The sequence below is a fragment of the Neofelis nebulosa genome, chromosome 10 (assembly GCF_028018385.1).
Source record: "Neofelis nebulosa isolate mNeoNeb1 chromosome 10, mNeoNeb1.pri, whole genome shotgun sequence".
In the NCBI taxonomy this organism is placed as follows: domain Eukaryota; kingdom Metazoa; phylum Chordata; class Mammalia; order Carnivora; family Felidae; genus Neofelis; species Neofelis nebulosa.
The window spans coordinates 42754568-42826656 of NC_080791.1; the positions used below are offsets into that span (position 1 = coordinate 42754568).

At 35.9% G+C, this 72089-nt stretch overlaps 1 long non-coding RNA gene, 1 other non-coding gene and 1 pseudogene across 2 annotated transcripts; all 3 read right to left on the reverse strand.

Moving 5' to 3' along the window:
* Window positions 1–26396: 26396 nt before the first annotated feature.
* On the reverse strand, window positions 26397–26500 carry LOC131488954 (small nucleolar RNA SNORA72; annotated as a pseudogene).
* A 117-nt stretch (window positions 26501–26617) lies between these two features.
* LOC131488953 (small nucleolar RNA SNORA72) lies at window positions 26618–26751 on the reverse strand. The gene has a single exon (XR_009250331.1). It is a non-coding gene; the product is annotated as a small nucleolar RNA SNORA72 (small nucleolar RNA).
* Window positions 26752–30295: 3544 nt separating this feature from the next.
* LOC131488568 (uncharacterized) lies at window positions 30296–40103 on the reverse strand. Its single transcript, XR_009250253.1, has 2 exons — window positions 40021–40103; window positions 30296–31423 (listed from the first exon to the last, which is right to left on the reverse strand). It is a non-coding gene; the product is annotated as an uncharacterized LOC131488568 (long non-coding RNA).
* Window positions 40104–72089: the final 31986 nt, after the last annotated feature.

Below are 72089 nucleotides of genomic sequence, written 5' to 3' on the forward strand. Positions count from 1 at the left end.
TAAACTTAAAAAAAAAAATAATAGACAGGGGCGCCTGGGTGGCTCAGTCGGTTGAGCGTCTGACTTCGGCTGAGGTCATGATCTCGCGGTCTGTGAGTTTGCATAGGGCTCCGTGCTGACAGCTCAGAGCCTGGAGCCTGCTTCGGATTCTGTGTCTTCCTCTCTCTCTGCCCCTCCCTTGTTCATGCTCTCTCTCTGTCTCAAAAATAAATAAAACATTAAAAAAAATAATAGACAATATCTAATTACAGTAGATAATTGAAAACGTAGCAATACACACATCTTTTGGGAGACAGAAAGAGTGGGCAAGAGACCACAGTGTTTTTTAGAAGACTTTTAGTATTATTTGAATTCTTTAAATATGTATATATATTATTTAATAAAACTAAAAGACAAAAACAGCAAAGGGGATCATAAAGAATTTTGGTTAATTACATTACAAGTCAATGTGACGAAAAAGATGTTTCTCCCAGTGACACATGTCAGCATTACAGACATTTAAATCAGTCTTCTAATGATTTTTTATACTTCCAATAACTTGTACTCTCTACTTAGGAAACACAAAATTGTGTGAAAAGACTTACTGATGTATACAAATTGGAGCTAGGGAGCAAACATATGATATGTGAGTTCCTCGTTTATGATTAAAATCTTTAAAACTCCCATTTAGAATTTTTAGAATTTTTAATTATGAGAAGAAATATGCAACATTTTTTAAATCCCTCTGTTTTCCTGGAGTATAATTTATACTTAGCCAAATGCATAGACCATAACTGAAGTTAACAGTTTTGAAAATGCATACATTCATAGCAAGTTATAGAACATTTAAATCACAAGAGAAACTTTCTTCATGTCCCTACCCAGTCAATGATCTGACAAACACTATTAAGATATATCCATCATAGATTAATTTTATCTGTTCTAGAATTTTAAAAGGATGAAATAATAACAAGTACTCTTGTATGTGGATTATTTGGCTCATTATTGTTTGACATGTTCACCCATGTTGTTGGACATAACAGTAGTTCATCTCATCTTGTTGATGAATACTATTTTTTTTTTATGACTACACCTCAGTGTTATCCATTCTCTTATTGTTGGCCTATGGATTATTTCCAGTTTCTGACTATTTTGAATCAAATTTCTGTGAAAATTTGTGTCCGTGTTTTTTGGACATATATTTTCATTTACCAAAAGAAAATGAACATGAAAGGAATTCCCGGATTGAGAAACAGATGTAAGTATGACTTTATAAGAAAGTGCCAGTGTTTTTCCAAATTGGCTTACACCTACCCATCGATGTATAAGAATTTCAGTTGTTATCAATCACATTCTTGGCAATATTTGGTAATGTCAGGGTTTCATTCTATTTTGTCTTAGCAATAAATGTGTAATATCTCACTGATTTTAATTTGAATTTCCCCCAATGACTAATGAATACTTTTTCATGGCTTTATTGCCATTCATATGAAGTACTTTGTTAAGTATATGGTCGAACATTTATCCATTTTTTAAAAATAGTTTTCATTTTTGACATTTAGGAGGTTTTTTTTTTCCTCAGTCCTAGTCCAGTGTCATATGGATGTATTGAGAACATTTTTTTCAATCTGTAGTTTGCCTATTCATTTTTTAAACAATGACTTTTATGACAATGTTTATTTTGTATGATGTCTAATATATTATTTTTTTATGGCTAGTGTTTTCCTTGTTCTGTTTAAGAAATGTTTGCATACTGCAAAGCCCAAAAGATAATATCTTATGATTCTTCTGGAAACTTTATAATTTTAGCCTCCTAGGTTATGTCTATGATCCACCTCATATTAATATTTATATAACGTGTGTGATAGGGTTGAGGTTATCAAATACATGGTATTCCAGAGCATTTTATAGAATCCTTTGTTAAAAAGATTTAAATTTATCTCTAAGAATTTTACGTGTTTTGCTGCTATTTTAACTATATAATTTTTACTGCCTTATCCAATTATAATTAACATATTAAAACTATGCATAGAGGTGCCTGGGTGGCTCAGATAAGCATCAGATTCTTGATTTCGGCTCAGGTCATTATCTCATGATTAGTGAGTTCAAGCTCCACATTGGGCTCCATGCTGACAGTGTGGAGCCTGCTTGGGATTCTTTCTCCCTCCCTCTCTCTCTGCCCCTCCCCTCAAAAATAAATAAATAAACTAAAAAAAAAAAATTAAAACTATACATAATTAAGATGTCAAATTTGGTAGGTTTTGATACACATATTCACCTGTGAAAATATTACACAGCCAAGTTAATTAATATATTGGGGTACCTGGGTGGCTCAGTCACTTGAGCATCTAACTCTTGATATTAGCTCAGGTCATGATATGACAGTTTGTGAATTCAAGCCTGTGTTGGGATCTGCACTGAGAGCACACAGCCTCCTTGGGAGTCTCTCTCTCCCCCTTCCCCACCACCAAAATAAGCAAACATTTTTTTTAAAAGTTAATTAATATATCTATAAAACCCACTTTCCTTGTACACCTTGGAAATCTGTTTCTCTTACCCATTTAATGTCACTGCCATGCCTCCTGGAGACCATCGATCTTCTCTCTTTTACCATAGATTAATTTGATAATTTTTAGAAATTATTATACATGTAATCATCAATGTGTATTCCACTCAGTACAATTATTTTGAGCCTCATGCATTTTGTTATTCATATCAGTAGTTTACTTTTTATTGCTGACCATTTTCCATTGTATGAATATACCATAGTTTATCAATTCACCAGCTGATATGCATTTGCAATGTCTATAGTTTTTGTCTATTATAAGTAAACCTGCAATGTACATTAATTTAAAAGTCATTGCTTGGATATATACTTTCATTTTTCTTGGGTGAATAGCTATGAGTAGGATGCCTAGGCTGGATCATAGAATAGATACATGTTTAAGTCTTTAAGAAAGTCCCAGTTTGTGAAAGTGATTTTACATTTTACATTCTTACCAGCATTGTATGAGAGTTCTTGTTAATGCAAATCCTTTACAACGCTTGATGTGGTTAATCCTTTTAATTTTAGCTCTTCTAATAGATACATAATGGCATCTCATTGTTTTCCTAATTTTCATTTCCTTGGTGACTGTATATATTTAACATATTTTAATGTGCTTATTTACTATCCTTATTATATCTCTACATCTTCTATGTCTCTTCCCTTTGTCGGTCTTAAATCCAATCCACCTTGTCTAATAACTGCAGCTTTAAATATCTTAAAGTCAAGAATTTTAAGTCTTCAAAATTATTCTTCATTTGCAATATTATTTTGGCAATTTACATTGCCCTTTACATTTTCATACTTAAAAAACACCTATTATTGGGAGGCGACAGAGTGGCTCAGTCAGTTAAGCATCCAACTTCAGCTCAGGTCATTATCTTGTGGTTCATGGGCTTGAGCCCTGGGTCAGGTTCTGTGCTGACAGCACAGAGCCTGCTTGGAATTCTCCCTCTCCCTTTCTCTCTGCCCCTCCTTGAGTCATGCTTTCTCTTTCTCTCAAAATAAATAAAAGTAAAAAAAAAATATTATTGGATTTTGATTGGCATTATTTTGAAACTATCAGTTTGGAGAGAATTGACATCACTACAATATTGAGTCTTCTGACCCCTAAACTTGGTATATCTCTGTATTTATTTAGGTCTTCTTTAATATCTCTTAAAAATGACTGTTTCATTCAGCCTACAGGTCATGTATCTCTTGACAGAGGTGTACCTAAAAATCTCATATTTTTCATATTACTGTAAATGGCATTGATTGTTTATTTCTGAACTACTGATTGTTAAGTGATGCTACTTGTAGAAAAACATTTGAATTTGTAATAATCTTGCATTTTATAATCTACGTAAATGCACTTACTTAGTTTCCATAGGATTTTCTACATAGATAATCATGGGATCTTCCTTTTTTTTCTTTTTTTTTAAAGTTTTTATTTATTTATTTTGAGAGAGAGAGAGAGAGAGAGTAGGAGTGAGCAGGGGAGAGGCAGAGAGAGAAATCCAAGTAGGCTCCATGCTGTCAGCACAGAGCCTGAGGCAGGGCTTGATCTCCTGATGTGTGAGATCATGACCTGAAAGGAGATGGAGAGTTGAACCCTTAACCTACTAAGCCACCAATGCACCCCTGATCATGGCATCTGCTAACAAAGATAGTTTTACTTTTCCTTTCCAACCTAGGTACTTTTTTTCTCTTGCTGCCTTATTATACCAGTTAAAATCTCTAATATGAAAGCAGATATCTTTGACATCTTCTTTATCTTTGAAGGAAACATGCTGTCAGCTGTAGGTTTTTCAAGGGTTTCCTTTATCAAGTTGAGAAAGTTTCTTTACCTTTCTAGTTTGCTGTCTTTTTATCAGAATTAGATGTTAGAGTTTATCAAATGTTTTTTTTCCTACATATATTGAGATAATCTTTTTCCTCAGTTTAATAATACATGAATTGTATTGATTAGTTTTCATATTAATCAAATCTTGCATTCTTATGAAAAATCTCACTAGTTTATTTATTGTTTATATACAGAATTGAATTTACTGAATATGTTAAGAATTTTGCATCTATGTTCATAAAGGATATGAGTCTGTAGGTTTCTTTTTTTAATTATCTGTTTTGTAATGCTGGCTGCATAGAATCAGTGGAAAATATTCCCTTATTTTTAATTTTCTAGTAGAACTTTCAGAATTTTTAAAAATATTTGGCAGAAATGAACATAGACTCTGTCTAGAACTTTAACTTCATTAGTAGTTATAGAGTTGTTTAGGTTATCTATTTCTTCCTGAGTGAATTCGTTAGTATCTCTCCAGTGATTTGTCTATTTTATCTAGGTTGCTAAAATTATTGGCAAAAAGCTACCATATTCTTCCCTGTGATATATGTATAGCACATATTCATCCTAACCACCTTATCATCTCTTTGATTTACTCTGTTTCACAGGTTTTTTTTCCTGGTCTTATTTCTCTTATTTCCCTTCCTTTATTTAATGTAGGTAGTGTTAGATTTTGTGAAACATTTTTTCTGCATTAACTTAAATTCTCTTAATGTGTTTCTCTCCTTTATTCTGTTGAAAGATTAAATTAATATTTGAATGTTGAATAAAATTTGCAGTTCTGAGATGAATCCCACTTGTTAGACTCAAAAAGTTAATATTTTAAAATAATTTTTGTATTTATGTTCACCACATATAATGGTCTATATTTTTCTCTTCTTGTAATATTTTTGTCTGATTTTAGTATTAGGGTATTGCTGGTTTCATAAAATCAGCTTTTATACTATTATTTGAAGTATTTTTTAAGACTGATATTATTTTATTCCTTAAGTGTTTTAGCTAATTCACCAGTGAAGCAATCTGGCTTTGATTTTTTTCTTTTTTTTTTTTTTTTTTGTATGAATGTAAGAAGGTCATTTATATTGAATTTAATTGCATTAATAGATATATGGCTGTTCAGCTCTACAATTTCCTCGAGTCAGTTTTGCTACCATGTACCTTTTAAGGAATGTGCCCATTTAATTAAATTGTCAAAAAATTTTGGTATAACTTTGTTCATAGTATTACTTTGTTGTTCAGGTAATACCTATTTGATCTGTAGTGGTGCCCCCTCTTTAATATTTGCTGATAGATGTCCCTTCATTTATTCCTGATTTGTAATTTAGAATATTCATTCCCTCTCTCTCTTTCTCTCCCCTTTATCAATCAGGGAATTTCTCACTATTGTTGATCTTTAAAAAAAAAAAAAAAGTTTTTTTTTTCCCTCTGTTGTACTTTGTTTACTCATTGTTTTTCTGTTTTACTACTTTATAGTCCTATGACTTTCATTTTAAGATTCACCTTTACTGCCTCCTTCATTTTAGGTGCTTTGGGTTAATAAGTTCATTTCTACTTTTTATAGATGGTAGAGTAGATGCTGATTTTCAGGCTTCCCTCTGTTCTATTATAAGCATTTAAAGCTTTGGATTTACCTATAAGCACTATTTAAGCTGTATTTTAATATTATGGTATGTTGTCTTTAAATTATCATTCTATTAAAAATATATTCTAATTACATCTGTGATTCCTTCATTGGCTCATGGGTTATGCAGAAATGTGCTGCTTAATTTCAAAATATGTGATTTTTCCCATTATGTTTTTGTCATTGTCTACTGATTTTGCTATGGTCATGTGTGAATTCAATCCTTTGAAATATATAGATTTATTTTATGTCCCAGTGTGTGGTCTGTTTTGGTGGGTTATCCATGTGAACTTGAAAATAATGTGTATTTTTCAGTTTTTACTTTATAATTTTCCATAAATGTTGATTATACTAAGTGTGCTTTGTTTAAATCTTCTATATTATTACTAATTTTTATTTACTTGTTTTGTTTCTTTATTTATTGAGGGAGGACTATTAAAATTTGTAACTAAGGATCCAATAATGTCTCTCTTTAGTTTTGTTTTATTTTTATACATATAGATATTCTTTTATTAACCAGATACTTTTAAAGGATTGTTATGTATTCTTTTTTAAAGTATGTTTAATTATTTTAAGAGAGAGAGAGTGTGTGTAATCACATGTGCATAAGCAGGGAAGAGGCAAAGAGAGAGGGAGGGAGAGAATCCTAAGCAGGCTCTATGCTCAGCATGGAGACCGATGAGGGGCTCAATCTCATGATGTGAAATCATGACCTGAGTGGAAATCAAGAGTCAGACACTTAACTGCCTGGAGCCACCCAGGTGCCTCTGGATTGTTACGTATTCTCAATTTATTGACCCTTCATCCTAATGCCCTCCTTATCTCTGGAAATAATTTGTGCCTTAAAATCTCTTTTTTGAAAATAATGTAGCCATTCCAGATTTCTCAGAATGAGAACTTTCATAGAATATTATTTTTTATCATTTTGCTTTTTAGCCATCTATATCTTCATAATTAAAATTTTTCTGCTTTAAGAAGTAGTTACATCTTCTTATTAATCAGTATGAAAATCTGTCTTTTAATGTATGTGTTTAGCTTATTTAATGCTTTCAACTGTATTACTTTAGTATTATTGAGTGTAAATTCATTTTATTGTTTTTATTTATTCTTTGTGCCAACTCTTCTTAATTCTTTCATTTGTTTCTGCCTTCTTTTGGATTACTCATTTTTAAGACTGTGTTTTTAGGTCAATTTTTAGGCTCACAGCAAAGTGGAGGGGAAGGTACAAAGATTTCCCTTATATTCACTGTCCCCACACATGTATAGCTTCCTACGTTATCAACATCCCCCCTCAGAGAAGTACATCAGTTACAACTGATAAGCCTATTGACATATCATGATCACCTAAAGTCCATAGTTTACAACAGGGTTCATTCTTGGAGTTGTGTACTCCATGGGTTTCAACAAATGTATAATGAGATGTATCCATCATTAACATATCATACAGAGCATTTTCAATAGCCCTTTTATTTTTTAGCATTCTATTTTATGTCATCTATTTGCTTTTCAGTTTTACTTTCTTATTTTTTAATGTTTTCTGGAATTGCTATATCGTCCTTAACTTATTAAAGTATATATTGAATGAACATTGTGTCATCATGTATAATTAAAACATTGAAAACAGAGGTCTTCCATTTACTCTGTCCATTCTTTATGCTATATTTTCAGACACTACTATACACGTTATAAATATTCTCACAGCATATTGTCATTTATTTTTTCTTTATTCGATTGCCTTTTGTTTTTAGTGTTTATTTATTTTTGAGAGAGAGAGAGTGCATACTCTTAGGACCAGGGGAAGGGTGGGGGGCAGGCACCAAGGTTCTGAAGAGCACTCTGTGCTGACTGCAGAGAGCCCAATGTGGGGCTCGAACTCATGAACCATGAGATCATGACTTGAGCCGAAGTCGGGCACTTAACCCACTGAGCAACCCAGGTGCCCCTAGTTAATTGTGTTTTATCAAAATAAGACAGGAAAAATGATTTTACATTTTCACACATTCTATTCTATTACAAGTTATTCATGCTTGTAGGTCTGCATTTCTTCCTGATTGCAGTTAGTTTGATATTTGTTCTGGCAGTGAATTTGGTGATCGGTTTGATCCTCCAAGGATTGTTTTCAGACTTCGTTAAAGCATATATGCAATAGTACTATAGCTAAGCCATGGCCTTTTTGAGCTATCAGCTTGCTTTACTGAAATCCCTACATTCTGCTTCTGAGAAGTCTCTAAGGAGTGAGTAACCTCCAGAATATATGCTTATCTCAAAGATTCCCAGTAGCTATTCTTTGCTGAGCCTCAAATATTTTCACTTAAGTATATGCAGTTTAGTATTCTGACAAAATCTCCATGTGGACTTTATCCTACTTCTCTGAGCCTCTTGTTCTTTTCTAAAACCTTGACCCACAAATACCACCTACCTCAGTAGCCCTGAGCTTCAATTGACTGTTGATACCTGTTTTGGTTCACAATTTTGTGCCATAACTTAGAAAGTGTCCTCGGGCACGTCAGGTTGAAATTGAAACTCACTTTGTGTTTCCTTTCGATCAAAAATTACAGCTTTCTGTTTTTTAAACCATTTTAATTTTTTTCCAGTTTATTTTTTTTAATGTTTATTTATTTTGAGAGAGAGGGAAAGAGACAGTGTGTGTGCACAAGTGTGTGCATAAGCAGGAGAGGGGCTGAGAGAGGGAGAGAGAATCCAAGCAGACTCTGTGTTGTCAGCACAGTGAGATCATGACCTGAGCCAAATTCAAGATTCAGATGCTCAACTGACTAAGCCACCCAGGTGCCCCTTTCTTACCAAAGCCAATGGCCAAGAAAGAATTCTTGAGACATTTTTGGTGCAAAAAGGGGGTTTTATTAAAGTGCAAGGACAGGACCCATTGGCAGAAAGAGCTGTGCTGGGGTTGTGACAGGGTAACTGATCATACACCTTCAAGTTGGGAGGAGGTTAGGGATAGCCTAAGTCTCTAAGGAATTTTGGAAGTAAGGTTTCCAGGACCTTGAGAGGACTAGCTATTATTGTTAGGAAAAGGTCATTTGTTACTGCCTAGTAAAACCTCAATCATGAGACCCTTCAGATGTGTATCAGGGAGCCATATGCTTGGAGTATGATTGCTAACATATATCTTGGGGGGTAGAGATAAAGCAAGTTTCCAAAGGAATTTTTATACATTAAAGGAGAATTACAGGATCCTGGGGTGTCAGGATAATGTTAAGCTAAGATTCCCTTTTGCCCTTAGCAAAGTGTCATCATCGAGGTAGCTGAGCTCGGGAATCTGCCTGTCTCAAAGACTTGTCAATGGGCTGTAGGCAGTAAGGAAACTTATTATATTTTTCTTCTGCCTTTGTTTCCCACATCAAAATTCATATGGGTTTTCTATCTTCACTTTGCATTGTGACCCACTAATCCTTGTTTTCACAATTTATTTCATTCTATACACACTTCCTGTGTGTCCATGCTTTATCTTTCTGTGTAATGCAGGACCGCTATTCACCTTGTGTAAGTAAAACATAAAATATTTCCACAAAAACCAGTCTTCAGGAACGCCTGGGTGGCACAGTCCGTTAAGTGTCCGACTTCGGCTCAGGTCTTGATCTCGCGGTTCCGAGTTCCAGCCCTACCTCAGGCACTGTGCTGACTGCTCAGAGCCTGGAACCTGCTTCAGATTCTGTGTCTCCCTCTCTCTCTGCCCCTCCCTCACTAGTTCTCTTTCTCTCTCTCTCAAAAGTAACTAAAAACATTAAAAAAAAATTTTTTTTTTTCAACGTTTATTTATTTTTGGGACAGAGAGAGACAGAGCATGAACGGGGGAGGGACAGAGAGAGAGGGAGACACAGAATCGGAAACAGGCTCCAGGCTCCGAGCCATCAGCCCAGAGCCCGACGCGGGGCTCGAACTCACGGACCGCGAGATCGTGACCTGGCTGAAGTCGGACGCTTAACCGACTGCGCCACCCAGGCGCCCCTAAAAAAAATTTTTTTAAAGCCAGCCTTCATCTCTAAGAATGATGTAACTAATAATTTATGCACATATTTGAATAATCAAGGCCAAACAGTCTTGCTAAATTTTAAAAGCTTGTAAAGCAAGGAGAGAGACATAATGTTTCAATTCTACTTTAATTTAATTTATTTACTTTTAGAGCCTGGTGGCCTTTATTACATTCAAATTAGCTTTTAATATAGAGCATTGTAATGGATGGAACTCATTATAATTTGCCTTTATTTTTAAAAAAAAAGGATACTTCTCTTGCAGATATACTGAAACAGATATCCTGTTATTCATATGCTAAATTCTGCAATTTGATCTATTTAAACATGAAAGATCCAATGGGACTTGAATGACCTGTAATTCTCCTTTAATTTTAAGTGGAGGCATGCTTCAGTAGTACAGTGAGTGGCCCAATCCTTAAAGATCTAGAATCTAAAATGTATTAGTGTATTTAGAAGTGATCAATTACTCTTTGGCGTGCTTATAATACTTGAATTCACATAAGATTGATCTATCAGTCAGGATACAACTCATTAACTTATTATGAAAGATAGTAGGTAGAGGATTGCCTTTATCCTATATTTCTCTATCCTACATCCTGATACACATACATCAAAAGAAATTGCCTTCTCTGTAACATGTTTTCCTAGGCTAGCTATAGTCCTTCACTGATAAATGTGTCCTTTAACTTGGTTAATATCATCGATGAAACTATAATTCAAGAAAATATTCCAAGCAATCTAGTATAAATTTTGTCTCCAATTAATGCTAGGTATTTATTTAAATTATTTAACGCCAAGAAGAATTTTTTTAAGTTTGTTTTTATTTATTTTGAGAGAGAGAGGGATACAGAAACTCAAGCAGGCTCTGTGCTCTCAGTGCAGAGCCCAATGCAGGGCATGAACTCAAGAACCAGGACCCGAGCCAAAATCAAGAGTTGGATGCTTAACTGACTGAGCCACCCAGGTGCCCCTCCAAGAAGAATTTTTTAAATCTTCTCTCCAAGTTCTTGGATTTAACCATCTTCCTTGATAATCCCAATATGCTACCAACTGCCCAAGTTAAAAAATCATCAGTGTAAGAACTTTGCCATGATGACTAAAATTGAGGTCTTTTACATGAAAAGCTATATTAGTGTTCAATATTGTGACATTACAGGAAGGGAACTTGACTAAAAACTGAAAGTAAGGTATAAATCAATTACTTCAAAAAGTTTTGCAAACACTCAAGGCTCATAGCTACAAATGCCAAAGAAAGAGCATTCTTTTCACTTGTACATTATGGAAATCAGTGTTGCTTGTGAACTGGATTTTCTTAGTCAAATTCTAAGATCCCAACAAGACTTGAATCACAGCTAAAAAATGATCATATTTTACTATTACAAATATTTCTCAGGGCACCTGGGTGACTCAGTTAAACGTTGGACTCTTGATTTCTGGACTCGTGATCTCATGGTTCTGTATGTGGGATCCAGCCCTGCATTGGAATCTGTGCTGATAGCACGGAGCCTGCTTAGGATTCTCTCTTTCCCTCTGTCTCTGCCCCCCAGCCCTGGGTGCCCACTTGCGCTCACTCTCTCTCTCTCTCTCAATAAATTTAAAAAAAACTAAAAAAACAAATAAACAAACAAAAAAAAAACTATATCTCAGCCACATACACATGAATACATATGCCCTTCAAAACAAATTATAAAAAGAAAAAAAAGTATTTTAAAGGTAAACATAAAGCACTAAAACCCAAAGGTAAAGATATTAGGACAATTTCTATGCATTACAAGGGGAATATAGTTTTAAAAACATGAAATATTATGTGTACGCATATTTTCTATTTAAAGGAACATCATAGAAATCCTGACAGAACTGTAGCAGAATAATAGTGTCCTAAAACAAAAAGAGTGCTTGTGTATTTTCACTATTACAGGCTGGTAGACCTGTATGAGATGAAATAGACTGAAACATGACAAATGCAAACACTAGCCCTAAAAACAGGATGTAAGAGCTTTTGGTCTAATTTACGGGTCCAGAGTAAATCTTGCTGTTTTTATGGCTTTAATGTAAATCCAAAGCGCAGAGCAAAAATATTTATTTTCCAACCTGAATAGAGTTTGATATAACTTACTGGATTTTAAGGCATAAGGAAATAATGGCTATGTCACTGTTGAGCTCTTAGCTTAAAAGAAATGAAGAAAGGGAAAGCTTACACAATCCCTTTAAAGAGCTCTCCGTATGAAAGCTTTGGATAGTCGAAATTATTTGCTAATGAATTTATTTATAAATGAATCAATTTCAAGGGTAAGATACTTTGCAATTCACAATAGTCATCAGAAAGTTCTCTAAATTACCTGTATGACATTTGATCTAATTGCCAAATATACTGAATATCCCCTTCTAAATTTAATTTTTAACTTAGTATTGTGAGCTACTTAAGTCTTCTCAGTATATTCATTCATTCATTCATTCAACAGATAATTGTTGAACCTCTTTTCTGTGTCAGGCAGAATCCTTGTCCCCCCAGGGAACTTTCAGTCAACCATGAAACAACTTGGGTGGTTTTCTTGTCTTCATAAAGCTTTCATACTACCTGGAGAGACTGATACTATCCAAAGGATTTTACACAACATTTTAAATTTCAGCTTAATATTTTCCGATAAAGGAAAGTCCGTAGTTCTATGAGAGTGCCTAATAGGAAATCTGGAATTATACTTTTCTATCTCAGTAAATGTACAACTCTTTCAAATTCAGAGAAGTGATCTGAAAATTATGCTTATTTTATAAGGAACTTCTGATGATTTGTACCACTGTCCTTGTTTATTTGCAAGTTCATGTTAATTAGCAGAGTGAACAGCACAGAGAAATCAAACAATCTAAAGTTCAGTAGGACAATACTTATGAAGTGTTTCCTGTTTGCCCACTATGTGCTAGGCATCATTGGATGCTCTAAAAAATGTATAAATACATAAGGTAGTAACAGAACAGGTGACAGCCAGAGTGATTCAGGAAATGGGAGAGGTATAAATAAGAGATGGAATGGGTGCCTGGTTTCATTTAATTGTTCCAGAATGAGAATATTTTGATTATGTTTATAGGTTGAATGGAAAGAACCAATAAAGAGAAACATATTGAAGATTTCGGAGAAAGATTATATACTTCATGGAGTATTTGTGATTTCATATAGCAAAATGCAATGCAAAAGCAGAGGGATTCTTCCTAAATTCCTATTTCTTCCATAAGTTCCTACAAGAAACAAACCATCTAATATATTACAAAAATTAGCCCAGGGACCACCCAGAGTGATGAGGGTTCCAAACAAGAATACATTTTTTCTTTTGTTGTTTATCTCTGTTTAAATATTTTTATTTCAAAGTTATGGTAATAATTGCTTCAAAATATGCAACAAATACTGATATGCATAATGTAAAATGTGGAACCCCTCTCAAGCATACTCTTAGAGTTAACCTAAGCTAATGTTTGTTTCCAAACCTTCCTCCTAAACATAAACTTTGAAGTATAAAATAACAATATAAGTCAACAAGTTTTGTTACTTGCACAGTGAGTTTCAAGAAAACTCTGAGGCTACAGAAGACACTGATTATGGCTGAGTTTTGAGTACCAACCAAATCAATGGGTTTTCCCATGCAAACAGAAGTAGAAAAAAAAAAAAAGACAGCATAAGTTAATGAGAGAGTATTGCATGAATCACTGGGACCCTGAATTCCAGTCCCAGCTCTGCCATTGATTTTCTGTATGACCTTTGGTGAGTCACATATTCTTCTTGGTCTCTATTTCCTCTTTTTCAAAATGAGTGGGATTTGCTGGGTGCTCAGTATGGTCATTCTCAGCATTCATGATTGATAGATTTTTAGAAATTTTATTACTTCAAGTTGAAATGTTGGGTTAAAGCTTTCAAAGGTTTGGGCATTATTGGAAATAGTACTTTCAAAGGTCGTGATCTTAGATGATGAATATCTTAATGACATTTGCCCTAGATGGTGAGTCAAAGGAACTAAACATAACAATGGTGTATATTTTAAATTCAATTTCACTAGCATTTTACTGTAAATGATATCTCTATATAAAACAAAACTCTGTCATTGGCTATAAAACATTTAAATATAAGACATTTATAAAACATTTGATGTAATGTATCCTCAAAAGATTTCTAATATCATAAAATAGTTTGTATAATCTATTTTAATTACCGTTAATAAATTATGCCAAAAGAATTCCTCTCCCCCTTAAAAATTACCAAAAATATGTTGGAGTGTTATTATAAGGCATTCTAAATCACATTTTTGTAAAACACTAATATCACAAAAAGTTACATTAAAAATGTTTAAAGCATAAAACACTTAACTGATCTTTTCTCTTTGTAACTACCTGATTTATCAGTTTAGACATAGTTCCAAAATGATAATTTATTCAATCATTCATTTAATAAACATTTATAAAGTGCCAATTAAAACATTTAACTTAGACTCACCTTTCTAATTTGATTGATTTTTATGGAAATACATTTCATAGAGGACTTATGATATAAAGAGATGTTCTTGCTCTCTTGGCTGACTTATACAAGGAATTAAAGTAATCAATTAGAGAAATAAAGGTATTCTTTGAAAAATTAGATGCAAAAATTACCAAACTATTATTTTTAAAATATGCTTACTATTATAATGAAGTTACATTTGTTTGATACTCACAAACTTCCTGCTAATTATCATAGACTCATAATTAGCACTTATAATGTCAACTATGTTGTAAAATATGTGAATGTACTAGATTGTAAAACATCTGTAATGAAATTCAACAAATATTTATTGAGCATTTATCATGTGCCCATTAGTATTGTAAAACATCTGTAATGAAATTCAACAAATATTTATTGAGCATTTATCATGTGCCCATTAGTATTCAAAAAGATAGTGATATAAAGATGAAACGTGTGTGAATATGTATGTATATGTGCTTTAACAAGTTCATAATCTTTGGGTTTTTTTTAGTTTTTTAATGTTTATTTTTGAGAGAAAATGACAGACAGAGACAGCATGAGTGGGGAGGAGCAGAGATGGGGACACAGAATCCAAAGCAAGCTCCAGGCTCTGAGCTGCCATCACAGAGCCTAACACGGGGCTCAAACCCACAGACCAGGAGATCATGACCTGAACCGAAGTCGGATGTTTCACTGACTGAGCCACTCAGGTGCCTGTGGCAAGTTCACAATCTTTAAATGGGAGAGGTCAACAAAAACATCATGATATCATGAGATGGATGCTATAAGAAGTATAAACTCTTTGGGAGCATAATGAAGGAAGTAATTAATTCTAATGAAAAGAAATGGCTTTATAGCATGGGTATCCTTTAGAACCAGCTCCTGAGCTGGTTCCTTTTCAGTACAACTTCACTGAATACAGGTGATGAGATATAAGAGTATCCTGGGAAAGGAGAATTATATATAATTACTGGGAAGAATGAAGATCATTTCATGTTTAGGAAATTGCAAGTAGCCTAATCAGACTTGTGCATAGAGTTTAATGTCTTAGGAAAAAGAAACCGGGGCAATAATCGGGGTCCAATTGTGAAGTGTCCTGAGTGCCATATCAAGATATTTTGACTATCTTATTTTAATTGAAGTGAATGTTTTCAAAACTGACTGTGATTAAGAATTACTTCTAGAGCTGCTCTGCTGTCCCCAACCAAGATCAAATGGAGGGGAATCACTGAGGGTAAACTCATAACCTAATATAATTTTCAGCTCCCTAAGATATTTTGATGGATATTAAAGTTTGAAAACTGTAAGAGAAAGGGGGCTTTAGGCTTGCAGGAAGGAAATTATATGATCAGCTTTTAATTTAGAAAGATAATTATTGCCCCTGATGGAAATCAAGAGAGACAAATTAGGAAGTGACTGTGTTATCCATGTGTGGACATTGAGTTTTAGAGGAAAAGAAAACCAAGACATTTCCTGCTTTCATGAAGCTTACATCTTAATGGAAGAGTCAATAATAAACTATTTTGTACACTATGTGCAACTGAAGATCAAAGTGCATTATTTAAATAAATAAATGAATTTATCTTGTATACTTTTTAAAATATATTTAGAGAGCATGAGTGAGGGAGACGGGCAGAGAGGGAGAGAGAATCTTAAGTAACTTCCACACTCAGTGTGAAACTGGACATGGGGCTCAATCCCATGACCTTGAAATCATGACCTGAGCCAAAATCAAAAGTTGGATGCTCAACCAACTGAACCACCCAGGCACCCCTATCTTGTATAATTTTTAAAAATTATTTTATTTTGAGGCGCCTGGGTGCCTCAGTTGGTTGGGCGACTGACATCGTCTCAGGTCACGATCTCACAGTTCATGAGTTCGAGCCCCACGTCGGGCTCTGTGCTGACAGCTCAGAGCCTGGAGCCTGTTTCAGATTCTGTGTCTCCCCCTCTCTCTACCCCTCCCCTGCTCATGCTCTGTGCCTCTCTGTCTCTCAATAATAAATAAACGTTAAATTAAAAAAAAAAATTATTTTGCTTTACCTAAAACCAGTGTTTGACAAATCCGGATGTGTATCAGTAGCAACAGGGGATCTTATTGAAAACACAGGCATCAGAAGGTACAATGGAGTTTGAGGTCCATGAGTATGGATTGCTAAAAAGGTTGCCAGGCAGCTTTTGAAGTGGTTTCAGCACAAATTTACAGGGTGGCTTTGGGCATATGAGAACATAGAACTTGAACACCCAGATTTGCTAAATAACCTCCATTCTGCACTTTCTGCTTTGTAAAAAGGACCTGAGAGTTATCTGGAAATTGATTTAATTCAATGTAAAGTTAGCAAAAACCACACACCCACCGTGTGCCCGGTACTTAAGGTTCGTGGGTGAGTGGACTTAGGTAAAAAGATGCTTTCAAGGATTACAGTTTAGCACAGAAAACAGACCTACAATTGACTATCATACAGAGCACAAGTAAATAGTGCTAAATTGAAGGACTAGTTACACACTGGGAGAAGGAAAAAGAAGTTGTAATTAATTCTGTCTAGGGGAAGTAGACTGGGGGTGGGGACGGCATGGAAATTAGGGAAGCTTCACACTGGGGGTTGTAGCGAAGTACCTGGTTTTTGCAAGATAAGGTGAATTTCAAAAGGGGATGCAGATGGCCTTTCAGTAAAAAAGAAAAACTTAGATTCAGAAAAAGTTTTGTTTTAATATTAATAATTTTGCTTGGCATTCTCAAGGGGTAATGCTTTCCAGAATTCTTGTCACATTGAAAGACAAGGGTCTAATTCCTTTGTATTCATGCAATTTGCAAGATAAGAAGTGCATATTTCAAAAGCTGAAGGACTAATCTTACAAGAATAGAATAACCCTGAGCATTTGACTGTGATTTTTTTCAGTCACAATTTGCTCAGTTCATAGAGCTGTCACAGTCCCTGATGCCTCCCCACATTCTTCTCTTGGTGTTCTTGTTCTCCTTTTGAAGATCACAGAGATCTGCATCATAGACTGCCTGTCCTAAGAAGAGGGAAAGTGATAGCAAAGCCGACTGTCGCAACTCTTGTTGAAACAGAGTCATAATAAAAGAAAAATGAAAGAAAAAAATCAAATTTAAAGAGCGGGGAATAGTATCAGTTAAATCTCACAAGAGGCAAATTTCACCATCAAGATGACATTTAGCAATGTTTTCATTTGTGAATTTATGCTCAATGTTGCTTTTGGGCACATAATACCAGGACTGAATTGTGAGGGGTTTTTTTGTGTGTTTGTTTGTTTCTTAAATTTTCTTTTATCTGTATGTCCTTTCTTTCTTAGGGCTGCAAGCAGACTGGTACATAATACAAAAGCTGTTAAAATATATGCCAAGATCCATATAATGAAACATAAATCATGCCCATGCAATACCAATTATTTCAAAATTTTGAGTTAATGTATAAACATCATTGATTTGTCCCAAATGTTTTAGTTCTTGAGATATTGGAAACAAAGTTAGCTATAGCTTTACATGGCTCCAGCTAGGAGAGCTGGGCTTCCTAGCATTATATGCACCATTCAAATAAGGTCAGAGTATTTATTATAAAGTATGGTAAATTTTACTCAGAAATGCAAAGCATTTATCAAAAGTGTACTTATGCAGTGCATCAGGCAGAAGATTTGTACAGGGAAGATTTTGAAAGGAAAAACAAGCAGCTAGCCCAGTTAATAAGTAATCTCCTCCTCTTTGTAGCACTAAAATAATATGGCATAATAAAAAGACTTCAGGTTTTGGCATCAGACACATTTAGGTAAGGATCCCATTGCCACTAGTAACTCTGATCTTGGACGAATTATTTCATCATTCTGAGTATCAGGTAACTTCTTCATAGACAATGGAAAATATAGGTGAATCTCAGGATTATTCTAAGGAATTGGAATGACATAAATTAGCCTATAGCAATCACAGAGTAGCCTAGGTATTCAAGTATTTTACAATGGCTAGTAAAAGGAGCACAGACTTCCATCACTTCAACGTTCGTGATGACAAATATCCAAAGAGTAATTCTGTGAGTTCAGAGTGTTAAGTTTTCCTTTTGATCCACTCTCTGGAATGTTAGAGTTTATCATTTCGTTATCTCCACTAAACCACAGGTCCCTCCCATGACACTAGCAATACTTCGCATTCTACTGGTAGCTCTTCTGCCCACATGATAGAACACAGCCATTTGCCCAGCATTTCTTGCTATAGGACTACACACAGATTAACTGTGAACTCATGGTTTGAGACAAAATAGCAAGGAAAATTCTCTTGAAAAGAAGTGTGGCACTGCCTAAGTATGCAGTGTGCACATAGTTTAATGACTAATTTCCCACGTCATGAATCCTGTCACAGGAGAAGAGCTCTTCCCTCTGGGCTTTCTCCATTGTGGCACCCCACCCCTGCTCACTTCCACTTACCCTGCCAAGTACTCTGTTTGTGAGCCAGTCACAGGGAGTTAGCAAATTACTGCTATTCTTAGCTCAAGTCTGCAAAAGCAGACAATGTCAGAGACACTAAGGTCTGGTTAGCATTATAATTTACTGGCTTTGTTGGAGGTAGAAAGATCCTGAATCCAAACACATGCAGTGTGAAAAGACTATGGCCAAAAGAAAGGATTAAATTGCCAACATCGTCTTGGAGCAAGAGAGGGACACGTCTTAAATATAATAATGCTCTGTGCATTTATACACATATGTAACAAAGTTCAGATTATTTCATTATGAATTTTTACTCAGAAATGCAAAGCATTCCAGGGCGCCTGGGTGACTCAGTCTGTTAGGCATCTGACTCTTGGTTCCTGCTCAGGTCATGATCTCATGGTTCATGGGTTCAAGCCCTGCATTGGGCTCTGCACTGACAGTGCGGAGCCTGCTTCAGATTCTGTCTCCCTCTCTCTCTGCTCCACCCCTGCTTGCTCTCTCTCTCTCTCAAAATTAAGAAATAAAAGAATAAATTAAGAAAAAGGAATGCAAAGCATTCTAGATATCACTAAAAAGAGAATTCTATATACTACCCCTATGGTTCACCAATATTTACCCTATATAGTAACACATAACAATAGGTGTGTCATGCAAGGGCATATTAACTATATATAAAATATAGACCCTTTATACAAACCTGTAGAAAACCCTTTACACAAGCCTGTATGTAATCTCTATATAAGCATATAGAACCAAAATGCCATAAAAGAAAATGACAAGATATTTTGATAGAATGAACATTGGGTTTGTTACCATTTTGAAATACTGCACTTTGTCAAATGGCTGTCTGATATTTCTTTATAATTATCCTCACTCTCCATATGAGATCTTTGTTTCTATTACCTCTATAATTCTCACTCATGGAAAACATTTCTGCCTCCTATTACTGACGTTTAGTCATTCTTCCCTTTATCAAATCCATTAAGTTGGGGGCCTTTTTTTTATATGACTTCCTTGCTCATCTTCCTCACGCCCAATAGCTGCATTTTTTCCCAAAATTTCATTAAGAATGTTTTCAAACTGAAAAGCTTTCAGATGAATATTTATTTATGCATTATCCAGATCCTACACTTAACATTTTACTAAACTTGCTTTGTCCCAGCTTTCCATCAAACCATCCCTCTATCCACCCACCGATCAATCTTATTTTATTTGATGCATTTAAAAAATTGTTATCGAAATATAGTTGACATACAATGAGATGTTAATCTGAGGTGTACAACGTAGTGATTTGACAATTCCATACGTGGAATTAGAGGTTCGTCTCAATACTTGGAGCTTCTTAGGGCTGCCCTCTGTAGTGATAACTCAATGTAGCTTAGGTCTTACTGAAACAGCAAAATCCTCAGTGCAGAGAATTCCTCTATGACAAATTACAAAAATTATGTTTAAGGAGACATGTAAAATATCTTGGCCAAAATCTAATAGGACAGGGTATTATGCAACGTATTAGAATGCAGGCATTGGGAGGAGATGGTCCAAGTTCCCATGCTGGCCCTGCCATTTATTGCCTGCCTGAACCCATGCAAATTACTAACCATTCTAGGTCTGTTTCATCATCAGAAGTGAGGAATATAATAATATCTGCCCCATAGGATGGATTTGACAACTAAATGACATGATGCATTTAAAACACTTTATACCCATGGGGTGCCTGGGTGGCTCAGTCGGTTGAACGTCTGCCTTCGGCTCAGGTCATGAGCTCACAGCTATGTGAGTTCGAGCCCTGCATCGGGCTCTGTGCTGATGGCTCGGAGCCTGGAGCCTGCTTCAGATTCTGTGTCTCTCTCTCTCTGCCCCTAACCCACCCCCATTTTGTCTCTGTCTCTCTCAAAATAAATAAACAAACAAACAAACAAACAAACATTAAAACACTTTATACCATGCTTGACACAAAGTAAGTTCTCAATAAACATCAGCTGTTATTGTTGCTAATTTTTAAATTAATATATGCAAAACCAGATAACTCTAATGCAATTCTGTCTAAGGATGTCCCTCTTGCATATGAAGATTTAATGACCTCCAAGAAAGTGATTTTACCCCAGCCTGTCCACAGATAAACCTTTACTAGGTGTAATTCCCCCACATGAGTGATAGCAGTATGTGTGATAAAATGTGACAGACAACACAGATGTTCTTTTTTGAGCAATTAAAGGCATGAGTACCATATAAGTGGATTCCCTACAGATAAGCTGACACAAAATAAGAAAAATAATCCACATCCTCCTTTTTTTCCAGAGTAAAATGTCAATGTCTTTTAGATTTCTCAGACATCAGCAGAACATTTGTGTTGTTTAGAGTTACTACAGTTACTACTACTGTCAGCAGAAGCAGGATGATGCTGTGCTTGCTTTGCTCTTAGTACAAACCTTAAGCACTCATAAAGAGGGCATCTTAAAAACATGTGCATATGCACAAAATAACATTTTGTAGCCTTATTCACTTAAAAATTATGTTTCCTGGCTTCCCTGTGCTGTTCCTAACTAGTTGACTTAAATAATTTGTTTTCAGGAATAATAATGTTATTTTGGAGGGAGGAAGGGTAGAAGGAAAGGGAAAGAAAGAAAAGGTTATATATTCTTTACACGTGTTTTGTAGAATGTCTCAGTGTGTGAGTGTGTGTGTGTGTTTGTAAAATGAGGGACCTTTGCCTGCACCTTGATAAGCTGTCGAATACTTCTTTGAACACTCTCCTCTTCCCTCCTCTTACTCCCCCTTCTCCATTTCACATTGCTCATTGAAGCGTGTTTATGTCAAATGAATGGATGTGGATGAAAACTTTATTTGAGCAGAACAAATAGCACTACGATGAAAAGATACCTAATTTGCCTTGCATGGTGGGGAAGTATGGTCTCAAAAACAGCACTGTTTGTATTTCATTTTAGATTCTAAATGTACAATATACACACTACAGAATTTTTTAAAATCTAATTTTGTACATACACAATATGAACATCTTTGTCCATTTAATATGCTTGCTTGATAAATTTGTTTCCTCTAGTCTTCTGTATACCTTAATACTTTGCAATATCACCATAATTAGCAGCACCTGGAGTTCTTTCCCCCCCACTTTGGATAATGTGAGGGTATTGGTATTTGTTTATTTTCATCAAGCTCACTTAAACCACTTGACCATAATTATGGCACAGAGACATGAAAATCCCACCATCTGGCACAATTGGGCATGTTTTTGTTGAATTTTTCCTGTTTTTCTTTTAATTAATTAATTAATTAATTAATTAATTAATTAATTTTAATGCATCAGCTCCCCCAACCCCATTCAGTCTTTGCTTTAAAGGTCAATGCTGTTGTTTCAAGGGCTAGAGGAGAGGAGATGTGTCAGTGGCTGACTCTCTGTGTTGGCAGGGCTGTTTGAAAAAGCTGCTGCAGCTGAGTGAATCTATTTTATGCTTGTCCAGGACCATTAATCCTTTGGAACTAGGAATGGTCAATTAACTCATCTAAAAAAAATAGTTAATCTCATTTGAATTTTTCATGGGAACAATGATTCTGTTCTTAAGCAGCAATGTGTATGTACTAAGGGGAGGGACACATGCAAGAAAATGTCTCCTGAATATTGCAAAGCTCTTTCTTTGTAATATGTCAAACTAACTTCTGTGTAATTATTTGCTATAGTAAAAGTAAGTGATAATGGGTGTGTGTGTGTGTGTGTGTGTGTGTGTGTGTGTGTGTACACACTGCTACTTATGTAACATTTGGTAATTTTCAGTGAACCTGGAAATGCATGTCATCTTTGCCTTTGATTCCTAAAGTAAGAACATGATGCAGGTTGACAAGGAGACATTACTCAGATACCAGTGACTCACTAGTAAGATTCAGATGTAACAATATTTGCTGACCACATACATGGAATGGAAATGCAAAGGTCACTTTGCTGGTGGTCCCTCTCACACCACCCTCTACATCTTCATGATCTTCAGCTTAATTGTTTATGTTAGTACCAAAGATTTATTTTATCTTATATGAAATCATGGATCCTCTCTTGAAGGGTTGATACCTCAGGGTTTTCTTTCTTTCTCCTAGTACCTTCCTGTATGAACTTTCCACAATGATAATATCTTCTCTAGAGAATGAAATGAATTACAGATAAGATCTGATTTTGTCAACCACGTATCTTTTCAGTTAAGTTCCAAGACTTTTTTAGATACTATTTTCATAATTATAAGTTGTTTTTTGAGGGCATCATAATTTCTCACACTATATTTCAATGAGTACAGAAAGATAAGTCTTAAAATCACATACTTCTATGTTGAAAAGGCAATTACAAAGAAGAAATAAATACATTTATGTGGGGAGTTTTACTGTAAACTGGAAAAAATTAGTCCTACAATGATCAAAATGTTATTTTTATCCTTAAGAAGCAATGTTCCTTTTTGTTTGTTTGTCTGTTTTACCTAAATGTACATCTTTGCAGGAATTCTGGTTAAAGATGGCACGCTACACCTATGTTTTTATTTTTTCCTCTTCCTAACTATGAAATGGTAGTAAGGATGCATAGATGTAAATAATCATAAGCAATCCTGAAAACAAAAATATCTCTCATTGGCACAGAGAAGTTGATTCTTTAGAACAGTCTTTAATTGGATGGGATTATATTGACTGAGAAACCAAAGCAGGGGGAGTTGAAGCCTAGAATATGATCAGCCAAAGCAGGAGCTGTTCACCCTAGGGGGCTTGAAAGAGGCTCAAGCCCAGAACCGCAGCTACAGAAAAAAAATGAAATATTTGCCCATAATGAAGATAATTAGTGACTGTCTATAGAATAGCTTGATCAAGTGGCATCTCCTCTCCTAAGGGCACCCACAGAGGAGGAGGTGTCTGGCTTTTGTACCGGATAATAAACCCGTAACACTGCTTTCTGTAGAAACTACATTGTTTGTCTGGGGGAAAACTGCTGTTAGTCTTTTTGCCTAAGAGACAAGCAAAAACGATCAAAGTAACTTAAAGTAAACTTAACATAGGTGGAGGCAATGAAGGATAAAAGGTAAGATGTTGCTGCTGACTGTTCTGTTCCTGATACAGTCCTTCTTGTTTCATATTTGATAGAGCCCCCAGCTCATCTGACTACTCTTGGCATTCCATGCCTCCTAAAAACATTGTCAGTACATTCCTGAATTCTTTTGTGTAAATTACGTTAGTTCATTTCAGGGGCACCTGGGTGGCTCAGTCAGGTAAACATCCAAATTCAGCTCAGGTCATGATCTCGCAGTTCATGAGTTTGAGCCCTGCATCAGGCTCTGTGCTGACACCTGGAGCCTGTTTCGGATTCTGTGTCTCCCTCTCTCTCTGCCCCTCCCCCGCTCACACTTGCATGCATGCGCTCACTCTCTCTCTCTCTCAAAAATAAACATTTTTAAAAAATAAATAAGTAAACAAATTAGTTCATTTCATTCTTATAACAGCCCTATGGGGTGGGTACCATTATTATCATCATCTAAGATGTAAGGAAACAGAGACACAAAAAAGTTACGGAATTTCCTAAGTTCACACAGCTAGAAAGTACTAGAGCTGAGATGTGAGCAGAGTCTGGTTCAGGAGTCCCATGTACTTAACCATTATTGCAGGTCACCCTGGTGCAATGCCTGCCATCCGATGTGCCACACGAACTCTCTAGGCAGCTTTCCCACATAGAGGAAAGGACTTGAGAGAAACAGAGGAACAAACCTACAGGGAAAATCCATGCTGTCTCTATTTAGCTGAGTCCCTTGTTCATACCTATGAATTTGTCTAACCAAGAATCATCAAACATCATCAAACATTTGAGGAGATGCAACAGCTAACGAGAGAAAAGATGAATAAATGGAACAACTGATGGGGCACCTGGGTGGCTCAGTTGGCTAAGTGACCAGCTGTAGCTCAGGTCATGGTCTTGCAGTTCGTGGGTTCAAACCCCGCATCAGTCTCTGTGCTGACGGCTCACAGCCTGGAACCTGCCTCAGATTCTGTGTCTCCCTCTCTCTCTGCTCCTCCCCCGCTTGTGCTGTCTCTCTCAAAAAAATAAATACACATTAAAAATTAAACAAAAAACAAAAACAACGGAACAACTGATAACAAAAAAATAAAAACAAAACAAAGAACCAGAGACATTTTAAGGAACAAAAGAGAACTTTAAAAATTATACTGATTACACTTAGGGAAATAATAGAGAATGTGCTATCAATAAAAGGTAAATACTGCAATGGAAGAAAAATAATTACATAAAACTAAAGTTTTTTGGAAATTTCAAACATGATTCCTAATATTTATAAAAGTCCATAGAGTGGCTGAATAATACAACAGATTTTGTTTAAATCAAATTATTCATCTTAAATGACAGAACGATGAACTTTCTCAGAATATGGAAAAAATGATTGAAATTAAGGAATACAAAAGATCAAGGCAAGCATTCCTACATCTATTAAATAGAAATTCTGGAATAAAAGAACACAGAAATTTTAAGAGAAAAATGATAAAATTACAAAATAATAAATTCCAATAATCTTAAGCCATTTTTTATATTAAGGATTTGCTAACCATCAAATAGAATGGGATAAAAATATTTAAACATAGAAATATTTTGGCAAAATTTCTGAATGTGAAAGGAAATTATGTAAGCTTTCAGAATGGAAAAAAATAAGCAATTGCTTCCAAAGGAATAAGAACTCATATTGGTATCACATTTGGCTATCACCCATGACAAGGTTGATGATAATGGGGCATTGCCTTCAAAATTCAGAGTTAAATGATCTTTTTTTTTAAGTGTCCCTATTTTAAGAGAGAGAGCACGCATGCAGGAGTGGGGGAGCAGCAGAGAGAGAGGGAGAGAAAGAACTCAAAGCAGAGTCCGTGCCATCAGTGCAGAGCCAGATGTGGGGCTCAGTCCCACAAATTGTGAGATCATGACCTGAGCCAAAACCAAGAATCAGGCACTTAACCAACCGAACCACCCAGGAGCCTCCAGAGTTAAATGATCTTCAACTCGTAACTCCAAATCCATACAGTTGTCAGTTAAAAAAAATAATAATAATAAAATTCAGACAGACTCAGGTATTTTATATCTCATAGGTACTTATTTCAAAAAATTTTCTTGAATATATATTTGAACAAAATGGTAAATGCAACCATGATATAAAAAGATATTTAATACAAGGTCAGTAGGAACTAAAGTGGAAGACTAAATATTTAAAACCGGAGATGACAATGTGCAGGCAGGCCTAGAAAGCAATAGATCCAAACTAGACCAAAAAGTGAATTCGTAAAGTTTGTCTACAAGAAGAGAGGGTTTTTTTTTTTAATTTTCCACAATTCATTTAATGGCAATTGATAATCATTAAATTAGCAGTGGTTATCTTAAAAAATGTAGTGCATTAACTGTGCTGTCATTTCTCAAGAATGATCAGATACCTAGAGTCACAGATATTTCCCACATAAGATGCATCATAAAAATAGACTTGGTTTATCACCAGCATTAAAAAATCAGACTAGGGAAAGAACTAGGTCTGGGGACACATTCATGGTCTTTTTTTTTTTTAATGTTTATTTTTGAGAAAGAGACAGAGCGTGAGTGGGGGAGGGGCAGAGAGAGAGGGAGACATAGAATCTGAAACAGGCTCCAGGCTCTGAGCTGTCAGCACAAAGCCCAATGTTGGGCACATGTGAGACACATGGACCGTGAAATCATGACTTGAGCTGAAGTCAGATGCACAACTGACTGAGCCACCCAGGCGCCCCCACATTCATGGTCTTAATATAGTGAATATTTAGCCTGCCCTGATTATTACAAAATCAGAACAGCAAAAATATTTGCAGGAATAAAGTAGGTTTACTCAATAGATTAGGTGATTAGAAAAATAAAGATCTTCATTTGTCTCCTTTATCAACAAGAAACAAAGAGAACCCTGGAAACATTAAAATTCAAAAAAAAACCCTAAAAAATAATAAAATTTTGTATCTAATATGAAATAAGCTGAAAGGTGGCATAATTTTGAGCAAATACTTAAGTATAAGAGAAGAGAATTCTCTTTAGCTAGGCATGTAGTAAACTCTTACCTGATTTCGTGATGTGGAATTGAATGGATTTCGTGAAATGCCAAGATTTCGTGAAATGGAATTGAATTTCTTTTGTGAAATCACAGTATTGTTTATTTAGAGATATATTTTACCTTTTCATAATATTTGTTTTCATTAGTTACCTATCTTTAGAATGGATAGTAGGCCAAATATTCAAGACAGTTAACGTTAGTTACAGACCATGAATGTTGTAAATCATGGAAGCTTGAAAATGGCTACTTTGTGTCATAACTGATAAAAGTCAGACACAGGAGAAGCAGAAGGGAGAACTTATGTGTTAGTTGACTTCCTCTTCTTACATAGCAAGGAATTAGTAGACACTGTTTGAAAATTATGGGCTAAAAGGAGAGCTGTATATGATTTTACAGTTAAGAAAATAACTCCAAGAAGGGCAAAAAATTGTAAAAGCAATAGGCCCCTGGGTGGCTCAGTTGGTTAAGTGTTCTACTTCAGCTTAGGTCATGACCTCATGGTTTGTGAGTTCTGACCCCGCATAGGGCTCTGTGCTGACAGCTCAGAGCCTGGAGCCTGCTTCGGATTCTGGGTATCCCTAGGTTTCTGCCCCTCCCCCACTCACGCTCTGTCTCTCTCTTTCTCTCTCTCACTCAAAAACAAATAAACTTTAAAAAATTATACAAAAATGAGACATGGAAAGGAGAGGAAAATAGAGGTCGTAGGTAATGTAACTGTGCTAAATTTCAGCTACAATGGAAAGATGCCTAGTGATAGCACCCAACTGACAAAATAATAGCGACACAAAAAGATAAAAGGTGTAATAATGTTTAAGTTTGTGGTTGTAAACATAACATTAATTTTTAAAAACTTATATCAGGAGTAGGGTAGTGTGCCCTGCTAGAAAGTGGGGTTGAGGGAAGAACAGAAAGCATTTTAATCTTACTTATACCCCTTTCTACTATTTGAAGTTGTAAATCAGGAACACATATTATTACTATAACAGCAAAATTAAAAGAGAAAAAATTATAAAATGTATGTGTACATATACACACATCTGTCTATGCATGTACGTACCATGTTCATAGATACATATATGTGAATGTATGTGCATATGTATATACACATTCATACTTTCAGATTTTTCTCATTTGAGAGTGTTTGTAAAACTCCTATAGGTACCTATTGTCAGACATCTAATGCTGTCTTTAACTAAGATATGTATGCTTTCTGCTTATGCAATCCTGCATCATCAGTGCCCGTACTTCTCCCTAAGGGTGAAGCAAATTCTAGGGATAATAAATATATATGGTACAATAATTTATAATCTCTATTAGAGACACAAAGTTAATCTCATTACTCTAAGGATGGATCATATATTCAGTTTCAAGAAATTTATTATTTTCTCATTGGTCATTAGGGCTTAAAATACACAATTTCTCATGGAAAAAGCTGAACTGTCACCCATGCAGAGGCTTTCTTGCGCACTAGTTGCTGTTCTAAAGAGTATTTAAATCACTCTGTAGAACACATTTTGAGGGTAATTACTTTAAGATGCTAAAATCCCACAGCACAGAAATTTGGCCAGATCATGATACAAACTTACAAAAACTGTGCAGCTTAGAGGAGGCCAAACTATTTGATCAGAATATTCCCTTGCCTCATCCAAACTATTCCAGGAGGTAACTTGGATAAAGCGTGTGTGTGTGTGTGTGTGTGTGTGTGTGTGTGTGTGTGTGTGTATGTGTGTGTATGTGTATGTATCTTTTAATACGTAAATATACACATACGTACATATAACATTTTCTTTATCCAGTCATCCACTGAAGGACATTTAGGTTGTTTCCATATCTTAGCTATTTTGAGTAATGCTACATCAAACATGGGAATGCATGTATCTCTTGAAGATGGTGATTTCAGCTCCTTTGGATATATACCCAGGAGTGGAGTGGGATTACTAGATCATAGGTAGTTCAATTTTTAATATTTTTGAGGAACCGCCATACTGTTTTCCGTAATGGCTGTACCAGTTTATATCCCCCCCTTCCAATGGTATGTAAAAGTTCCCTTTTCTCTTCATCCGCACCATCACTTGTTTTCTTGTCTTTTTGATAGTAGCCCTCTTTATAGGTGTGAGGCAATGTCTCATTGTGGTTTTCATTTGCATTTCCCTGATGATTAGTAATGTTGAATACCTTTTCATATACTTATTAGCCATCTGTATATCTTCTTTGAAAAAATCTCTATTCAGGTCTTTTGCCCAGTTTTTTCAATTGGATTGTTTATTTGTTTTTTGTTTTGTTTTATTTTGTTGCTATTGAGTTGTATGAGTTCTCTATATATTTTGGATATTAACTCTTATCAGATATATGGTTTGTGAATATTTTTCCCCATTCTGTAATTTGCCTTTTCAATTTATTGTTTCCTTTGCTGTACAGAGTTCTTTAGTTTAATGTGGTCCCACTTGTTTATTTTCATTTTTGTAGCCTGTGCTTTTAGTGTGTTATCAAAGAAATAATACCCAGGACCAATGTCTAGGATATTTTTTCCTTCTAGAAGTTTTATACTTTCAGGCCTTATGTTTAAGTCTTTGGTCCATTTTGAGGGTTTTTTTTTTTTTCTGAGTGGTATAAGACAGTGTTCAAGTTTCATTCTTTCACATGTGTACATTCAGTTTTCCCAGCATGCTTTGGGAGATATTACGGTACCTTATTTCAAGATATAGTACAAAATTGTAGCAATCAGAAAAGTATGGCAGTGACATAAAAACAAGTACATAGACCCATGGAACAGACAGAAAGCCCAGAGATAAACCCAAGAAGATACAATCAACTAATTTTTGACAAGGGCTAAAGAACACACACTGGGGAAAGGACTGCTTCTTTAATAAATGGTAGTGGGGAATCTGGTAACACTTCCTTCATGAAACCTTTCTATATCATCACAATTCACATGTATGTATGCAATCAGTCATGAGTGCCATGAACGAACATTGTTTACTCAGCACTAATTATTTGTCAGGGAGTAAGATACACATATAAATAAAAGCTACAGACCTTGTCCCATAGTCTAGTGACCAAAACAGACATGCAGGGAAGTCTACACATAACACAGTAGAGAAAATAAAGTGCTCTTGATGGAGGGAAGTATAGAATGTTTTAGGAACACAGAGAGATATTCAACCCAGTCTAGTGAGAAAGGAGAAAAAGTACTAGTCAGGATTCTAGGAGGAATATCTGAATTCAGTTGTAAAAGACGAGTGAGAGTCAGTCAGGCAAAGAAGAGTGCAGTTTTCTAGGCAGAGGACACCAATAAAACGTATTCACTGTACTACTGATTTGCATGGTTTTTTAATTTGTGTTTCTTAAGATTCCTTGGCCACTTGTAGAGAATGGGTGAGCGAGTCAAAGCTGGAAGCAGAGAACCACATGGAGGCTATTTGCAGTAATCTTTGTGAGAAGATTATGGCTTGGACCATGGTTGCAGAAGAACTAAAAAGACTAGGAGGGATTTGTGATATATTTTGGAAGAAGAAATAGCATAAATAGGTGATAGTTTATTTGCTGGGAAGTGAAGGAAAAATAGGAACAAAAAATCATTCCCATCAACCAGATTAACAGTGTTTTTTGTTTTTGTTTTTGTTTTAACTGAGAAAGGGCAGTTTACTGAATAACGTGTTTGGCATGAGAGAGATAATTAATAACGTGGTATTTTCATATATTTCGTGTCTCTAATAAGTAAAACAGAACCCTTAAGAGTCCTAAATATGGCATGTTGTTAAAAGAGTAACTCTTTTAGGGTTTAGGGAATAGTACTAAAGAAATTAACTTCATTTAGGCTATGTAACTTAGTATCAGTTATATAGTTAAGTATAGAGGGAATTCATGGTCATAAATAAATCAGGAGTACAGGGACAATTTCAACCAGGGTACATGGTTTTGCCTGAAACAGCCTTTGTTCTGCTGGAATGGTGGAGGCAGAAGTTGAGAGAGGGCAATGAGGGTATCCATGCCTCTGCTTCCTGGAAGTGCCATAAGCCTGCTTGAAACTCATTGAATGGCTTTCTTTGCTCTTAGTAGAAGCTGCAAACTTCTCTCAGACCTCACACAACACCCCAGCCATATTGATCCTTTTTCTGTTTCTTGAATAAGCCCCTCTTCATGACTCTGCAATTGCTATTTCCCCTGCTGTGAGCACTCCTCATCCAGCTCTTTGCTGGTGTGGCTCAGTCCCATCTTGTAGGTTTCAACACAAATTCTCACTCTTCAGATCAGGTTTCCTTTAGCATTCTAGCCAACCTCGACAAGTTGTTTCTGTGTATCGTGGTGCTATCACAGTCTACGTGTTCATTTTTCATTGTTCCCAGAATGTAAGCTCCATGAAGGCAAGCTTTGGCTATCTTCTTCACTGTAGTTCGAGACCAGGCAGAAAAGGTGATGAATAAGCTTTTATTATGTGTCTGAAAGATAAAGATTAAATATTACAAAGCAAATCAGAGGTACACTTAATATATCCTTTGATGATTTCTTCTGCTTAGAAAGCTCTTTCCATTCTTCTTTGCATGATTAACCCACATTGTTCCTCACAAATGAATTCAGATATTACTTCTAAAAATCTCTAGTTACTTTTTCTCCCTTCTTGTTAGACCAGGTTACATGCCCCTTTGTGTTCCTGGAGCAGTCCATGTTCTATCAAAACCCCTTGATTCATTTTATTGTGTTATACACTCTGGATTTGTCAGGATTAAATAATTTCCATAGGTATATAAACACGCTGTGATATATATCATCTTAAAATCATTTTAATTCCCTCCTTTACTACCACATTCATTTCCAGTGGTTACCCTATTGTATGCTTTCCTTTATAATAGAGTTTATTTTTTTTAATGTTTTTACTTATTTTTGAGAGAGAGAGAGAGACAGAGCACAATCAGGGGAGGGGCAGAGAGAGAGGGAGACCATTTCAGAAGCAGGCTCCAGGCTCTGAGCAGTCAGCACAGAGCCCAACATGGGTCTCAAACTCTCGAACTCATGATTGCAAGATCATCACCTGAGCCAAAGTCAGACGCTTAACTGACTAAGCCACCCCGGTGCCCCTATTTTTTTAAATTTTTTAATGTTTATTTATTTTTGAGAGAGAGAGAAAGTGTGAGCAGGGAAGGGGCAAAGAGAAAGGGAGACAGAGGATCTGAAGCAGGCTCTGCACAGACAGGAGAGAGCCTGATGTGAGGCTGGAACTCACAAGCCGTGAGACCATGACCTGAACTGAAGTCAGATGCTCAACCAACTGTGTGACCTAAGAGGTTTTTATAAAGTTTATTTATTTATTTTGTGATGGGGTGGGGGGTGTGAGCAGGGGAGGGGCAGAGAGAGATGGAGAGAGAATCCCAAGCAGGCTCCACACTGTCAGTACAGAGCCCAATGTGGGACTCCATCTCAGGAACCATGAGATTATGACCTGAGCCAAAATCAGTAGTCAGTTGTTTAACCAACTGAGCCACCCAGGCACCCCAACAATAGAGGTTTTTATTTTTTTATTTTTTTTAACGTTTATTTATTTTTGAGACAGAGAGAGACAGAGCATGAATGGGGGAGGGTCAGAGAGAGAGGGATACACAGAATCTGAAGCAGGCTCCAGGCTCTGAACTGTCAGCACAGAGCCCGACATGGGGCTCGAACTCACGGACTGGAAGATCATGACCTGAGCCGAAGTTGGCCACTTAACCGACTGAGCCACCCAGGCGCCCCTAGAGTTTTTTTTAAAGGGTTGCCTGTACTTCCGGTCTGCTTTCTCTCTTCCTATTTACTCTTACCTCTATATCAATCCAGGTTTTTCTAAAAAAAAAAAAAAAAAAAAAAAATTAAACAAACATAACTCCCCAGACACTGCTCTTGTCAAGGTCACTAATGACCCCCACATTTCTAATCCTGGAATCAATTTTCAGACTTCACCTCTATCATATATCGGTAGTATTTTTAACCAGGGATTACCTCATTCCTAAAACACTTGGTTCATGGCCTTCAAACCACACTACTCATTGATTCTCCTACTTCATAAATGCCAGTTTCTTCTTGTGCTTCTAAAGTCTAAATGCTGAAGACCCTTATTCACTCCTTAATGAGTGAATTATTCCCAAATTCATACCTTTAATCCTAGTCTCTAATGCCATTAATTTTCTAATTAATGTTACTAGTCCTTAATTTTCACTTAACTTGCCCCAAAGTAAAGTTTTTTTTTTTTTGCTCCTACAAACCTGCTTCATTTCCCATCTTCTTTATCTGAATAAATAGAATTCCCATTCTTCTAGTTGTTCAGTCCAAAGTCATTGGAGTTATATTAAATTGCTCTCTTTTTCTCACCACAGCATTCAATCCATCAGCCAACCCCTTAGATTATATCTATAATGAGACTACTTTTATCCACTCCATCAGTGCCATCCGAGATGATGCAAACTTCATCAATAGCCTGGAGCACTGCACTGCAATAACCCCCTAAATTACACTCTCAGTTTCTTTGCCTGTTTGGAGTCCACTTTCGACTCAGCAAGCACAATGAAATAATCCTCATAAAGAGAATCCTCCACTCAAAAGACTGTAAAACATTTGATATCTCTCATAAAGCATCCCCTGATTAAAAAAATATATATATATGTTCTAGAGCCAGACGTGTAGGTCTAAATCATGGCTGTACCATTGTCTCCCCCTACAATTTTGGTTATTTAATTCTTCGTTGTCTCAAATTCCCATGTATAAAATGTTAATGCATCAAATTTGTAACATTACTGAGAGGGTTAATTGACTTAAAACCAGCAAACCTCTTAGGATGGTGTCTGGCACGAAGTGCTATATAATGTTGATTGTTTCTCATTGTTTTCTGCTGACCCTACCTGGTGTAGTCCCCAGTCACCATCTGATCTTCTCTCATTCTCTCTCTTGTTCATTTGCTCCAGTCTTGATGATCACTTGCCATTTAACTGGCATGCCAGGAAAATCCACTTGCAAATCTCTCTACCTATAAGATCTTTTACTCATACATTTACATGGCCAACTATTGTAAATTCCTTGGCTTTCAGCTCAAATATTTTATGAAAGTCTCCTTTGTTAATCCTCTTACACAAAACAGCATACCTGGTCACATTCCATCTTCATGTGCCATTTTTTATATTGTATATTTTCAAAAGCATGTTTTCTCCACTGTTTGTCTGGACATTATCTATCTGTGTTAGAGTTAACTTCCATGAAGACAGAAACTTTGTTCAGTGCTCTATGCCACAAGCCTTGAGATATGTGTGGCACATAGGAAGGGAACAACAAATATTTGTTAAACTTGTCCTTCAATAATCATAAGCATTTATAATTCACAGTGAGGTGTCCAGGTGACAATTAACATGTAAAAAGTCACCTTATTAGCAGGTTATAATAACAAAGCCTAAACACAATTAATCAACATTTATTGATTCTTTTTTAGATTTCACAAAATAACTAATTTGGCCATAAATTGATGAATTAGGTACTTTTCTTTCAAGAACTTAATTTCCTGGATCCTTATTGTGATTAACATTTATTCAGGTCTGAGTCCTACAATAAGTATAATTATAGCAATTTTGAGAAAATCACAACTGTAATGGCCATATGTCTATAAGTAAGTTATTATTTAAAATATAAATTACATTTAGCAGACTCCACATAAGAAGGTAGAAGTGTGGTTCTAAAGTACACCTTCCCTGCCACCTAGAAAAAGTCATTAACTAGAATATCACTGTTACCAGGCCACATCATTCTCCTTTTTAGTTGTGTTTTTTTGTTTTTTGTTTTTGTAGAGAAGACCTAGAATATGTTGAGTATTGTAGCTCTTTAGAAAGAACACTTACCACTAAGAATCTTAGGAGACTTTTTTAAATCACAAACCCACTATCCCATTGCAATCGGGAAGTGTCCCAATATAAACTTCATGCAGAAACGAAAAGAACATTTTTGACAAGGCAGTTTTAATTCCGTAATGCGCCAGCACCTCTTCCATACTTGTCTTGCAAGTATGTCTTGCCCTCTTCCTCCCATCATGTGGACAGAATGGGAGAAGTGGACAGAATTTTTTTTTTAAGTTTTTAAGTTTTATTTATTTATTTTGAGACAGGTGTGTACATGAGCAGGTGAGGAGCAGAGAGAAAGGGAAAGAATTCCAAGCAGGCTCCACACTGTCAGCGCTGAGCCTGACATGGGGCTCGAACTCACAAGCTAGGAGATCGGGACCTGAGCTGAGATCAAAAGTTGGATGCTTAATCAAATGAGCCACCCAGGTGCCCCAGAAGTGGACAGAACTCCAAAGAAATCTTGTTAAGAAACTTGTTATCTCAGGATAAACTGAACAATCAATACAATTAACATTGTGCTTGAAGCTTCCAAGTTATGCAAATTTTTCTTTTCAGCACTCCTCATTCAGCACTCCTCATTCCTATCAGATCCTGTGTGACATGTCACTACAGGACTCTAAAGGCAACAGGAAAAACAAAGTGAAAGCTAAGGAAGCATTATTAGTGGAGGCTCAGTTCAGAAAATATGCACCGTTTAAGCAGCATGGACTTTAACACAAAAGAATAGTGCTTATACATGCTTTGGAAGGACTAGCAGAGAAACTTCAAAGCTAAAGACTCTGGCAAGTACACAGAACACTATAGAACTTGTGGTCCAGTGAAGGTACTACTTCTGACACAATCAGTACCATGGACGATCAGGACGCCACCACTGCACATATTAAGGTTAAGAATAAACCATAGTAGATGAGATCGGGCTCATTAGTAGACAGAATCCAAACTAATGTGCTGTTAAATATGTGACAACCAGCTGGGGTTGTTCCCGGTCTCCTCCTGGTTTAAAGTATTTGCCAGTAACTGTGGTAGATCGTCCCACCATGGCCTATTATAAGCACTGAGGTGCAATTACTAAATGTGAAGTTGTGAAGAGATGAGCAATAGTAACACACCATTATTTAGTCTTTCCACAATAGACACAAGAATGGTTAATAAGTTCAAGAGCATAGAATAGAGTAAGATGCAATAATTAGGAAGTGATGAGTTTTAAGTATGTATTACCCTGATTTTTAATATAATATATTTAATTGTAAATTTATATATATATATATATATATATATATATATATATATTTTTTTTTTTTTTTTATTTTGTTAAGTTTATTTATCTATTTTTGAGAGAGAGAAAGAGAGAGAGAGAATCCCAAGCTGGCTCCATGCTGTCAGCACAGAGACTGATGCGGGGCTTGAACCCACAATCCATGAGATCATGACCTGAGCTGAAGCCAAAAGTCAGACACTTAACTGACTGAACCACCCAGGTGCCCCGTAAATGCATATAATTTAAATTTTAATAATTATAGTGTTTAAAAACCAGCTTGTACAGAACAGGGACTAGTTTGGGTATGTGTTTGGGGCAAAAATGGGTAAGAGAAAAAAATACCTTCCCTGATAGAGATTACAGTGTAGTAGAGGCACTAAAACACAATTGTGGAAAGGAAGGAAGGAAGGAAACAAGGAAGGAAGGAAGGAAAACAGGTATCTGTAAGAACAAAGCATAATTTGAAATTGTAAAACAAGCACAGCTGAATCAAGGAGAAATCAGACCATGGATCATCCACGTTTCAGTTTGCAAATGAAGAAAGCCCTCAAGGAAGATATGGTTTTTGATGTGGACCTTAAAGGATTAGTAAGAATTTGAGAGTTGGAAGAGTATGAGCCATGATTCATAATTTAAAACCACATAAACTGACCATGTAGCTTTAAGCAAAAAAGTAAATATATTACAAAGTTATTGGGAACTGAGGTAATCAATAGTTGGCTGACCCAGCTCAGAAAACAGGGAAGAAAAAAGGCAGTTTAGAAAACTGGCAAGACCCTTGCTAGGCAGCAAGAAAAATCTAGCCAGAAACCATCTGCTGTATCATTAATCCATCACCATATAAAAACCACAACAACAAAAATATGACTTATAAATGCTTTTTAATACTTATATCACTCACCAGAGTCAATATCCTAGGCAGGAATAATCTAGAAGCATCCATTCAGTTAGTCTATGTCATGGGCTAGCAGCCTGAACTCAGAAATTCAGAAGTGAAGGTGAAAAAGCAGAAACCTGCTTTGTAATATCATAAGTAAGAGAGTGAATATTGCCTCTAGTGCTTTTGGATACCAAATTTTAGTGATTTGTATTATGGAATATTGTGCTATGTACATGCACTAAATTTTTTTTTTCAGTTTAAGCTGACTTTTCAGTATTTTTTTAAAACGTAAACCTTGAATAATTTACATTTTGGATCCTAACCAGAGAGATATACATGGCATTGATATCTTGAATTAAAAAAATACTCATTTTAAAGGCATCCTTCATTGCCTCCATAATGCTCAGCAGAAACAGAAAGTTGCTATTGACAGTGTATAGTTTCTCTAGAAGAATGATGCTTAATCCAAGTTCAAAGATTTTCTGAACAAGTAGAATATAAAAGTAAAATACTGAAAATTATACCCATACCTCTGTGCTGTAGTCTCCAGGTTTCCATGATTAAACTGAAGGACAAAGGTGAACTGGAAATATTATCTCTGAAGTGAACTATAGCTCACTATCCATAAGAAAATGGTTTTTCAAAAATGATGCCCTTAAAGGTCTCCAACAACAGTTTATTTTCTTGTTAAATAAAGTCTAGAGTTAGCTAACAACTATCTCTTCACCATTTTCTTGACTAGAGTAGAATCAGAAAGCCTGTTGACCAACTGAAAATTAGTATGCAGAGACATTATACAGATGCAACAGTGATCGAACACTGACACACTTTGCTGTTTGTACCTTTTTAAAATGCTCAAATCATGTAATTTCAAATGATATTCTTTATTCAGAGGTTAAACTCTTCAGTTGATTTATGTTTTCCATGTATACAGTTTTATTATAAAGATATTGGTCAGAATATATAACTTTTGTTAATTTTGATTGTTTTATAAAATGTTACTATTTTCATTTTTAATATTAATGAAATTTTTAGTTTATTGATTTAAAATTCTGAGCCCTTTTTAAAATAATGATTCTTAGGGCACCTGGGTGGCTCAGTCGATTAACTGTCAGACTCTTAATTTTGTCTCAAGGTCATGAGATCAAGCCCCATGTCTGGCACCACACTGAGCATGGAGCCTGCTTACAATTTTCTCTCTCTCCCTCTACCGCTTATTCTCTCATTCATTCATTCTCTCTTTCTCTCTCTCTCTCTCTCCCTTTCTCTCTCAAAATAATAAAATTAATAAAATAATAAAATAAAATAAAATTTATTGCACATAAATACCCAAATACTACTAATTTCATTTCACTGTAGTATTGTCAACAACCATGTTATAATGGCACTTCCCACAATGGAAGAATTTCCCCAAATAAAAATGGCTGTGTGAAGTAGAATAGGAGAAAAATTACCTGAGAAATAACAAATGTAGGATCAGAGATAGAGAAACATACTGGGGAATGGTGAATTATTTAGCAGGAAGTTCAGTTGTAGAAGGCTTACTGCCTTATATTCTTTGCACATCTATATTTTAGTCATGCAAAGCCATATTCTGGAAAAATCTGAAGTGCATTATAGACAATTTTTTTTTTTACTGGAATTCAGATGACTTATTGATTTTAAAAAAAGCTTAGGAATGGGGCAGATGTCATTTCTGAATACTGTAGCTGACTAGATCATATGTTTTCATCTTTATAGAAAGTAAGTGTACAGACACAACATGGACCATCCAACCAACCATATGTACAGACTAATTGCATCAGAGTCCAGCTGAGTCAGCAGTTTATGATCTTTATCATGAAATGTTTAATTATGCTGAAACCTTTCCAGGAAAGTGAAAGTTATCAGAGGATCGTACAAGGTAAAAGAGTATGCTTCAAATACAAAACAAAACAAGTGATTAAATGTATTAATTCTTCAGGCAAGTGGTAGGAAATGATTTTAATGACCACTCAAGAATGAATAAGAAAATATTTTTTAACATGATCTCATACCAAATCGTTGGTTTTCCATAAGAAGGCTAACTAGTAATCCAAAATAATAAAATCTTAATAACAATAATAACACTCAAAACTTTGCTATTCGCTGAATAGTAGTTCTATTATTGTCTCAATTTAGCATTACAATATGCAGTCTGCTAGCAACACATAAAAGCCATTGTCAGTAGATGAAATATACAATCACTTTGTGGAGGAAAACTCCTGTCAGGTAAAGATTCTACTCAGTTTTACAGATCTTAATGTGCATATAGTAATTCCTTCATGGAGGCTGTTTAACAGTCAATTGCAACAGCATAAAGTCATTTTTCTCAAGCAATCAAGCAGATTCAGCTAAATGAGACAGAGGATGTTTTTCAATTCTGAATTTGAGCTGGAGAAGAATTAGTAATCTTACTTCACATAAAATTACCAACTTTTAAGACCATTTATAGCTAAAACCTTGGTTTTAAATCCAAATGAAGAGCCATGGATCCTTGATACCATACTTTCTATACCTTGATGCAATACTTGAAGTTTCCTGAATGAGAGAAGAGAAAATGGTCCAGTGATATTTGAAACTACTTAGAGGATTCCTATTCAGTAGGGAAGTGGCAACAGCTGAAGACTGACAGTGCTAGAGCAGCAGCATCTGATTTGAGACAGAATTATTCCATTTGAAGAGCAAAACTAGGAATAAGTGATACTTGACTGACACATTAGAACCTTATATCTTTTTAAAAAAACCACTTCAGTAACTTTGCAACATCTAACCATACTTGCTGCCAACATTCTCCATCAGCAAAATAGCACCTCATTTACATAATAAGAATGCCATCAAGAAATGTATGAAACATTACCTTAAAAGACAGGTGACTTGGAATCAGGTTTCCCTTTTAGTACCTACAGTTATGTGACCAAATCTCACCAAATATTTGCAGGCCTTAGGGGCTACATATACAGACTAGAAGCAATAATACTCCTGTCCCTGAATATAGATTGGACTGGAAATAATAATAACTTCTGGTACCTGAATATAAATGGAACTGGATGGTCTCTTGGGGTTCTTTCACTGATGAGATTCTTGATTCTGTGATTCAGTATGTTCATGCTCCCATAGAAATGAAAGAAAATTAAATTATTTTTCACCCTCTTACCTGCGACACCAATGAATTAAATACTATCATTTTAATTATAATAAAACGACCATTTTGAGCATTCACAATATGCCTAGCGCTGTGTTAAGCAGCATCAATTAATTTGATCCTCGGTACATTGCTGAGAGATTGCTGTTAATTTCCCCATTTCACAGATGACGAGCTAAACATTAAAAGGATTCAGAAATGTGCTGGAGGATACATATGTTCTGAGTAATAAACTGATTTAAACCTGGGTGTCTCAGGTGCCAAAGTGCTACCTTTCCTCTTTTTGGTGGTTTCTCGTGCTTATTACCACAGAAAGACTTGAGCTGCTGCAACAGGCAATATACATTTTTGCTTCAATGAGTTAGGAGGATTCCACTTTTGCCCTCATCTCACAAACGATTTTCTGCTTAGAAAAATTGCAACAGCCTGGTGTGGTACTTTTACCTTTTCCAAAACAATGTCACATGTATATTATTATCCTGGAAACTATTTTTTTTTGCCAGATATCACGACTGTCCCATTTGTCGTAAAAAAATTACAAGTACAATAAAGAAAAGATAAATGACTTTTCCAGAGTCAGGGAGTATTGATGGTGTGGTAGAATGAGATTTGCACAGTGCCAGTTACCTTCCAGGTCTCTTCCCAGTGCTTCATAAATTTTTACTCCCTGGTCTTCTGCAGATTTTGACCTTTGTCGAGTTCCGCACTCAGCAGTAACAGCAACAGCAAGCCCTGAAGTGGTAATGTGTGGCACATAGGCTCCACAAAAACCATTTTCCAGTGAGTCATACTAGCCAGTGAAGATCCATCCAGATTTGTAGCAGACATCCAGAAGAAAAGTAGGTAGAGTTGAATATCATGTAGAAGCTGGGAGTGAAAAAGCATCTGGGAAACATTTTTATATGTATTTGGTAACTATTTCTAAGTAAGAATCCAAGACATTTTGTCAAGTTGAAGATTAATAGTATCTAAAATGAAAACAAAAATAAAAAGATGGGCAAGCAACCTGTTCAAAGAGATGTTGCAGACAAGAAGACAGTGCCTGGGTAATGGCAACAGCTGAGTCTCCACGAGGCTGCTGCTGATGTTACATGTTGAGGGTACAGATGTCTAGTGGCCACCTATGCCGAGGCAGCATAGCCTGGAGAGAGGAAATCCATTGCACTCACTACCTACGTAACTTGCTCAGCATTCGATCTTCTTCTTACCCCTTCAAATAATTCATCTAACCTGTAATTTTCTCTGGTTTCAAAAATTGGGTTAAAATACGGTGCGATGGCCAAGATGATCACTACTGTCATGTTTAAGAACATTAAGGCCTCATAAAATCTAATGAATTATGATCATTAAGAAATCTAAGAGTTAATGATAATGCCAACTAACATCTATGGAGACCTGCTATTTGCCAGGGATCATACTTAATGTCTTAGGCGACTAGTGCATGAAAACAGTATTTTGTAGGGAAGGAAAATGAGTTATACAGACCTTAAGTCTTTGCCTACAGTCACACAGATGATAATGAGAAGAACCAGCATATGAACTATAAGCTGGGCTCTAGACTCTGAACTCCACTACTGCACTAAAAGCAGCTTCTTCTCACAGAGCATTTCCTATGTGTCAAGAACTAGGCCAACCACATTATTGTATCTCATCCTTGTATTTATTATTATTCCCATTTTCCCGATGAGGAAACAGAGACTTAGAGAAATGATCTGAATTATTCATTTAACACAGTTGGTTCATAGTGAAACCCAGATAAAATCTATTTTTGTTTTGCTTTTGTTTGCTTGTCCATTGCCATATCCATCTAAGCACGTATGCACTTTGCCATGTTGCCTCTTGTTGGAGAGCAGCACTACAAAGTAACAGAGAAGAAAAGATCTATTCTTGCCCCTTCTTTGTTCACCTAGAAACTGAGGCTCAAAATGAATAGGGACTAACTCAAGATCATACAACTATTCACTGCAAAGCAGTGACAAAATCTTTCAATTTATCCAGACATCAACCAAGTAGATGATCCTTCCTTTCTTATTCTTTCTGACCTTTTCTCATTAGGTTGTTATCTATTATGAGGCATTCAACTTAGAATTCTATGGTATTACTTATGGTTATTGTCATTATTTTGTGTTTAAAGAGAAAATTTCTCTCTGAGGAGCAAGTTTCACCTATATTATTTTTTAATCACCTGAAAAAAAAAATCCATGAAGGGAAGGCAGTGTTCATTTTCTTCTCCTATCTGGGTTCTGAGTCTACATCGAATTTTAAAAGATAGACTCTGTCAACTTAATTACTCATCTAATCAAACCAATAGCTTGTTGAAAAATGTTTGGACAGATTTATGTATAATGAGGTTCATCCCAAAGATTGAATGCCCCAGCAAGGTTTGTTTCATATGAGAATTTCTAATATTTGTAGGGCATATTTGGGCATATTCATAGCATCTTCAGTTGAAAGCACTGGAAAGTAAAAATCTATCCCTCAAGTATACTCTTACTTTCATAGAGTAGTTTTGTTTGCAAAACCACAGGACAATTTTGTGGCAGAGTCAAATTATTTGTTTTTAATATTCATCTTTAGTCAGTAAGGACTCAAACCTGCACAAGGTTGGATAGCAGGTAGGAGTTCTTGACCCAACGGATGTTGTGGAGATGGTTAATAGCAAATAGCAATAATAACAAAGTGTTTCTAGAATAAGGAAGAAAGATAGCCAAAAAATATACTGCCTAATTTATACAATAAAAAGAGATCAAAGATGGATAATATGGAGACTAAGGATAGCTACCTCAATAACAATGTCTTGCAGTTTCCTGATGTGAGTCAGTTCATAGACTTGGAACACACCGACTAAACAAGAGGCTAGCTATCCAGAAGGAATCACCACCATGCAATTATATCCAGTAATGTTTCCCCCATATCTCCCCAAAAAGGATATTTAGCCATTTAGTCAGATATTCATACTATGTGAAAAGATGAACCCTCCAACAGTCCCATGACTATTAGACATAGGGAATCAGAAACCATAAGCACCATCACAGCTTGTGGTAGAGATCAAATCAAGATGTGGATAGATAATGAAAAATTTACATGATTGTATCTACTGCTTTGTCCCCCCTTTATTTAAGTTAGAAAGTACATAGAACCATAAAGAGGTGTCTAGGGGGCAAATATAATTACTTAGGTTAGAATTTTTTAATAAATGTTTTCTGCAATACTACCATGTACTATTCTTTTTAATATAGAAATACAATTTTATTTTTGAATTTTGGTATTATATATAGTGATCTTATTAAATTCACTTATTCTAAAACTGCTTATTAGTTATTTTGGATTTTCTAGGTAAATGATCACATCATCTGTAAATAGACTTTTATTTTATTTTTTTTAATTATTTTTAATGTTTATTCTTTGAGAGACAGAGACACAGAGTGTGAGCAGTGTGGGAGACTGGAGAGAGGGAGACACAGAATCCGAACCAGGTTCCAGGCTTTGAGTTGTCAGCACAGAGCCCTACACAGGGCTTGAACTCACAAACCACAAGATCATGACCTAAGCCAAAATCAGACACTTAATCAACTGAGCCACCCAGGCACCCCAAGACTTTTATTTCTGATCTCAGAGTAAAAGCCTTTGGTATTTTACTATTAAATAAGATATATGCTGTAGGCTTTTTGTTGTTGTTTAATTGTTTTTAATGTTTATTTATATTTGGAAGAGAGAGAGAGAGAGACACAGAGTCTGAGTGGGAGAGGGGCAGAGAGAGAGGGAGACACAGAATCCAAAGCAGGCTCCAGGCTCTGAGCTATCAGCACAGAACCCGATGTGAGACCCGAACCCACAGACCGTAAGATCATGACCTGAGCTGAAGTCAAACACTTAACTGACTGAGCCACCCAGGTGTCCCGATGCTGTAGGCTTTTTATAGACCTTTTTTTTTTTTTTTTTTTTTTTTTGCCATGAACTATTAATAATAAGTATTGGGAAATTGGAAGTGGTGGACCTCAGGTCAAATGTTTGAATAAACTTTTAATTCAACAACATTAAATACATTTATTTATAGTAACTATCTCAAATCATAAATATGCAGTTGTGCATTAAATTTTTCCATGAGACCATAGAGCATGTTATATCTGCTAGAATGCCATAGATATATATTTGGAGAAATCTCAGCCCAAGAAATGACGTAATTAGTAAAACAGCTACATCACAGGAAACCAAAAATGAGAGAATTGAAGTTATATGGACATGCTGGGGAGGGTCTTTGATTGTCAGAATGAGATATTAGAATTATTCTCCAGAATGATAAAATTTTACCACAGGATTTGGGAAAGCAGAAGGAATGATAAGATCAATATGAGGGAGGGAGAGCGTAGCTTTGTCATGTCATGACAAATTGGTTGAGTGGCTGAGGTGTAAGGAATTAGCATAGAAAAGGTACAACTCAAAGAAAATTTTATGAGTTAAAGGCAGTATTTCATTTTAAGTAAAAGTAAAGAGAGACATTTATTGATTAATCCTTATTTTATGTGGTCTCAATTGAGGAGTCCATCAGAATGTCCATGAAAATTAAAATATACTGTGGAGTATAATTGGAAATATATGGATAAGATTCCCTCTCCCATTCTCTTTGTCTCCATTGACAGTGGTCAAGAGGAAACTCAGTGTCCCCAACATGTTCCAAAAAAAAAGATTTGCTTCCCTGGCTTTCACACCACCATTGGCAGCATGGAAGGGAAGCCCCAGAACTTTATGTTCTTCTGTCAAGACTTCCACCTTTTCCTCCTTCATAAAATGTATCTTCTTGCCACCATTAATTCTGCCTGGAAATTTTCATTATGACATCAATCCCTGTAACAGTCAGTAGTCACCAAAGGAAGCCTAGAGTATCCCTCTTCCCCAGACTATAATCATAAGGTGTCATGGGCAGTAAAACAACTCACCTTAGGGTGAGCACTGCCTTTCATCCTTCCCTGATTTATTTTCTGTTCAGCACTTAATCCCATCTGATATAATTTATAATTTACCTATTTAGTGATTTCTCTCTCTCTCTTTCTCTGTCTCCTCTACAATAAAATCTCCTTGAGGGAAAGAAATTTTTTTTTCTAATTTTTTCTGTCTAATTTTTTAAGTCTAAACAGTTTCTAACACATAAGAACCACACATATTTAATGAATAAACAAATAAATGAATGCTCTACTATCCTCCATATTATCAACTAACATGAAGCCTGACTAAAGAGGATTCATGGATTCTTCTAAGTAGTATTGTTCTATATTTCCTCTGTATTCCAAGAATACTATATGAAAATTCTGTATGTCTTATTCTTATTTGTTTCTTTACAAATAATGTCTTTAGGAAAAAAAAAAACTCCTTGTGGAGAAAGATCATGTTTATCTCTATATTTCCAGGCTCTTTGGCAGAGTCTGTCATATATTTCTTAAACTGGTGAATGAATATATAAAAAATAAATGAGGAAAATGACGTATGAGTTAACAGAAAAAGAACTTTCCTTCCATTTTTAATAGTAATGTAAAGATACACAATGATCTGGAAAAGAAAAACAACATTACTTGCAGTTAAAGAAATCTAGTATTTTTAAAGTCTCTACTCCTTTGTCAGTATTCCCAGATCTTTATAATCAGATATTCTCCAAAGTCATGCAGGCTACTTCCACTTTTGTGGTCTAGTGGTATCAGAAAGGGGAGGGCATGGGGGGATGGGCAAAATGAGTGAAGGGGGTGGGAGGTACAGCCTCCAGTTATGGAATGAATAAGTTATTGGTAGAACAAGTATAGCATATTGTAATTATGTACAGCTATTGTAATAGTGTTATATGCTGACAGATGGTAGTTACACTTGTGTTGAGTCTGGTATGAAATAGAAACTTTTTGAATCACAATGTAGTATATCTGAAAATAATTTAAAATTGTGTATCAACTCTACTTAAATTAAAAAATAATTAAAAAGGAGAATATGCCAAACAGGCTATAAAAATTTTAGAAATTTACACTCAATGCATTAATATATTTAAAACAAAATACAATGGAATATATAGAACGTATAAAACAATATGAAGACATAAAAATATATACACATGGACAAGGGAAAGAAGATAACTTGAAAAACACATTCATTTTCAGGATGGTCTCATCAAAAATTTTTCTTCTTGGAGAATTGCATAGTAAGTTTAACAAACACAGATGAAATTTTAAATAAAAAAATAATAAGTTAAAAAGTATGTTACAGATACCATGGTAAATTTTACATATAATAAATTCTTTAACATGTACGATATAAATTAACTAGGCTATGCACAAGAAAATTAGAGAATTTGTGAAAAATGTGAATTCACAGTAAATATAAAGTGTTGTTCCAAACTAGCACATACATAGGAGTATATACAATGAAGACATTATGTTATTTGGGAAGTATATATCTCTGGCTCAATATGTAATTCCCTTGGAGAGAGCATTAATAATCCACATTTTAGGCCTGTTATTGTCATTGTCATGGTTTAATGTCCTGACCGTAATGCAAGAGTAAGCCACAAGACATGCAGAATCAAGGCAGAAGTAATATTAATCTTCCTAAGATTTATGACCCTGCCATGTGGGAATTGTATGGGAATAATTCAGGATGAAATAAGGAGTTAAAAAAAAAAAAGAGAGAGGGAGAGAGAAAGAAACTTGAATCCATTCTGTAAGTGAAGTAATCTAGGATAGTTTGAGACTCAAGAAGGATTTGTGAGGTATCTATTAGCTAACATAAATCCAGGAATATTTGGAGAGTATGGAGCTGGACATGATGCATAGGAATTATAAATGAAGTCTCTATGTATTTCTTACTGTCTTGAGCAGAACCATCCAGATGTCAGACCTCCTCCCAAATATCTGGTTGATGTGTAACCCCAGCTAAATTGGGTATATAATCCAGAATTTCTTGGGAGAATAACCTTAAATTGCTTGAAGTGATAATAATGTTTCTTTGATGGGAAAATATGTTTCCTTAGTGGGCAAATCCATTTAATTTTAACTAAATTATAAAAATTTAGAAGTAATAGAGCTATAATTTTAAAGTTTTTATGTTAAGCTTAAGAACAATTTGTGAGTCTGTGTGTACACATATATAAATTTGTATATACTACTGTTTAATAGAAAATGATACATTATAACACCTAATAATATATGATGATAATTAAAATATTTAAGTAAATGATGAAACTTTTTATTTTAATGTGAAAGTTTACAAAATTACTAAATTTGATAACAGTATTGAGTAAAAAATTAGTATACTTATAACTTTTTTTTTTTTTTTTTTTTTTTTTTTTTTTTTGCTTGAGAGAGAGAGAGAGAGAGAGTATGTGCAGGGAAGGGGCAGAAGGAGAGAACCTTCAGCAGGATCCACGCATGGCACAGAGCCCATTTTGGGGCTTCATTTCATGACTGTGAGATCATGACCTGAGCCAAAATCAAGAATCAAACACTTAACTGACAGAGCCACCCAGGTGCCCCAACACACTTATGCCTTTAATCTATTGGATTTACAAGACTCATTTAAGTACTTAGAGAGATACTATTTGTTAAGTAGTTAAAGTACTAAAGGAGAAAAGTTGATTAAAGCCGATCGTTAAAATTTGATAGGTTTATTGAATAGAATGATAACATTTGTAAGTGAAAACTAAAAGTTTAAGGGTTAAAAGGTTCTAAAATTTGAATATAAAGCAAGTATTAACCTCAAATGCTAGACTAGCTACAAATTTTACTTTCTGTGCACAAAAGCCACCCTCAAGGACACCAAAAATATTTCCCAATGATAATAATAAATGTGAAATTTGGCAAACTTTGTAATATGTTCTTACAGCCCTAAGATGCTTACAAATTTTTCTCATTCTGAGTACCAGATTCCTGACTGGTAATTAATCAATTTCCACAAAGTAAAATTACCTACATTTTGCTGCTTGTAACTTGAGGAACATTTGACTCTATAATCCAAAACTGGTGATCTACTTTTTAATACATAACTTTTATACCAGAAGGAAGAAAATAACTATAAAAATATAATTATTACCTAGCTGCATGCTCAAAGAGGAGCAGAGTTACCAGGGTAAGTAGTTGTTCCTTAAGGAGATACCTAGGTATGTAGTGACATCAGCAAGATGACCAAATAAAACCTCCTTTGTTTGTGTCCCATTCTCAACACTGTTTGACATTACTAATCATCTTGAAAATGCAAATCCAAATCACAATGACCTGACACATCACACTCACTTAATAAGACAAAAGAGCTGTTGGTGAGGATGCCTAGGAAACCTGTGCATCTTTGGTTGGAAATGTAACCAACCAAATGGTTGTTACAACCTCCTGGAAATAGTATGAAGGGTTCTCAAAAAATTAAAAATAGAACTACCATGTGATCCAGCAATCAGTCACACTTTTGGGTGTGTTTCAAAGGAAATGAAATCACTATCTCAAAGAGATATCTGCATTCAATGTTCATTGCAGCTTAATTCACAATAGCCAAGACATGGGAACAATCTAAGTTTCCATCAGTGAATAAATGGATAAATAAGATGTGGCATATATAAACAATGGAATATTATTTTGCCAAAATAAAGAAATACATCCATTTGCAACAGTATGGATATATCTTGAGTGTATTATTCTAAGTGAAATAAGTCAGACAAGGACAGATACTGTGTGATGTCACTTATATTTGGAATCTTAACAACAACAACAACAACAAAAAGCTGCACTCATAGAAACAGTAGAATGGTGATTTTCAACAGCAAGAGGGTAGGGGAAATGGGGAGATATTGGTTAAAGGGTAGAGATCTCCAGTGATAAGGTGATTAAGTTCTGGAGACCTAATGTACACCATGTTGTTTAAAGTTAATAATACAAGGGGACTGGGTGGCTCAATTGGTTAAGTGCCACCTTCAGGTCAGGTCATGATCTCATGGTTTGTTAGTTTGAGCCCCGCATCAGGCTCTGTGCTGACAGCATAAAGCCTAGAGCCTGCTTCAGATTCGGTGTCTCCCTCTCTCTCTCTGCCCGTCCCCCACTTACACTCTGTGTCTCTCTTGTTCTCTATCAAAAGTAAACATTAAAAAAATTTCCTTCTAAAGTTAATATTATATTATATATGTAAAAGTTGCTAAGAGACTTGATCTTAAATGTTTTCACTACAAAAAAGGAGTAGTTGCTACACCAGGGTGGCTCAGTCATTTAAGTATTCCATTCTTGATTTCAGCTCAGGTCATGATCTCATGGTTTGTGGGTTTGAGCCCTACATCAGGCTCTGCACCTACAGCTCAGAGCCTGCTTGGGATCCATTCTCTCCCTGTGTCTGCCCTGCCCCAACCTGTGCTTTCTCTGTCTCTCAAATAAAAACTTTATTTTTTTAAAAAAATAATTTATATAAAAAAAACAAAATAAGGGTAGTTATGTGAAGTGATAGATGGGTTAACTAATCTTTGGTGGTAATCATTTCACAGTATACACATGATCAATTCATCACCTGTACAAATTAAATTAATGCAATATTATATGTTGCCTATATATCAATACAACTGTATGAGTGGGTAGAAAACACCTAGATGGATTGCTACTTAGTTATACAAGGTGATTATTATCCTGTGTTGTCTCCTACAAAATGTGAAAGGGGCTAGTAGCAACAGAAATCAATAAAATCTCATGAATGACAAATAGCAGACATTTGGAGTTTTAGAGAAAAAAATAGGAAAAAAATAGAGGGAGAGTGGGTCAAATAAACACAGTATCAGGCAGGGCTATAAGGAATGTAGCTGTGAAAAAAATTGGTGAAAGGGGTGGACAGAAAACTGGCAGGTATGGCCAAGGGGCCAAAGCATTGAGTTGCGTAATTATTCGGTTTTAGGTTATGACCTGTTCTGTGCTGTGCTAAAATTTACCTTGATTATTTTTTAATATTTAGTTAAACACTTTTGTCTAAATTAGTATTACCAGTGGCTCTGGGGTCTGAAGAAAGGGAGATTTTTTTCATGCTTGGAGATATTAAAAAAAACAAAGAGAAAAAGTACAATACTAGAATATAAAATTGAGAATTCAGCAGAAGCCAGAAATTTGATCAAGGTGTGCTTCCCAAACCCACACAAGACGCTGGAGAGGTGCCTGGACTTTCCATATGAAGTACAGTGGGAACTCAAGGCAGTTTGTATTTAAAAACCAGATGGAGAACAGATAATTGGAAGACTTAATGACATTCTGGTGACAAACATATGGATTACTTTTCCATGTAATGAAATGTAAAAGATATACAGTAGACTCTGTCCTCAATGAGGAATGGGTGAGACCACTTACTTAGTGAATCAGAGAGAGTACTTGTACTGGCCCATACTGTAATCTTCTCTTAGCCTGGTCCTGGCTCTTTATAAACTCTCTGCTGATAGCCCATGAAATTGAGCTGGGGTCAGATACCTGTCTTGAAAATTGCCCAGAAAATACTTCTCATTTTCTCAAAAAATGTTCCCATGTTTGTATCCATGGCTCTATCTTTGGTTTGGAAATTGGCTTATACTCTGTTCTTTAGGTAATCCTTAGCTGTACATGTTTTCTCAATTTCAGTGTTATCTTTTGCTTCAATACAGATATTCCTCTGTTAGCAGAGCCTGCCTCAAAGCCCTGCCCCTTTCCTTCTGTCCACTGAAGGATAGGGATAAAGACATCATTTCCATGTTTCAGGACACTCTTTTTCTGAGTTTTTCTCTTCACCTTCTCCTCCTCCTCAGATATCTACCCTTTAAGACATAGTGCTCTCTCTCTCTCTCTCTCTCTCTCTCTCTCTCTCTCTCTCTCTCTCTCTCTATATATATATATATATATATATATATATATATATATATTACACACATTTGTAACTATAACTATGAGCTCAAGGCAGAACTTTTTAAACTGAAGGATTAAATTCTCTAAATTACATGAAATTATTTGTCATTAATCATCAATGTCTATGAAAACATTTTTTTCCTAAAGTTGATTTATTTAAGAGAGAGAGAGAGAGAAAGAGAGAGAGGGAATCTCAAGCAGGCTCCACACTGTCAGGGCAGAGCCCAGTGCAGGGCTTGAACTCTTGAACCATGAGATCATGATCTGAGCCAAAATCAAGAGTCAGATGCTTAATGACTGGGCTACCCAGGCGCCCCCAGAAAACATTTTCAAATGCCCTCCATCCATTGGCCTCTAGCTAGAAAGCGACAGGTTAGAGGAGTCAGTCATTCTGAGACCATGGCCAAGTTTTCCAACCTCAGCTTGTCTCCCCCCAGCTCACTATAATTAGTATTCATCTTCCAACAGAGATACTTGGAGAAAAAGGTGAGACAAATCAGCAGGATTTCTTACTAATAATTAAAACAAAAATAGACAATGTCATTAAATAAAAACTCTTACAGAATTGTATGGGCTAGAAGCTAACCCTTTAGTTAAAAAAAAAACTGAAGCATGAATAAAAGTAATGATTAGTTGGTATCATTGCTTCTTTTGCATAAGGAGCATCTAGCTGTGGAAAGAGGTGGAGATGACCTAGTAGGTTGAGTTGTTACTGAGAAAGAATCACAGATGGAGAGAGAGCCCCTCCCACTTCCTTCTCTAGGAACATAAAAGCAACAGTATTTCTCTGGTGGAATGAAACCTCTTGTTTAATTACAATAACAGCCCTGTTTCCAGTATACCCTCTACTCCCCTTTCAGGAAGCACTTGCTTGAGCTATTTCGAATAATTTAACAAATTATTTGGTGGTTTAAATCAATTCAAGAGAGTGTATTTTTCTGTAGAATGAGATTAAACCAGCTGCATGAGAAACATGGTCAGGCACAATGAATCAAAGAGAATAGGACTCTCAGTTACTAGCTCTAATCAAAGCAAATTCCTAGGTCTAAGCCTCATAGTTATATAATGATTAAATACCTGTTAATATTGCCTTCATTATTTATCACAGTGTTGTGCCCTTTCATGTCCTTGTGAAAGAGTCCCAAAGTCCTTTTCTCCCACCTACAAGAAATTATGAGGGCAAATAGAATAATATTTATGTCTTGGCCTTTTCATCTACCTTGCCCTATTTCCAGTTCCCATAAGTAAGAGATTTTAGAGATATTATATAATCTTCACTTGGTCCTAGGAGAAGCAAATAAACATACATGTATATCTATTATATGTCAGACAAAATCCTAAGCACTTCTGCACGTATTGTCTTTTTGAAATATTTCAACTTTGCTACAAGATGTCATTATACCATTTTGCAGGTTATAAAACTGAGACTTCACAAAAGATAAAAATTACTTGCCCAAAGGTCAAATGGCTAATATGGCGCAGAATTAAGATTTAGAACTTGGTATTTCCTTGGATAGCTTGATAGGTAACTGAATTGGAATTTTCTTGGGGAGAGAAAAAGATAATGTTTTTATTATATGTTGACATACACAGAATGCAATCAGTAAATGGTTGTATAGTAAATCTCAAGTCATTACTCCTTTCATTCCCTTAGCCACCTCTTCTTGTCCCTAATCTGTCTTCTGTCACCCAGTGGCAGTTCAGTGTAGAGTAAGTCACAGCATTGAGCATAAAAGTTTGTAAATGTACTGAGTGGCATATTTCAAGAAATACTCATTTATACTTCAAGCAGTTATATTAGACAGGGGCAAGTCAGATACAATATAATAGAGTTTTTTTGTTTTTGTTTTTTAGTGTTTTAAAGTGTTTTACTTATTTTGAGAGAGAGAGAGAGAAAGAGAGAAAGCATGAGCAGGGGAGGGGCAGGAAGAGAGGGAGACAAAGAATCCCAAACAGGCTCCAAGCTATCAGTGCAGAGCCTGACATGGGGCTCAATTCCACAAACGGGGACATCATGACCTGAGCAGAAATCAAGAGTCAGACACCATACTGACTGAGCCACCCAGGTGCCCCACTAGTAATATCATTTTAAAAATAGTTGTCTAGCCTGATAAGATCTTTATCCACTGTCTTCATTTATAGTGGCCTCTTGTAAGTTTCTACTGTTTAGTAGTAGAGTTGAATACCTCCAGAGGTCCCTCACTGGGATTAGGTACTACTGACATCAATGACATTGTATAAACTCTTGAAAAAATGGATTGCTAGAGCTGAAGTAACATAATCATTGGTAGATATTATTTTCTCTTTGCCTCTCTGTACAAGAAGGAACTAATCAAATTATCCCATGGAATAAAACAGAGACAAATCCAATCGGAGCTAAGCAGGCAGTGCACAAAAATGTAGATGTTGTTCCATCCTTGTACTGCCCTCTCTTATAGATGTGTGTGGTTTCTCTTACTTAATTGAAAACACAGAGCCAGCTTGCATGATGCCAAATTACAGAAAAGTATAATCCCCTTTCCACAATAGCTTTTGGTAACAATTTCCAATTAATAATTCACCCCAGCTATGTGTAAGTGTTACATGATTTTTTTTCTCTCATGGTATTATTTTGGGTTTGACAGTGAGGGGAGATATTGGAGAGGGATTCAGAATGTATATTTTGTTGAGGATATTTTGCATGTTTCCTCATGCAAATTTCGTCTTAATTGCATGAAGAGTTTAAAAACTCAGTAGCCTTGTTATGAATATATAAGTAATCCATAGATGTTACTGGCACAGAAAGCGAATAACTTTTCACTGAAAGGAGATAAGTGAACTTTTTGGAATACTTTCATTTTCTTAAGAATGTGCATTTCACAAAGCCCTCAGGCCACACTGATTATACCTAGACAATAAGGCTCCCCCACCTCTGAGGTGACACCAATAGTGTTTCTGCTAAGTACAAAAGAGAAAATTGACTGTGTCTTTTCCAAGGCAATTGGCAATAGGGATGTAGTTATCTTTTATTTTTTTTTCTTTTTTAAAATAGCCAAAACCAGAGGAACAGCCTGACCAGTTAACCTGCCTGCACAATTGCAGGGCAATGATGATCACATGTCTTTGGGGCTGGCTCTGCCTCCCCCCAACTCCATTCAGCAAAGGTACCATCTTCTAAGTGAAATGACACTTACACAACTGCAGTCATTATAAGACAAATGCAGTTCTCAGGAATTGGAAACACTTTGCTGTCAGCTTCCTGGCTCAGGATGTTCCCAGGCTTATGATTATCTCCCAGCTGCAAACCTTGGAGGAGGATGCTCTGTAGTTAATGCTCAGCTAGGATTTCTTCTCTGGGGCGCCCAGGCGAGCTGCTGGGTGCATTTCAACTCTTCTGCCATATCAATCTAACTAAATGAACAAAGGAAAGAGGAAATGTCTGTGACTTAGACCATTTTCTCCTCTCAGGTTTTTGAAAGTTCTTCTGTAGTTAGCCTTGGTATCTTGAATGACTTACCTCCACACCTAAAAGGATTGTGGGACTGGTTCAGCCTTTCATGTGGACATTTGTGACAAAATGGGTGTCTCTCTCCTTGCTTTGTACTGTGATTATAAAGCGCACTACACTCGGAATCAGGAGACTTGGGCTGTATTCCAGCTCCATCACAAATTATTTAATTTCTCTGGATTTCACTTGCTGTGTCTCTAAAATGAGATGTTTGGGTTTGATGGTCTCTAAGCTGCCCTCAATTTCAAGTTTCCTTAATTTTTTATATACTTATTAATTCACTTCAAGCTAATGATAGTTTGAGGTGCAAACCACCATCACATTAGTTGACATCATATTGTAAACTATCCTTCACCCCATACAGACACACCATATTTAAGGACGAGCACTAACATGATTGAAAATCTGCTAAAATGTCAAAGCACTATTGTTTTTTTTTATCTCATTTAATCCTTGTTTTAATTAATTTATTTTTTAATTTATGTATAAGTTAGTTAGCGTATAGTGCAATAATGTTTTCAGGAGTAGATTCCAGTGATTCATCTTCTATGTATAACACCCAGCACTCATCCCAACAAATGCCTTCCTTAATGCCCTTGCCCATTTAACCCATCCCCTCACCCACAAACTCTCCAACTACCCTCAGTTTGTTCTCTGTATTTAAGAATCTCTTATGTTTTGTCCTCCTCCATGTTTTTATGTTCTTTTTGCTTCCCTTCCCTTAAGTTCATCTGTTTTGTATCTTAAATCCCTCATGAGTGAAGTCATTGGGTATTTGTCTTTCTCTGTGTTGCTAATTTCACTTAGCATAATGCCCTGTACTTCATTCCACATAATTGCAAATGGCAAGATTTTATTCTCTTTTATTGCTGAGCAATACTCCATTGTATGTATGTGTACACACACACACACACACACACACACACATACACATACACACACACCACATCTTCTTTATTCATTCATCTGTCGATGGACATTTGGTTTCTTTCCATACTTCAGCTATTGTCAATAACACTGCTAAAAATATTGGGATGCATGTGCCCCTTTGAAACAGCATACCTGTATCCCTTGGATGAATACCTAGTAGTGCAATTGCTGGATCATAGGGTAGTTCTATTTTTAACTTTCTGAGGAACTTCCATACTATTTTCCAGAGTGCCTGCACCAGTTTGCATTCCCACATGGAGTGCAAAAGAGATCTTCTTTCTCTGCATCCTTGCCAGTATGTGTTGTTGCCTGAGTTGGTAATGTTAGCCATTCTGACAGATGTGAGGTGGTATCTCATTGTGGTTTTGATTTATATTTCCCTGATGATGAGTGATGAGCATTTTTTCATGTGTCTGTTGGCCATCTGGATGTCTTCTTTGGAAAAGTGTCTATTCATGTCTTTTGCCTATTTCTTCCCTGGATTGTTTTTTGGGTGTTCATTACACCCAAAATCTGGGTTCATTACAGATTTTGATAGTAACCCTTTATCTGATATGTCATTTGCAAATATCTTCTCCCATTCTGTTAGTTGCCTTTTACTTTTGCTGATATTTCCTTAGTGATACAGAAGGTTTTTATTTTGATGAGGTCCCAATAGTTCATTTATGCTTTTGTTTCCCTTGCTTCTGGGGATTTGTTGAGTAAGAAGTTGCTGCAGCCAAGATCAAAGACATTTTTGCTTGCTTTCTCCTCTAGGATTTTGATGGCTTCCTGTCTTACATTTAGGTCTTTCATCCATTTTGAGTTTATTTTTGTGTATGCAGTAAGAAAGTGGTCCAGGTTCATTTTTCTGCATGTTGCTGTCAAGTTTTCCCAACACCATTTGCTGAAAGACTGTCTTTATTCCATTGGATATTCTTTCCTGCTTTGTCAAAGATTAGTTGGCCATATGTTTGTGGGTCCATTTCTGGGTTCCCTATTCTGTTTCATTGATCTAAGTGTCTGTTTTTGTGCCAGTACCATACTGTCTTGATAATTATAGCTTTGTAATACACCTTGAAGTCAGGGATTGTGATGCCTCCAGCTTTGGTTTCTTTTTTCAGGATTGCTTTGACTATTCGGGGTCTTTTCTGATTCCATACAAATTTTAGGATTCTTTGTTCTAACTCTGTGAAGATTGCTGGTGTTATTTTTATAGGGATTGCATTGAATATGTAGATTGTTTTTGGGTAGTATTGACATTTTAACAGCATTTGTTCTTCCAATCCATTAGCACAGAATGTTTTTCCATTTTTTGGTGTCTTTAATTTCTTTTATAAGCTTTCTACAGTTTTCCATGTGTAGATTTTTCACCTCTTTGGTTAGATTTATTCCTAGGTATTTTATGGTTTTGGTGCTATTGTACATGGGATCGATTCCTTGATTTACCTTTCTGCTGCTTAATTATTGGTGTATAGAAATGCAACTTATTTCTGTGCATTGATTTTATATCTTACAACTTTGCTGAACTCATGGATCAGTTCTAGCAGTTTTTGGTGGAATCTTTTGGGTTTTCCATATAGAATATCATGTCATCTGTGAGGAGTGAAAGTTTGACTTCCTCCTTACTGCTCTGGATACCTTTTATTTCTTTGTGTTGTTTGATTGCTGAGGCCAGGACTTCCAATACTATGTTTGAATAACAGTGGTGAGAGTAGACATCCCTGTCATGTCCCTGACCTTAGGGGAAAATTTCTCAGTTTTTCCCCATTGAAGATGATATTAGCAGGGCATCTTTCATATATATGGCTTTTATGATCTTGAGATATGATCCTTCTGTCTCTACTTTCTTGAGAGTTTTCATCAAGAAAGATACTGTATTTTGTCAAATGATTTCTCTGCCTCTGTTGAAAGGATAATGTGTTTATTGTCCCTTCTTTTATTGATGTGATGAATCACATTGATTGTTTTGCAGATATTGCTCTGCATCCCTGGTATAAATCCCACTTGGTCGTGGTGAATAATTATTTTAATGTATTGTTAGATCTGGTTGGCTAGTATCTTGTTGAGGATTTTTGCATCCATGTTCATCAGGGAAATTGGTCTGCAATTCTTTTTAGTGGCATTTTTGTCTGGTTTTGGAATCAAGGTAATGCTGTCCTCATAGAATGAATTTGGAAGTTTTCCTTACATTTCTGTTTTTTGGAACAGCTTCAAGAGAATAGGTGTTAACTCTTCTTTAATGTTAGGTAGAATTCCTCTGGAAAGCTATCTGGCCCTGGAGTCTTGTGTTTTTTGGAGATTTTGTATTACTAATTCTATTTCTTTACTGGTTATGGGTCTGTTCTAATTTTCTATTTCTTCTTGTTTCAGTTTTGGTAGTTTATATGTTTCTAGGAATTTGTTCCTTTCTTCCAGGTTGCCCAATTTATTGGCATATAATTGCTTATAATATTCTCTTGTTGTTTGTATTACTGTAGTGTTGGTTGTGATCTCTCTTCTTTCATTCTTGATTTTATTTATTTGGTTCCTTTCATTTTTCATTTTGATCAAACTGGTAAGAGGTTTATCAAGTTTGTTAATTCTTTCAAAGAACCAGCTCCTGGTTTCATTGATCTACTCTACTCTGTTGTGTGTTTTTTTCTTGTTTGTTTGTTTTTGTTTTTTCCTGATAGCATTGATTTCTGTTCTAATCTTTATTATTTTCTATCTTCTGCTGGTTTAGAGTTTTATTTGCTGTTCTTTTCCCAGATCTTTAAGGTGTAAGGTTAGGTTGTGTATCTGAGATGTTTCTTCCTTCTATAAGAAAGCCTGGATTGCTATATACTTGCCTCTTATAACTGCATTTGCTGCATCCTAGAGGTTTTGGACTGTGGTGTTACCATTTTCATTGGCTTCCATGTACTTTTTAATTTCCACTTTAACTTCTTGGATAGCCCATTCATTCTTTAGTAGGATGTTCTTTAGTCTCCAAGTATTTGTTGTCTTTCCAAATGTTTTCTTGTGGTTGATTTCGAGTTTCATAGCATTGTGGTCTGAAAATATGCATGGTATGATCTCAATCTTTTTGTACTTGTTGAGGGCTGGTTTGTGTCCCACTGTGTGATCTATTCTGGAGAATGTTCCATGTACACTCAGGAAGAATGTGTCTTCTGCTGCTTTAGGATGGAATGTTCTGAATATATCTGTTAAGTCTATCTGGTCCAGTGTGTCATTCAAAGTCATTGTTTCCTTGTTGATTTTCTGTTTAGATGATCTGTCCATTGTTGTAAGTGGGATGTTGAAGTCCCCTACTATTATGGTATTATTATCAATGAGTTTATGTTTGTGATTAATTCACTTATATATTTGGGTTCTATGACATCGGGGGCATAGATGTGTACAATTGTTAGGTCTTCTTTGTGGATAGACCCCTTAATTATGATATAATTCCCTCCTTCATCTATTGTTACAGTCTTTATTTTAAAATCTAGACTGTCTGATATAAGTATGGCTACTCTAACTTTCTTTTGGTGACCATTAGCATGATAGATGGTTCTCCATCCCCTTTCTTTCAATCTGAAGATGTCTTTAAGTTTAAAATGGGTCTCTTGTTAATAACATATAGATGGATCTTGTTTTCTTATCCATTCTGTTTCCCTATGTCTTCTGATTGGAGCATTTAGTCCATTGACATTTAGAGTGAGTACTGAAAGATATGAATTTATTGCCATTGTGTTGGCTATAGATTTGTAGTTTCTGATCATGTTCTCTGGTCCTTTCTAGTATTTGTTGCTTTTGGTCTTTTTTATTTTGTTTAGTCTTTTCTCCCCTCAGACAGTCCCCCTTAAAATTTCTTGCAGGGCTGGTTTAGTGGTCATGAACTCCTTTAGTTTCCATTTGTCTGAGAAACTTTTTATTTCTTCTTCTATTTTGAATGACAGCCTTGCTGGATAAAGAATTCTTGGCTGCATATTTTTCTGATTCAGTGCACTGAATATATCCTGCCCCTCCTTTCTGGCCTGCCAAGTTTCTGGGGATAGATCTCTGTGAACCTGATCTGTCTTCCATTGTAGGTTAAGGACATTTTTTTCCCCTTGCTGCTTTCATGGTTTTTTCCTTGCCTGTATATTTTGTGAATTTGACTATGATATGCCTTGATGATGGTCAGGTTTTTTTGTTTGTTTGTTTCTTTATTTGTTTGTTTGTTTTTGAATCTAATGGGAGTCCTCTGTGCTTCCTGGATTTTGATGTCTGTATTTTTCTCCACGTTAGGAAAATTTTCCACTGATTTGCTCACATAAACCTTCTACCCCTTTTCTCTCTCTTCATCATTTGGGACCCCTGTGATTCAGCTGTTATTCCCTTTTTTAAATTTTTTTAACATTTACTTATTTATTTTGAGAGACAGAGAGAGACAGAGTGTGAGTGGGGGAGGGGAAGAGACAGAGGGAGACACAGAATCCGAAGCAGGCTCCAGGCTCTGAGCTGTCTGCATAGAGTCCAATGTGGAGCTCCATCTCATGGACCCTGAGATCATGACCTGAGCTGAAGTTGGATGCTTACCCAACTGAGTCACCCAGGTGCCCTGTTATTCCTTTTTAATGAGTCACTGGGTTCTCTAATTCTTATCTTGTGCTCTTTTGCCTTAATTTCCCTCTTTTTTTCTGCTTAATTATTATCCATAAGTTTATCCTCTGTATCTCTGATTCACTGCTCTGTTTCATCCATTCTTGCTGCCATGGCATTCATTTGAGATCGCAGCTCAGTTATAGCAGTTTTAATTTCATCTTGACTAGATTTTACTTCTTTTATATCTGCAGAAAGGGATTCTATGTTTTTTTTCAACCCCAGCTGGTATACTTACTATCATGATTCTAAATTCTGGTTCAGGCATCTTGCTTGTACCTGTGTTGATTAGATCCCTGACATTCATTTCTTCCTGTTCTTTTAGGGTGAATTCCTTCATTTCATCATTTTGGAGGAAGAAAAAAAATTAATAAAATAAAAATTAAAAAATAAAAAGACAAAAAATTCAAATAAAGGATGTTAGCTCCTAAGTGTGTTTTGGTCTAGTTGTTGAAAGAAGCTTGATAGAATAGAGGAAAAGGGGAAAGAAAAGAAAAGAAAGAAAAGGAAGCAAAAGAAAATGAAAAAAAAAGAAAAGGAAAGCATTTGAAATTTTTAAAAATGAGTACAATAAAATAGAATAAAATGAGATGATGAAAAAACAATAAATTTTGTTTTCAAAAAAAGTAAAAAATTTAGTGGAAAAAATTTAAAGAAAAATCTTTTTTATAAAAAGGGAAAATAAAAATAAATTTTTTCTCTTTCTGTATTCAAGAATAAGAAAAGAAAGAAAAAGAAAAAAAAATTGAATAGATGGATCAGTGAACAGAATGGAATACAATTGAAATTACATCCAGTTTCCCCTAGAAGTCATACTATGAAATCTTTATAGTCCACAAACTGAACAGGAGGGGAGACTTGTGGTGTTCCTCTAGAGCCCCTTCTGCGCAGTTGGATGGGGCTTGGTGTAGCAGCTCTGTTCTCCACTAGATGGTGCTGCTTAGCTTACTGAGGTGGATCATTGTGGCACACATATGTGTGTATGTGCATGCCAAGGAGAGGTGAAAATGGTGTCACACAGCTACCCAGTCTCTGGTATCAGAACTCTGTACTCTCTCTACCAACAGTCAAGCACCCCTCCTTTGTGTCTGGCCTCCATCCACTCCCTGCTTCTACCCTGTCCACGACCAAGTTGTCACCCTGCCAGGTGGCATTTCCTTCCTGAGTTTTATCTCAGATGGGGCTTTGTTTCCAAACCTCTCACTTCTGAGGGCCCTGTGGCTTTGACACATTCAGACCCCCTGGGGAAGGATCTTGCAGAGCAATGACTGGGTGCTGGCCCATCCTCAGGAAAGTTTGTGAGACTGCTGCTACCAATGTCTAGAGACTGCAGCTGGATGTTCGTGCGATCATGTAGCAGCAGTGTTTCAAGGATTATGGTAAATCACAACGCACATCTAGTGTCAGGATTCACTGCCTCTTAAGGTCCTTGTTCCCACACCAGCAAATGTGGCTGCTCTCGAGTGTCCACTGGGACCTTTGCCTCTGGGGAGACCACATAGCCTCTACCAAATCTCCTCCCAACAGGGAAACCTCCTCTGCCCCTGTGGCCTATGGACCCTTAGACCTCACTGTCTGCTCCTAAGGATTCACCCTTCCCACCAGAGCTCTGCCAGGTATTGAGCTGTAGAATTTTAGACTCTGTGTTCCCCTGTTCATAGAGACTTCATGGTATCAAAACCCTCTCCTCTCTCCTTTTCTTGTTAATTCCCTGATATGTTTCCACTCTTTTTCTTTCCCTCCAGCTGCTTTCAAGGGAGTGCTTTTCCTGTATTCTCCCCCATTTCTTTCCTCTCTCCACAAGCAAAACAGCTCCCTACCCTCCATGGCTTCTTACTCCTCCAGTTCACCTCACTGCACCATGTACCTGCCAAGTTCTGTGATTCAAGTTATGCAGATTGTTGATGTTTCATTTAATCCTTATGCAAGGATTAAATGTAAACGGAAAATAAAATGTAAGGAAAAATAAAAATAATTTTTTCTCTTTCTGTATTTATAGAAATTTATATCATTTATGATATAAATTTGATCATGTAAATCTTGCAAGTAAAGAAACTGATTATTTAATAGATTAAAAATCTTGAGAAACTGGCTTTGCTTGCAAATAGTAGTTTGGGAACTATGAAGCCATCTTTATTCCACATTTTTTATGGTGCCTTCTGCTATGTATCTATTTAGTTCATTCACTGATAAAAAGTCTTCTTTGCTTTTTTTAAAGATTATTCCTCAGCAATTTATAGAATGACCTCTTGTGTGCTAGGCTGTATTCTAGGTATATAGAGAGAATATAGAACTGCCATTACGGAATTTATGTTCTAGTGAAGAGGGACAATACATACAATAAAAATAATGACTAAACATCTAGCTACCATGCATTAGACAGTGATAAACACAAATAGAAGAATAAATGATGGTAGAAGGACTAAGATATTAAAGTGGTGATGAAGGTGAGGAGGATGTGCTGTTTGAATGGAGTGGAAGACAATTGTCATTATGAATGTACATCTGAGGAAAGAACTCACAGAGGAGAGGGAATACGCTGTGCAGATAACTTGAGGAGCAGCATGATAAGCAGAGGGAACAGTGAATGTACAGTTCCTGAGGAATAAGTGTCCCTGTAGTGTATTAGGAGCAACCAAGGAGGAATGGGTGACAGGAATGTGGGAAAGGGAGACACAAAATAGAAGTTAACATCAGAGAGTTAATGAGGTAATGGGTGATGGTAGAAAACAGACTATATGGAGTCTTACATGCCATTAGAAATTCTTGCCTTTAGGGGTGCCTCGTGGCTCAGTTAGTTAAGTGTCTGACTTTGGCTCATGTTATGATCTTGCAGTTAATGAGTTTGAACCCTGCATCAGGCTCTGTGCTGACAGCTCAGAGCCTGGAGTCTGCTTTGGATTCTGTGTCTCCATCTCTCTCTGCCTCTCCCCTACTCATGCTCTCTGTCTGTCTCTCTCTCTCTCTCTCTCACTCTAAAATAAATAAACCTTAAACATTTTTTAAAAAGAAGAAATTTTTTGCCTTTAATTTAAAGTGAGGCATAAAGCTATTGGATGGTTCTGAGGAGAAGAATATCCTATTTAACTCACATTGTGAAGTATCATTCTGGGTGCTATGTTAATTTTAGAATATATGGGAATAATGGAGGAATCAGGGAGAGCACTTAGGGTCTAATGGTGATAATGATCTAGGTAAGAGATGATATTGGCTTAGACCAGGCCCACAATGGTGGCATGGGGATAGTAAGAAGTGGTAAGAGTCTAGATATTTGAAGGTAGGGCCCACAGGACTTCCTGATGAATTGGATGAATGGTAGAATAAAGAGAAGACTTAAGAAGGGGCTCATGTTTTTTGACCTGAGAAACTGCAAGTTTGTAGTCACCATTTACTGAGATACAGAAGACTTTTGAGGAAGCAAATGTCGGGAGGAACATTAGGGATTTTGGACAATGAATTATTTGAATATTTAAAATTAGATTGTAAGTTTGGCTTGTTTATGAAACACTCATGGAAACATTAAGTGGTTCAATATATGAGTTCACAATTTAGAGGTCTGAAATAGAGATATAAAATCTTAAATAATCAGCATATATATGGTACTTCAGTTTTTTGAGAGCATATGATATTTCTATGGATATAAAAGTAAATACAAAAAAAACTCCAAGAATTCCAAGAACTAGCCCTGATGTATTCTACTATTTAGGTAATGGGGACTAAGGGAGAACTGTCAAAAGATTATGAAAAGTACAAGCTGAAAGGTACGTAGAAAACCACGATCTGTAGTTTCCTAGAAGCCAAGCAGGAATGAGAAATGATTCTGCCACACGTCAGTGATATATTAAATAATTTGCCATCTGGAAATTTACTATTCAATTTAGCAACGTAAGGATCATGGTAAACAGGATCTTGGTAGAGGTCCCCACCCCACCACCCACCCCCAAAAACTGACCAGATTGAATTTAGAACATGCAAGGAAAGAAATTGAGACTGCAAGGCTAGACAATTCTCCTGAGGAATTTTTCTCTAAAGAAACAACATGATCAAGGTTGATAAGCACTATCAATTCACTCAATTAATAAATATTTATGAATGCCTTCTTTGTGTCGGGTACTGCTATAAGGTACCGGATATATAGCAGTGAACCTTCAGAGCAGGTCTTCGTTTACCAAGGAAAAAGTTCTGTGCGAGAATTGAAACAGACTTTGTATAAAAGGAAGAGTGACCAATGGCTACTTAGAGATTATATGTTCAATAATGCAGTTTGAGAGATCCCCAAGACTGCCTTTAGGTTAAATAATTCTCTAGAAGGACCTACAGAATTCCGGAAAGCCTTTATATCTTTGACTGCAGTTTATTATAACAAAAGGATATAGATTAAAATGGGCCAAGGGATGATTCACATAGGGCAAAGTCAGGAGATAACATGTGTAAATTTACTGTTGTCCTCCCCCAGTGGAGCCATTCAGACAGCAGTGTCTACCAGCAACATCTACCTACAACAATGTGTGGCAATATTTATGGAATATTCCCAGTCAGGGAAGATCACTCAAGCCTTGGTGTCTAGGATTTTTTTTTTTTTTTTAGGTCGGTCATGTAGGCATGACTGGCTGCCTGGCTACATGGCTGAGCTTAGTTACTCAGTCTCCAGTCCTTCCAAAGGTCAAGCTGATACCACTGACCTAAGTCCCCCCAAAAATAACATTGTTCAAATAAACTATCTGCTGTAGCCCAGGAACCCAGGTAAAGACACTCTTACGAGAATATTCCAAGAGATTAGAGGTTGCCTTCCAGAAGCAGGTCAAGGGTCAAACCTTTCCTTAGAAGATGTTCTATCATCCTGGAATGTACAATTTTAATGTTTTCATATAAATATCCGTGTCTCAAATCCCTATTGTAATATTTAAAAGGATCTGGTATTGTCCTACTTAAACAACTCTCTTAGCTTCCAGAAGCTCAAATAAAATTTCTGAATATTTTTAGCCGTTTAATCTGATTTTTCTTTCTATTCCTTTGACTAAAAAACTATTTGGTGGTTGACATTATTTGATTTCAGGAAGACTCTGGGCTGAGTCAACTGTGTCCAAATTGGTAAACAAATTATTTTTAATTACTGAGCAGCTTGAAATAATTTAACAGTTTTCATTCAGAAGATGAAAAAGATGGAATAGATTTCGTGACAGCTGAAAACTAGTGCCATATCAGATGATCTGAGAAAAAAAATAATCTTTCATAGACATGAGAATATTTAATTTCAGCCCCATTGTTTCTCATAGTATAAGTAAATATTTCAAGTTGTAACAAATGAGAGATTTTAAGCATAAACATCTATTTATGGCCCCAAAAGAGATAACTAAAATGCACAAAATAAACAACATTCAAGATATAAACTATTTTGTCACAATGTTTTAGGGAACTCTTAAAAATACCTCACCATAGCAATCCATATATATTTTCCTGAATATATTCTGAAGTTTTAAAATTTGCCGTATTACTTTCATCAATAACCAAGAAACAAAAATGTGATGGTTGCATAATTTTCACACATGCAGTTTCAGCTCTGACATGGAACACTTATTTTATTTACAAGCACATGCTCAGAAATCAAATATGAAGGGAAGAAATACTGATTATTTAATCTGAAAAAAACATGTTCTGTTTGAAGAGGAAACATAAGCTCAGTAGTTTTATCACTTTTGTCAGTTTGGGAGAAGAAAGAATTGGGGGGAGAGATTGGGGTTGAAGTGCTTGATATGGTACCTGCACCTGTGCTATATTTTCAAGAGTTATTCACTAGAGCAGCTTGCTCTTTATTTCTAAAGGCTATCCTTCATCAGATCACTAAATCAGTAAAAGAAGGATAGTCATTAATTTATTGTTTACTATCTACTAGGTAGTGGGAAATATATATTTTAATATCATCTAATTGTTAAAAAAAAAACTTTTAACAATGGTATTATCATGCCTATCTTATAGAGAAAGAAATGAGCACTAGAGGCACTAAATAACTCCCCTAAAGGCAGAGGGTTAGTAAGAAGCAGGAAAGAAACCTGAATCTTGATCCATCCAGAATACTGTTTGAAACTATGAAGATATTTTATAGAGATTCAAAGGGTAGAGATTCAAAGAGTTAGATTAGTAAAGGTCATGGATGAGTCCACAGAATAAACATTTAATGCTTTTGCTCATCAAAAAATAATCATTTAGCCCCCAAAAATGCTTACTGAGCACTAGAACTCCTTGGTGCTGGCCTAGAGAAAAGAGAATAATGCTCAGGGTGCCTGGGTGCCTCAGTCGGTTAAGTGTCCAACTTTGGCTCAGGTCACGATCTCCCAGTTCATGGGTTCCAGCCCTGTGCCAGGCTTCAGCTCAGAGCCTGGAGCCTTCTTCGGATTCTATGTCTCCCTCTCTCTCTGTCCCTTCCCCATTCATGCTCGCGCTCTCTCTCTCTAAAAAATAAATAAAAATTAAAAAAATGTTTTTAATTATTTAAAAACAATCATCAAGGGAACACAGTCTAGCCAGGGAGAAAAGATTCTCCAATCCATGATTATAATCCACTCTGATGAGTGGTATGAACGAGGTGGGGTTGTGGAACATAAGAGACAGAATGCTGTTCTATTTGGGACCTAAAGAGGACCATATGAGAGTTGTGTTTAAAGCATGAATTATTCAAGGACATGAACCGTGGGAGGATATTCCAGGTGAAAGTGGCAAGTATAGAGAGAGGCACAGAAGCATGAAGATTCCAGGCTGGCTGAGGAAGGAGGAATTTACTGATTTGACCATAGCATGACACGTTCAGAGGGATTTAAGAGCTGATAAAACTGAGAACAGATTAGGATCATATTGTCTATTTTAAGAAATCTGGAGTTTATTGAATAGTCAAAGGATAATCACTGAGTGGAAATGTATGAATAGATATCTGTGTATTAGAATATTTAAAATGTTTGCTTCTATGCCTTAAGGATTGGAACAGTTTCTGGAGTAGATGGCTTTTATTTAGAAAAATACCTTGATGAGTTACTTTGAATGTGAAAGATGTAGGATGTTCTCTTTTTTTCCTGCTTCCCTTCACCGGGATATAGTTTAGAAAGAGGAAGTAAAGCAAGATGATATAAGCTGGACTGCATAATAAATTTATAGGAATGTCATGTACAGAAAAAAGAAGGCAAGGAAGAAAAAGGCTAGGCAGCATCACAAGGACACAGAGAAAGAAATCACCGTAAAGATTTTTAACTTTGAGAATCGTCGAAATATTCTTCATAACACCAGAGTCTAACATTCAGTCTTACGGTACCCCATTGTAATTTTTGCCTCAGGCTCTGGTAAAAATTTACATATATGCTTTGTGTAGATGTACTTGAGAAAAAGTATTGAAAAGGGACTGTATTCTGTATCACAGTGGCGTATGTCAAAGCAAACAATGGAGAGGGAAAATTTGAATTCTAAATGAGTTAGAGTCCATTGGTGTTTATTTTTAAGAGAGACAGAGAGACAGAGTGAGAGCAGGTGAGGGGCAGAGGAAGGGAGATACAGATTTCGAAGCAGGAGCCCAAAGCGGAGCTCGAGCTCACCACAAGATCATGACCTGAGCCGAAGTCAGACACTTAACCGACTAAGCCACCCAGGTGCCCCAAGTTGGAGTCCATTAGGTATATGAGAGAGGAGTTAAAATGGCGGAGAAGTGGCGGGACGGGGGAGACTCTGGGCTTTTCTTTTCCCTCAAACACAGCTGTATTGAGGTCAGATTACTTGAAACACCCAGGAAATTGATCTGTGGAGTGACAGAAGGATCTCCAGAGTTGGAGGGAGACAATGTGGCAGGTGTGGCTTACTTCAACAAACAAATCAAAGCACACCTCTTAAAGGTCCAAACAGTCCCCGCTAAGAGCAAGGAGGAGCTCTGTAGAGGACTGACCAGTGGGAAAGAGCAGCCAAAACGCAATAGCAGAGTGTACACGGCATACACCAGAAATACTTCCTGAAGCACCAGGCCCTGGACAGTGTGTGGCCCTTCTTAATATAGCAGTACTCTCAGGTGCAGGACACATAACAAGTTATTAAAACACACAAAAGACAGAAACTTAGCCAAAATGACAAGATGAATGGAACTCTCCCCAAAAGAAAGGTCAAGAAGAAATCACAGCCAGGGACTTGTGCAAAACAGATATAAGCAATATATCTGAATTGAGTCTACTAGGTACACAAGGTAAGGGACAGAAGAAACTATGAGAATGAATTTCCACACAGTTTTGCAGATACTGTGTGGAAAGATGTTGATGGTAATGCCTTTACTGAGACAGAGAAGAGTAGAGAGAAATAAGTAGGATTCAAATGAGAGATCTGTTGGGGCACCTGGGTAGTTCAGTCAGTTGAGTATCCAACTTTGGTTCAGGTCATAATCTCATGGTTTGTGGGTTTGAGCCCTACATCGGGCTCTGCGCTGACAGCTCAGAGCCTGGAACCTGCTTCAGATTGTCTCTCTCTCTCTCTCTCAAAAATAAATAAATCAACATTAAAAAAAAAAAAAACCCGAGAGATCTGTTTTCTGTGTAATGTATTTTAAAGAACTAAATGGAGATGTTGCTACCACTCTCTTGATAATCACCTAAGAAAATAGTATGTCTGAAGAGTAGTGGTGGACGTTGGATAGAGCCCTCATGCGCTACAACACTTAGAGGCCTAACAGAGAAGGAGAAGCAAGGAAAAGAGACTAAAATGGAATAGCTAGTAAGGTGGGGGAAAGAGTAAATTAAGCATGATGTGACGAAAACAAAACAATAGTATTTCAAGAACATGGGAGTCTGTGTCAAACACTGTTGAGAATTTGGCTAAGATGAGAGCAGATAAGAAATCTTTGAATTGGATGTTTAGAAGTGAATGATAATATTCACAATAGTATTTTTAGTGGAAGCTAAGTATGCTGAGTAAATGCTGAGATTTTACTGTGAAATTCCAGGGGGGAAGAAAAGGTAATAGTTTCAGAAGGAATACTATATTATGAAAGTACGTTTATTGTTTAATATGAGATATATTAGAAAGTGTTTGTATGTTCCTAGAACTGTTCTAGAATGGAGAGATAAAGTATAGAGAGTATGTAATTATCCGAACTGTGCCTTAAAAAAAAATAAAAAATAGTATCCTCCAATTTTCTTGCAAAGATCTACTTATCATCATAATATCTATTCTTCCCCAGACATTGAGGTTCCCAGGTATTAAAGGTTTGCAGTTGGCTCAATAATACTTTGGTTCACATTGCTTGGAAACAAAGCAGTCCTTTTATTTTTGTTTTTGTTTTCTTTTTTAAACAAACTTATTTCAGAATAGTTTTAAATTTCCAGAAAACTTGAAAAGATACTGCTGTTTCCTCATACCTATCCTATATTTCCCCTTTTATTAACATTCAGTATCATATAGTACATTTGTCCCAGTTAATGAATAAATACTGACATATTAACTAAACTCTATACTTTCATTCAGATTTACTTGGTTTTTACCAAATGTTACTTTTATGTTCCAGAAACATCACGCCTATTTAGGTCATTCTTGGCTATTGCAATATCTCAGAATAACCTTGTTTTTTATAACCTTGAGGTACACTAGTCAGATATTTTGTAGAATAAGCCTCAATCAGGACTTTTCTGATGGTTTTCTCATTACTAGACTGAGGTTAAGCTTTTTTGGAATGACCACAGAGATAAAGTGCCAGTCGTATTACATCCTATCAAAAGAACATTCCATTAATATGATCTATTACTGTTGATGTGGATCTTAATCACATGCCTGAGGTAGGGTTTGGCTAGATTCTCTACTATAATGTTCCTCTTTTTCCACCTTTGTATACTGTAATCTTTGGAAAGAAATTTGTACACATAGCACACACTTACAGAGTGAGGAGCAGTGTCTCACCTCCTCAAATCATAGTAGCTACATAAATTAGAATTCTTCTGCAAGTGGAGCACCTGGGTGGCTCAGTCGGTACAGCTTCCAGCTTTGGCACAGGTCATGATGTCTGAGTTCCAGCCGGCCTCAGGCTCTCTGCTGACAGCTCAGAGCCTGGACCCCGCTTGGGATTCTTGTGTCTCCCTAGCTCTTACCCCTTCCCCGCTCACGCCCTGAATCTCACTGTCCTTCAAAACTAAATAAATGTTAAAAAAATTAAAAATAGAATTCTTCTGCAAGAGATTATTCCCCGCCCTTTATTTTATATTTATTTATTCAATTATTTATTTACCTTGATATAGACTTACTGATATTTGTATTATACATGGAGTTATAATTCAGTACAAAACCATTTATTTTGTTGTTCAGCTTTTAGCCATTAGGAACTCTTTCAGTTGGCTCCTGTGTCTCTTTGACATATCCCCATCATGGGGTGTTTGTTTATGAGGACTTATTTTTTGGCACTGTAAAATGATCTAGGCACATCTTGTAAATTTCCTGTTCCAGTCCTACAGTCAGTCAACTCCAAGATTGTAGCCCTGGTTCCTTGCATATGAAAATAGTATAATAAACCAAGATCAGGGCACTAGGTATGCTCATTGTTAATGGGGTGTTTTCTTCTAGACACTGTCAGCTGCCAGAACAGGAAAATATATGTGTATATAAATAGACATGCATATATGCATGTCTATGTATATTTTTAAATTTCAAATTCCATTTATTCATTTTGGGTATATAATGAAGTTATTGATTCTTATATATTATTTGTGTTTCCTGTGACTATCCTATACAAGATTTTGTTGCTGTTGTTGTAGATTCTTTGATGTTTTCTACATAGACAATTATCTGTGAATGCGGTTTTGCATTTAATTTCTTTCTAATATGTATACTTTTATTTGCTTATCTTGTTATACTGTATCAGCTAGAACTTTCAGTATGATGTTGAATAGGAATGAGGAAAGAAAACATTCTTGCCTTGGTTCACCTGACCAGAAATTTACCAATTTTATTGGTCTTTGCTTTTGGCTTTGATCTTCTTCTTTCCTGTTTTCAGTTTCATCAATTTCTGCTCTATTTTTTATTATTCTGCTTGTTTCAAATATAAATTGTTCTTTTTCCCCCTCTGGTTTCCTAGATGGGTAAGCTGGAGTTAATAATTTTATATATTTCCTTGTTCTGCAATCCGAAATTAATATAGCCTACTGGTTGACTTCTCCATTTCTTTATTTTTAACTTATTACAGTCTTCCTTTCAAAGAAAGATTTTTGTCTACTACATAGAGGTGGGTTTTGTACTTTTATCTACTGTAAGAATTTCTGACTATTGATGCATTTAGACCATTTACTTTGAAATAGATATTGATATAATTAGGTTCAATATCAACTATGTTTGTAACTATTTTCTATTTGTTGACAGAGGTTTGTTTCTCTGGTATTAACTGAGCATTTTATAGGATTCTATTTTATCTTCTTTCTTAGCATGTCAATTATACTATAAAAATTACTGATTGCCCTAGAGTTTATATTTTTTTTTTATTAATTTATCTCTGTCTTCCATTAACATTATTCTGTCTCACATATAATTCAGGGACATTATAACAAGAATTATTCTCAATTGCTTCCTCATGTTTCTTGTTATGTTGCTATTATTTATTACATGATCTGTCTGCTGTGATCATCTAATATATTTTAACACTTATTCTGTTAAACAAAGTTATCTTTTAGATCAATTAAGAATAAGAGAAATAAAATATGTTATCTTCACTAATACCTTTTCTGATGCTCCTCTCTGTTTTTGTAAATCCAAGTTTTAGTACCATTTTCCTTTTGCCTATAGAAAATATTTTAACATTTCTTGCAGAGCAGATCTACTGGCCACAAATTACCTCAGTTTTTATTTGTCCAAGAAAGTTATTTCTCCTTCACTTTTGAAGAATAATTTTGCTCTTGCTAGAATTCTATGTTGTTAGGTGTTTTTGTTCAGCCATTTAAATCCCTCACTCTTTTTTGCATTCATGTATTCTGACAAAAAGTCCTGTGTGATTCTTATTTTGTAGGTGAGGTACCTTTTTTTCCTCCAGAATTCTTTCAACAGTTTTTGGTTTTTGGAAGGTTGAATATGATATGCCTAGGTGTAACTTTTTTTG